Here is a 72,089-nt window from a genome sequence, read left to right on the forward strand (position 1 = left end):
GCTTTGGCTCTGTACTGACAGCTCGGAGCGTGCTTCGGATTCTATGTCTCCCTCTCTCTCTGCTCCTCTCCCGACTCATGCGTGCTCACTCTATCTCTTTCAAAAATAAGTAAACATTAAAATAATAATAATAATAAAAATAAATTCAGGTGTCAGTTTGCCACTTGGTACATGGTCCCTGACATGGAAAACAATTACACAATGACATAAATTTCCATTATATTCTTGAATAGACATAATCAATGGACAGGGACCTATAATCTGATAGTGTGTTGTCATCTCAGAACTAAAGGTTGTAAAACAGAAGCAGTAAGGTCATTAGCACCTATCACCTCCAAACTCTTCGAGGAACCACCTTTAGGAAGAACAGTATCTATCTATTTATAGGATGCATTATATCAACATTCTAAAATTTCATAGGCTAATACTGGGCTTACATTTTTTTAAAGTACACATTGTGTATAAAATTAAATTTTAGGAAAATCCTTTGTAGTGGAATTTAAGATATAAACAGTTGGAAAAATAAATGTGTAGCAATAAAAAATTTATGTCTTGCTGATAGAAATTATTTCTTTCTACAGGCATGTTCACACTTAAGTTGTATTTGGAGTCATTCTGGTGACTTCTCTGACCATTTATGGCTTTTATTGTAATTCTGAAACATAAATACATCCTTTGAACAGTACTTGAACAATCCTAAGAATTATGCATTTTTACTCTTACTCAAAAAAATGGAGCATAAACAGCTACATTTTTATAATTCATAGTAGTACACGACTCTAGTATACCTTTAAATTTAATCAGGATCACTTTCTCCAGGACTCCTTTGTTGGAAACCAAAGAATTTTCATGTTTAGAAATGATACATAATGCTAAAAGCAGGAAGTGAGGCTGTACCACAGAAAATGATTCCAGAAGTAAAACAGTAAAGGCGTTAGGGTCTGTAATAGGAGCCACTGACTGATGTATCTTTAATTTTCAAAATGCTATTTTAAAGTTGGGAAGGCACTTTTTGGTTTTTCTTTCCTCTGACATTCTTGGACTTCAAAATTAATTCAGCTTCTTTGGGGGCTATCGAATTTGAAACTGCATAATGTCCACTGGGCAACCCTCAATTCCTGAAGTATCTGTACACGCACGCATGTACGTGTTTCCAGTAAAGATTTCTATTACAAATAGTAGAAATCCAGGGCAACTATGCTTTCAAATATGCACATGTAATCTTTTGAACAGGCATTGTTATTTGAGCATCACTGAATCAGAAAACATCAATTGAATGTTGCTGCAAAGCAAATCTTATTGCTTTTTGTGTCCCATCAACCAGGAATTATTAGTTCTCTAGGTCTGCAGACTCTTAGAAATATGATACGAATCCAAGGAGTAGGAATCTTCCCTTGAAATATAAGCATGATCAAAAATCTATCTCTCCAGACAATATTTAGTTCAGTGGGGGTCTGTTAAACTTAAATCTAGCTATGTCTGCAAGACTGCTCCAGGTTGTATTTCTGCTGCTTCGAAAAGAATTCCTATTAGCATTGATTTCCAATAACCTGAAAATCTATGACGCCTCCCTACAGGCTCAAGTTGAGGGTGGCAAACCTCGGTTAGCTTTTCTGCACCTGGCTTCTTTTAGAAGCCTAGAAAAAGGCACATTTCCATAGAGTAGGAAGAAAGCCAAATGCATTCTAAGCAAGTCATGAAGGTAAGACTTACTATTTCCAGAGGATTGGAATTTTCTATGACCTGAAAATGAAAATCAAAATAACATCTGAGCATCCTCACTCGTTTGATAGTAACACTTGGCTAGTCTTTGAAAGAACTGGGTCACTGCCCTTAAGGATTATGATTTCTAAGCTGGAGACAATATATATTCAAAGAAGCTGTAAATCTGTTTGGTTGTTTTCTGTTTATTTTATAATTGTTTTTTGGGGGGAGGTTCTTTCAGTGAAATTGAATCTGTAATAAATATAATTTTATATTTCCCTCTGGCTTTGACATCTAAACCCATACATTATAAACTGAACTCTTCAAAGCTTTAAAAATTGACAAGATTCTAAGAAAGTGGATGCAGTTGGAACAAAACATCTCTCTTAATGCAGGCTTGGCCAAGGTAGTGGCAATGAATCGATAACACCCAAATTTAAAAGCTTTCTAGACAATGTGTAGGACCTACATTTTATCTCTCTTGTAAACTTGAGGTGCTATTTAATAATCCCTGTGCCAGCTTAAAAAAGATCCATCTAAATAGGATCAAAGGAATTTCTTGCCCTTATATATTTTTTATTTCAACTCTTTATTTACCTTAAGAAATGTCTTGTGTTTTATCAGTGACTGTATTCTCGTCTGCCTTCCTCTAACAACACATTGACAATGAATTTATGATATATGGATATATTCTAATGACTTCTTTGTTGTTGAAGACTTTAAGTCATTTTATTTCAAGGGTCATAATATTCTGATACTAAACTAGGAAAATAATGATAGAACTTTAAGAAAGAAAGATTGATGAAAATGTATCCAAAAATGTTTAATCCTAAACTGTAATGTTATGTCCTGTGAACTGAAATCCAGACTCCTTTTTCCAACTTCCAACTTAAAATCTCCACATAGATGCAATTTATCAGGTCTGTAACAGAACTAGCAATTTCTAAACCCAAACCTGTTTTTCCAACAGCTATTTACAGACAGCTCACAGGATAGTACCAGGATTCTCTCAGTTTTCAAATTTTGGGTGCTGTTCTTGATTTCTCTTTGTTTATTACTCTTTCTCAAACCCAAACCATCACCAAGCTCTTTCAAGTCTATTTCCAAATTGCATCTCATACACTTCCCTCCATCTCCACTGTCGCAAGCCAGGTTCAAGGCGCCACCATCCGTTTAGGACTGTTAAAGTTCTCTTCTATTTAGCATTTCTGCTTCTACTCTTTAAGATCCCCCTTATAATCTATTTAACCTGCAGGAGCCAGCATGGCCCCTTAAAAATATACCTCAGATCATTTCTCTTCCCGAATGAAATTTTACACTGCCTTCTCATTGTATTTGGAATAAGGTCTACAGCCCTGGACCCTGACAATCTTTCAGAGTCTGTACCCTACCACAGTCTTCTGCTCAGCGACCACTCTGCTGATCCTCAAAGAGAGCGGCTTTGTTCTCACCAGACAGTTTACGCTGTTATTGCTGGGTCTGCCTATAGCTCTCTTACCCCAAGATCCTCCCTTGTGATCACACTATGTAATTCACCCTACATCAAAAAGCCCAGGCTCCTTCCCTGCTCCGCTCAATCACATCACTCTGTAATATTTTCCTTGGCACATTCATCACTTTCTAACATTATCTTGTTTTATTGGTTTGTTTGTTTGTTTGTTATTTCCTTTAAGCCCTGGATGTAAGTTCCATTAGAACAGAATTTGTTTTTCTGGTCCACTGTAAATACTATGTCCATATGCCTTGCACAGTGTGTGACATATTAAATAATAACAACATATTTGTTAAACAGATGATAAACTGGTAAGAGAATTTGTCTTTAGTACAAAGTGCAGTACAAAACATAAAGGCCTTTAATTAATTGCAGAATTCACAAATCTGATGAGTAAATTCCCAATGATTTATAACTTATTTTTCAATTGGCTTAAGGGTAAACATTTTCTTTTAAGTTTTATATTTTTTAATTTATTTTTAAGAGTGAGGCAGAGAGAGAGTATGCACGAGCATGGGAGGGGCAGAGAAGGAGAGAGAGAGAGAGAATCCCATTCAGACTCCACCCTGTCAGCACAGAGCCCAGTGTGGGGCTTGAACTGAGATAATGACCTGAGCCATAATCAAGAGTCAGACGTTTAACCAACTGAGCCACCCAGGTGCCCCAAGGATGAATATTTTCTTAAATTCTCTTTCTCTTCCTTGAAAACATAAATAAATTTGAGTTCTCAAATTAACTCCCCAACAAAAATGAACATTTAAATAACCAGGTATTATGATGCTTACATAGTTTTTACAAAACAAAGACAGTATTATATACTGAGCTCTGTTGATAAACCAAGAACTTCAGGTCCTTGATTTAATATCCATTTGATTTAATGCCCATATTTCTCTACTGTTAGTGTTTTTGTTTTGTGGAACATCTTTTGTTGCCTTGCATGTGTTGTTTATGTCTGGAAGCATGCAGAGAATCACCACTGGTGGTAAGAGGTGATAAGCCAGTCCACAGCCAGTTGACTAGACATCCTAATATGGCCTTGATAATCTAGAAATAAAACACAGCTGCACTAACAGAGTTTTGTATTTTCACCACACCAAAGAAATTGAAACATATTTTATTGTCTGAAAATAAAACTAATATGCAAAATAGTTTACAACAGACATAACTGGTTTTTTATTTGGTTTAAATATTACCAATCAGGCTCTTTAAAGCAAATGTTATTGGAGGCGCCTAGGTGGCTCAGTCCATGGAGCTCCCAACTTCGGCTCAGGTCATGATCTTATGGTTGTAAGTTCGAACCCCACATCAGGCTCTGTGCTGAGAGCTCAGAGCCTGGAGCCTGTTTCAGATTCTGTGTCTCCCTCTCTCTGCTCCTCCTCCACTTGCATTCTGTCTCTCTCTCCCTCTCTCTCTCTCAAAAAAAATTTAAAAATAATATTTAAATGCAAATATTATCAATGAATAACACAAACTAGAAATGTCACTACTCTAAAAGATTATATAAACCATTCTTTGTTTCAACCAAGCAGCCTACTGGTTCAGGATTCACAGATGAAACCTCATAAATTCTTAAATGTATATTGGAATAGAGCCATTCATGTTTCAATACAGGAGATATTATAGTGAAGGAGATTATGGAGGTATGGGAGAAGGGAGTATATTGGGACTCTGTACTTACCATTCTATTTTGCTGGGACTCAAAAACTGCTCTATAAAATGAAGTCTATTCAACAAAAACATTGCAAATCAGTTATGATTTGAAGAAACATCTTACAGCATACTGGAAAGGACCATTCTTCATATACACACATTCACACATTCACACAGATATTTCTAATCATCATCTCTAAGTTTCATGTCAAATTGAGCCTCCACAAGGACACAAAATTATTTTATTTATTAAAAAAATTTTAATGTTTATTTAGTTATATTAAATATTTACTTTTGAGAGAGAGACAGAGCATGAGCAGGGGAGAGACAGAGAGAAAGAGGGAGACACAGAAACTGAAGCACGCCCCAGGCTCTGAGCTGTCAGCACAGAGGATGACAGGGGGCTTGAACTCATGTACCATGAGATCATGGCCTGAATCAAAGTCAGACACTTAACTGACTGAGCCACCGAGGCGCCCCAATGTTTATTTATTTTTGAGAGAGAGAGGACAGAGAGAGACAGAGACAGAGTGTGAGGATGGGAGGGGCAGAGAGAGAGGGAGACAGAATCTGAAGCAGGCTGCAGGCTCTGAGCTGTCAGCACAGAGCCTGATGCAGGGCTCGTACTCATGAACAAGATCATGACCTGAGCCAAAGTCAGACACTTAACCCACTGAGCCACCCAGGCACCTCAGGGCACTAAATTCGTATAGTACAAACAGGAAGTCAGGTTCCAAACTTCCATCAATTCCTGTAGGCATACTCCATTCTCTGCACCATTACTTCTATGTGTCATTGTCATTTATACTTGTGATTTACTTTGATGATTATACCTAATTCTATTTACTCTTCATAGACTGAACCAATAAAATATCACTTCAACAGTGAAAAGAACAGCATTCTGAATTTTTCTCCATGTTCTTTTTATACAATTTTTTTTTATTTTTGAGGGAGGAGAGAGAGAGTGTGTGTGTTGGGAAGGAGCAGAGAGAGAGGGAGACACATGATGTGAAATAGGCCCCAAGTTCTGATCTGTCAGCACAGCACCTGATGCAGGGCTCAAACCCACAAGTTGTGAGATCATGAGCTGAAGTCAGACACTCAACCTACTGAGCCACCCAGGTGCCCCTCCATATTATTTTTAAAATTATTAGCAGAAGATGCCAAATTTTTCATTTATATGAGAATTATTTTTTCAAGTAGACCTCTTCTAATATTTACTGGGCCAAGCACAACTGTCCAGTGTAATCTTTTTCTTCCTTTTTCCTTAAAAAATAAGATAGTTACCTTATAATGACCCATTTAGCTTACCCATTGAAAGTATTAGAGGGGCGCCTGGGTGGCTCAGTCGGTTAAGCGTCTGACTTTGGCTCAGGTCATGATCTCACGGTTTGTGGGTTCAAGCCCCACATCAGGCTCTGTGATGACAGCTCAGCCTGCCTCAGATTCTGTATCTCCCTCTCTCTCTGACCCTCCCCTGCTAATGCGTTCTCTCTCTCTCAGACAAAAAAAAAAAGTATTAGAACTTAAACTGTTGAAAAAATTAATTTTTCAGAGAACACTGTAATATTATTTGTTTGATCATTAAAGTATTTTCATACATGTATAAAAACATTAACATAAAGTTAACATAAAGTTTTCCTATGGAAAACGTTAATGGGTGAAAATATTTCATAAGGAAATGCTTTATAAAATCTCCTTGTATCACAAGAACAAAAGAATAAATCTTTTCATAAAAAAATATGTTTAGTGTTTTAAACTCATGAAATTCATATCATACCTATTATAATCAGGCCAAGAAGGAAACTCACATGTTCCCTAGAGTCGATTGATTTTCCTATGATATTTAAATGAATGGGTGGTGTTTTATAGCCATAAATAACATCAAAGTGTACTATTCATGTGCTGGGATTAAAGTTCTGCTGTTAGTGTGAAGTTAATCATCTTCACAATTATACAATCAAATGGAGAACTTTGAGTATTTTCAGATAGGGAGAAGAAAAACCCCTAAGGCTCTTTTTCTTCATACTTGCAAAAAGAATGCCTGTGAAGAAAAGAAAAGGTGCTTTTCAACTACACATCCTTGGGGAACCCTTTGGACACTGTGGGCATTTAAGAATCACAGGGAAAATAAAGAAATTAAAATACCCTGGATCACAGACATAGGTTTTTCTGGAGGGTAAAATTGCTAAAAGGAAGATAAAACCAAAGACAAGTAAAAATTAGTTAGGAAAAGGAATTCTTATATTCTACAATATATCCATCACCCGTAGAATATATATTTCTATTTTTCTGATTAAAAAAAGGATGACCAAAAGGAAAAAAGTAATCCTTTGTCATTTTCTCACCTTCCGGATGATAAAGGAAAAAATAAAGCATAAAGTTAACTTAAAAGCTCATTTCCCATTCACAGTTAATTCATTCTTCAGATAAGAAGAGACCACTTTCATATTCAGTCCATAAAGTAAATGTCCTGGTGATACTGAATTAAAAAAAAAAAAGGTATATTGGATACTATGAATTATTCAAGGACATTCTAGAAAGCTGAAGAACACACTATTAAGTCAGCTTTAATACTGCAATCCAAATACAGTAAACAGACATCCTTTTGCTATGTATCTATGTGATTAATAACTTATATTTAACAAAAGAATTTTCTCTGATTTAAACTATTAAAAAATTAAGGATTAGGCTGATGATTTCTCTAAACAAATGACAAAAGAGCAAATTACCAATCTGCTTGAAGCATGTAGTAAATTTCCTCTTCAACTGAATACATACTACCTGTAACACAGGATGTACCAAACGTGGCCCTTTATCAATCTATTTAAAGGTGGAGAATCAGAAGCACTGAACACCTCAGCACGTCTTCATGAAAACATTATCTTCTGAATTCTTTCATTTCCACATGCTCACCTTTTAAAAGAACATTTGCTTAATCAAAATATTAAAAATTGGGTAGAAAGATCAGTTACATAAGTACTATGTACACTGACTTTGTTGCTGCTAATTCTTTTGGGCCCAGTTCTTTTCCAAGCAGGCTGAGACCAGGATGCCTGATGTGGGCAGGATGCCCGTTTGCATGCAACACCACACTTCCAGGCTTTTCCTTCACTCCTTGTATTGTTCTTGTTCCCTAGACTCTTAAGTATCCTGCTGGCTGATTTGCAACCCAAAGAAAAGGGAGTAGTAAGTAAAGCACTGTGAAGAAATACATCACTGACAACACAGTAAAGTAGCCAGGAAGAAACTAGATGAAACAGCCACTTGCCAGGGTGACCCCCTTTCTGCTGGGCAGTGAAGACATTTCACCTTATAACCTAGTGCTTCAGTACCTCCCTTAACATCAGATGACAGCATATGGTAGGGAAGTTGCCCAGGATTTCAAAAGAGATCTGTGTTTCCAGGGCACAGCTAGTGATGCTTTGCCAGAGCCAAGTGAAACCTAGCTGGTGAGCCTCTTTGAAAACACCACGCATGTGCTGTCCATGCCAATCATGGAAGGGCCATCCCAAGGCCCTTCAGCTCGAGAATGTGCTTAAGATCCACCATGACAGGGAGTAGTGTTCCATTATTAAAATAAGACAAAACAAAACAAACCAGAGACTTAAAAAGGTATCTTTTCCTCCTGTAGCAGGAAGATTTTTGTTGTTGTTGTTCATAGGGTCAAAAATTAACTATATGATATCAAATAGGAAAGTAGGAGACAGAATCATATATTTTTATTTTTTCAATTAATTTATGTGTAACTTTTTAATATAAATGTGGAGCCACAAAGCACTAATGCAAGTCAGAATGCTTCAGTAAGTAAGATTGAGCAGTTTAATCTCATGATAATCAGAAATAAGCCTGTTAAATTTGGGGGAAACAATGCCAGCATGCAAATTTTTGAAAACAACTTAAATTTCTTACTGATGGCAATTAAATGGTGCTTGCAGTATATTTATCATTAGTAAATTCCATCCATTCAGTCTACTATTCTGAGTTGTCCTACACAGAAGTATATATTTTTGAGGTTGTTTATCATCTATGTCCTTCCATTATTAAAATATACTGGACTACTAAATTACTTATTCCATACAAATACCTCATCAGGACAATATACAATATATAATTATGACACTTTAATAGTACACACACCCCTCCTCAATTCTCTGATTCCCAGATTTAATTCAGGGTACATTCACACGGTTCCAAACAGCACAAAGATGGGCAAGCTGGTCACTGATTTACTTAATATTAATTAAAACTATGTGAACAGTATGCCAAATCTGTAGCTGATTTGATAAACACATGTACACACACACCATACAGACACACACACACAAATGGTTTTGAAACTAGGCACTATGTTTAGCACAAGAGTTTTGTTCTCAAAAAAAAAAGAAAAGAGTTTTACTCTCAAGAAGTTACTTATTTTTTTAGCATATATTAAGTATATAACTCAACAGTTACTCAAAAATAGAGTAACATATTGTTAAGTGCCAAATGAATTACACATACAGGTTATTCAGAAGTAAGAGCTATTTTCCTGGAAGGACCAGGAAAAAAAAAACTTTTTTGCAGAGATAAAGTACAAAAAGAGTTAAAACTAAAGCATAAATAAAAGAATTTTAAAAATGCATTTAAGGTGAAGGATTTTTGCAAATCTTAATAGAAAGGCCAGCTCATCTTAGGGGATAATCAAACGTTGGTTAATGAAATGTTTATGTTAATATGAGGGAATACTTATTAAAAGGGAAACTGATGAGATGATACTTTGGTATGGTCTAAAATTAGCTAAAAGGAATTTAATATCATTTATATAGTTATTTATATCCCTCTTTATTCATTATATAAAAGTGAAGTTTTTAATCTGGCATGTTCTACACAATATTTTGTGGAAACAAGAGAGATTCTGGAGCCAGAAAAAAAAAACGTGAAGATAAAAATTCACTTTGCCCATGCCAGAGTTCTGGGTAAGATTCTTAACAGCAACGGTTATCAGGGGAAGAGTAAAGCATAAATGAAGCAAGTTTTACCCAGGGACAACAGACTGGCCTGGAAGACTGGTCAGATATAAGAAACAAAAGAAAAAAAAATGAGCCAGAGATGTTGCTGAAGTTTCAAGCATGCGTGATGATCTGTGGAAAGATAGTTCTACTGGCAGATGGGAAGTCATCCGGAAAGCCAACTTAAAAAGGAACATGATGAATTATGTCTGAGATATGCTTGGCTTGAAAGAACAATGGAAAATCCAAGGGGATCATAGCACAATATTATCTCTGAGTTACAATGGCCTTTAAGCACTCTAAGACTATCCTCATCTGATACATCAATCCTTTTAAACATCAACCCTAACAAATTGTCATTCAACGTGTGTTTGACATTCCTTTAATGACAGGAAAATCCCCTATTTTCCTATCACTTCATGGTTTTTTTGCCAATTCAATTTTTTAAATGTTCTTCTTGTACCGCTCCCAAAAATGTGCCTCCTTAAAATGCCAGGCTTAGGTGCTAGCTCTTCCCTGTGGAAACACAAAATAATTTAATCCTTTTTTCACAAAATGGCCCTTCAAATAATTGAAGGTACTTTTCATGTCCCATTGAACTCTCTTCTCTGGGTTACACTCATTTGATGTGCTTCCAATCCTTTCACCGTAGCTTTCTTTAACGTGTGGTGTGTAGAACTAAACCAAGATTTCAGAGAAAGAACAGGGTTAAATAAAAAGAGAAAAAAGAAAAAAAAAAGAAAAAAAAGAACGGATCCTTATGAAGATTCCTGAAGCTATGACACAGGAAAGCCTGCTTGAGGGGAAAAGCAAACAAACAGACACCAGAAAGCAAAGCAGAGGGCAGGAGGTTAAACCTTAGTAAATGACACACAGAAGTAAAGAAAGGAGGATAAATAACCTGGGCAAGACAGGTTAGGTAGGCACGAAGCAAGCCAGGGCATGGCAAAGCCAGCAAACTAAACAGGAGAGTTTCGTGATGACTGGAGTGCTAAAAAAATACAATAACATAAAAAAAAAAAAAAATGCTACAGAGGAAGTGATGTTTAAAAAAAAAAAGCAGCTAAGCATAGGTCATGGAGTCCTTCGTTAATTAACCTATGAGTGGTGGTGGTGGGTCTGGGGACAATTGTGCTCAAGGAAGCCAGAATGTAGAACTTTAAATTATCAAAGTATTCAAAAAATTTGGCTGGTAAAGGAAGGAGAAAGATCATGCAACTACTAGAATAATCCTGTTCACACTTCATATTCTAGATCAAGGGGCTCTTCTTCAGAGCAATCTTCCCTAAGATTCCTTCCCCTGGTCAACTTGCATCCTTATCTGTGCTTCTAGAACTCCTGCACGATAACCTGTTATGTCATTGCTTGTTGTTCGCACATTGTTTTTCCCTCTTCTCCTGTTCCCACCAGATTATAAATTGTTCAGTGACAGAAACGTGTTCATAACCACCTCTGTGTCCTTAGTATTCAGTGTAATGCCAGACACATAGCAAACAGTCAATAAATAGGTCATGGATTACAAAATGAATGATCTCTGATGCAAGAAGTTCAAGGAAAATTTTAGTGGGCACCCTAAACAGTGCCCAGTTTTGCTCAGATATCATGTCTTGTTTCTTTGTGAGCTTTCCTCATCTTCTGTGTGCCTTTGCTTTGAACTTCCTGAACCTGAAATTATTACAGAAGATTCTTTAAGGGTTAAGCAATCCACATTGCTCATAGTTGGAGAGCAAGAAGACCTAGGATATGCATCTCCTGTGGGTGTTCCTTAACCAGTGTGGGTAGGTGCAAGGCAAGAAAGACCTGAGCCATGGCCTCTGGAAAGTGTAACTTAGAGCCACTGGTTATACTCTCAAGTTGAGGAATTGGGCCAGGGCTACTAGCTTTGGGACTTTGTCTAAAGTCACATCCCATGCTTGGCCTCTACCCTTTCTTTGTCTTGCTTCCTTACTTCCTTATTAGTTTGGATTATGAATACCTTCTTAACAACTCACTTACACATCAATCCTTGTTCCCAATCTGCATCTGGGAAACCTGATCTACCATAAACTCCCCCTTAAGATAAGTGATAACCAGCTATATTTAAAGGCAGTGAAGATGGGTCCATCAAGGAAAAAAGTTCAAATTAAACATGCCATTGTGTAATCTCTGCATCACAGAGAGATGAAATAAAAGCCAATTACAAAGTTAAATCTTGAGAAAAAAGGCTTTCCACTGAATATCCCAAGCCCTGATTTTAAACAAGAAAAAAAAAAGAAAGAAAGAAAAGAAATCGCTGATTAGCAGGAATATATCCTGTCATTGTTTTGGAATTCTGAAGTTTACAATGATAAATAAATTTTAGTTATATGAATATAGACATGAGTATAGATATGATATTTAATGTGGTTGTGGATTTGAATATATGAATAAGGTATAAGTAGATATACATATATGTTACCAAATATTCTGAAAATATTCATTTAAGTTTGGGCTAGTTGGAGAGTTTTAAAAATCCTACATTGAGCAGTAAGAAGCAATGAACTATATGTTATCTGCCAAAGATCAAGGACAAAAATAGTATTAAAGACTCTCAGTACCCTAACAAGCACTTCAGAGTCATTTCAACATCTTCATCAGGTCCATGTTATACGCTGTGGGCACACAAATAAGTTAGATCTAGGCATGTACCATGTTGTTAGCATCTAGAGCAACAGTGAGGTATCATTTAAATGCACTGAATTACAAGAACAAAATTGTCTCATGACAGTACATTTACTTATCAACCATAAAGCTAACACATAATGAACTAAAAGTGTAGATTTTCAGTTTCATGGCAAAATGAGAGAATGATTTCAAAGCCTGCAGAGTTGGCTGTACCATGTTTGGATGTATCACACATTAAAAGGCGTTTGAATCAGAATGGGACAGTCAGTTAGAAAACTACAAAAAAATATTCAAAAGATCTATATAAATGGGACCATGTAAACTCTGAACAAAGAAAAAGATTTTTAGCCACAGAGTCTGACCATCCAGATGTGATAGTTATAGGCATCATTCTATATTAAAAATCAACATTTTCATTCTACCTCAGGGAGCTGAATGAAAATTATCACTTCCTAAGGGCTATGGTCTTCTTTCTAGGTACTAATAAAACGTCAAATTCACCAAATGTTGCCAGCCTGTGATGTTCTTTGGGTGACAGCCAATCAATGCCCCTCACCTAGTAACAACAGTGTCCTCTGCTTATAGAAAGTAGCCATCCAGCTTTCTATTCTCCCTCCTCAAGCTATTCTAACTCTCAGCAGCATCAACACTAAATATCACACCAGATATAAATCTGGAAAAGAAAAGAACTGTGATCAGAACTGATTACTCACTTTCCCCTGAAACACGCTCAGCATAAATTAAATAATCCCTTATATTCTGGTTTGTCCTGGGCCACAGAGGTTCAAGGATCCTGGATCAACCATTATCAACCGTGCTGCTATGTTTATACAGATTTGTACACCTTAGCAGCTGGTCTCATCTCCCCTACCTCTATGAACACCCTAAATGCTTCCAGAGAGCCCTTTGGAATATATTACTTGTCATCAGCTCATTCCTGAAATTCTTAAACTCCACTCTGAATATTCTCTTTATTTTCTTGTTCTTCCTTGAAATGTAGGTACTTCTGAAGGATGCTATCACCTCTTCAGTCCACTAAAATGAGGGATGTTTTATTTTTCTCTCATACTCCTCTAGAGGAGTCTTCCCTGATCGATCCACTTTGCTGCTTCTGGAATCACTTCTGGAATTACACTCTCTCCTCTCAAAAACATACACTCCTCAGAAGCATTTGGCTCCAGACTAGATTCCTCTGACGCTTCTTTGTACTGTTTCTATTTCTCTGTCCCTTTATTTAGTTTTATAAAAGAATACGGTCCCTCAGCACTTCACACAAACCCTAGGTCTATTCCAGTTTCTCCTAGTGCAATCTTTAATAGTACAATGTCTACTGCAATAAAGCACTTAACTATATACCCTTCTTCCCGAAACTTTCAATAACCTTGTTCACCTATCCATGCTAGTACATTAGATAAAGCTGATAAACTAGCTTTTCAATTCACTGAGAATACTAAAACTACCTACCGAAATATCTCTGCTTCCCACTCCCAAATCTAGCCAACTTGCAGGAGATTCTGACCTACATCACACCTCCTTTTAAAAACAACTTTTGCATTGCTGATGAGAATGAAAACTGGTGCAGCCACTCCGGGAAACAGTATAGAGGTTCCTCAAAAAATTAAAAATAAAACTACTCTATGACCCAGAAATTGCACTACTAGGTGTCTATCCAAAGGATAGAGGAGTGCTGATTCAAAGGGGACATATGCACCTCAGTGTTTATAGCAGTGGTATCAACAGTAGCCAAATTATACATAAAGCACAAATGTCCATCGAATTATGATGAATGGATGTGGTATATATATACTATGGAATAATACTTGTGATCAAAAAGACTGAAACCTTGCCAGGTGCAACAACATGGATAGAACTAGAGTGTATTATGCTAAGCGAAATACGTCAGTCAAAGAAGGACAAATATATGACTTCACTCTTATTTCAGAAACACAACAGATGAACATAGGGGAAGGGAAGAAAAAATATAAAAACAGAGAGAGTGGAAACCATAAAAGACTTAAATAAAGAGAACAAACTGAGGGTTGATAGAGAGGATGTGAAGGAGGAGACAGGCTAAATGGGTGACAGGCATCATAAGGAGGCACCTGTTGAGGTGAGTACGTGTTATATGTAAGTGATGAATCACTGGGTTCTACCTGTGAAACAAATACTACACTGTATGTTATCTAACTTGCATTTAAGTAAATAATTTTTAAAAAATAAAAATAAATAAAACAACTTTCTCACCTGTCATACCATTTATTCAAGAGATTGTTCTAACTTCATTGGCTGATGCACTCATTTTCTTTTGGCATCTTCTTGTTTTTTCATCTTCATATGGTAGAGTGTCATTAGAGCAACTCTTTAACATTATCCCCTACCCTATTCATTCAGTTCCATGACTTTAAACAACATCTTCACATTAATAACTCACAAATATATACCTCCAGCCATGAACTTTCTCCTGTATATCCATTAGTCTATTTGATATCCCCAGCTGAATATTTAATATCCATTTCAATTCCAATATATTACATCCTGGTTGAACTAAAACATTTGGTATTTTCATTTTGTAATAGTTTAATATTATTCATATTGAATATTACAGTGGATTATTACTCCAATTCTTTCTATAAAAGTTTTTCTATTTTCTGCAGTCAAATGCTCTACCCCTGAGCTGTACCCCCGAGTTTTTCTATTTTCTGAATATTTTCTTTAGCTTTTTAATTGTAAAATATATTCAGTAAGTTACACAAAACAATGAATATTGCAAACAATCATTTATGTAACCAAAACCAAAGATACAGATGTCCTTGTGAGCACTGCTCTCACTGTATTCCATATATTTTGGTATGCTCTACCTTCATTTCTATTTATTTCTGTTTTCTAATTTCCTTTATGATTATTTGCCAACTCATTGGTTAGTTATGTCTTCTTTAATTTCCACATACTTGTGTGTTTCCAATTGTCTTTCTAATTTCATTCCACTGTAATCAGAAAACACAATTTGTATGACTTCAATCTTTTTAAAATTTATTGAGAATCTCTTTTTTTAATGGCTTAGCACACTGTCCATACTGGAAAATGTTCCTTACTCACTTGAGAATCATGTGTATTCTGCTGGTGTTGGATGGAATGTTCCTCAGATGTCTGTTAGACCTATTTTCTGTAGAGTCCTTTTTTAAGTCTTAACATTTATTGTTGATATTCCTAGTGGGTTCTGTCCATTATTTAAAGTGGGGTATTTAAGACTCCAACAATTATTCTTGAATTGAACATTTCTCCCTAATTATTTAATTTTTTGATTCGTGTATTTTGGGACTCTGCTGTAAGGTACACATATTTTTAAAAATCTTATAAACTTCTGAATAAATAATTCATTTTCTCCATCTATTTACTTTCAAACTATTTTTATTTTTGACTCTAAATTGTATTCCCTGTAAGATCATAAAGTTGAATTTTAGTTTCTATTCTGACAATCTCTGCCTTTTGTTTGGGTATTTAACCCATTACTTTTAATGCTATTATTGATATAGTTGTGAGTATGTCTGACATCTCATATCTTGTTAACTATTTATTTCATGACTTTTTGTGCCTCTAGTATTCCTTTGCTACTTTTTTTGGTAAGAACTGAATTATTTCTAGTGTAATTATCTTGAATTTTTTACCCTATTTTTTGATTTATTGTCTTAGTGATATTCTATGGCTTACTATATTTATCTTAATTTACAGAGTCCTCTATAAGATATAGAATTCAGTATATACTTATAGATACTATAAGATATAGAAATTTTATACCTACATAGTTATACTCCTACTTACACATTTTTGTGTTTCTTTTGTTCCATATATTACATCTATATATTTTACCTTAAAATCACATAGCTAATAAAATGGCAAGAAGAAATGTTAGTTTCTTTATGTAGAGTTACACCCAAATCATTCCAAGCCATCTTTTTCAGATTATGTATCCTTATTTTTACATCATTAAATTATTATTACTTTTGCAGCATATCTCACCCTATATATTTCTTAGTCCTATTCCAAATATCTAATTCATTGTGGGGTGGCCAACTGTGTTAGAAATTGAAGGGCATTTCCTTCTGAGTGCATGCTGCATTGTCAGTTTTCTAAATTTTCATCATGGTAAGCCATTCCAAATGCACTGAAAACACCGGGACACTGACAGATATTTATTTCTCATGCCAAATCTGTTTTATTTTCACAAGTGGTAAATAATGCCAATGAAAATTAGCCATGAGTTTTTATTTCTTTATTTCTTATGTAAGCATCAATATTATTCTAATCCTATCTAATTAGTTTTAATGTGTCACTCAGAATAAAAACATTACAAACACTCATTTAGAAGTTATTATGCTTCCTACTAAAATCTAGGTGTTATGTGCTTACTTGTATAAAATAAGAGCTGAATTCATACACATCTTATTTAATGAACTATTTATTACTGTTACTGCCACCACCATCACTACTACTACTACTACTACTACTACTGCTGCTTCTGAGGAGGACAGAAAGTATATATGGACAGTCATGTGTGCAATCATCTAGAGTATTTTGCTAAATCAGTATATTAACATATTCCTAGACCATTTCCATGAAGTGTGTATTTAATATACTAAGTGACCAAAACTAAGATGAATTTATTTTTTATTTTTTAATCTTTATTTCATATACTTTTGAGAGAGAGAGAGAGCAAGCAGGAGAGGAGCAGAGAGAGAGGAGGACAGAGGATCCAAAGCAGGCTCCATGCTGACAGCAGAGAGCCCCATACAGGGCTTGAACTCATGAACCATGAGATCATGACCAGAGCTGAAGTCAGATACTTCACCAACTAAAACACCCAGGCACACCTATTAAGACAATTTTAGATGTCCCATAGAATTTTAGTTTCTAAAACAACATAAATTCTTTCATGGAAAATAAACATACTTATCAGAAATAATACAAGAAATAAATGAATATATTGCTATCGTATAATATATAAAGTCACCCTGAAAAATTAATGGAATATTATAAATATTATTCTTCAAGATTTTCAAGACTCCAAATGTAGCTGAAATAGAAGAAATGTTGAGACTATATTCCTAACCAGGTTGGTGGAGGTCATGGAAAAAGCTCTTTAAAAAATCCACTTTATTTCACTGTTAATTGAAATATTTAGGAATAGATCATCTCTTGCTTTAATTCCTTCAATGGCTCCCCAGTAAAAATATAGGGTGAAATTCAAACTTTTTGAAGTATCAAAGCCTTTTGCCACCTGGCTTTATTCTTCTTCAGTAAACCCACAGTCAATGTTTCAGTCATAAAGAATTACTCACCTGCCTAAATACCCTCCTTTTTCACACCACCTTCACAATCTCCGTGCGGAAAAACCTCTTTCAAGCTTTTCTTCTTATCTACTTAGTGAGCTCAAACATCCTTCAAGATCATTTCAGGCATTTTATCAGCTTATTTTTTAAAACATTTTTTAAAGTTTATTTATTTTTGAGAGAGGAAAAGAGACAAAGCATGAGTGGGGAAGGGACACAGACAGAGGGCGACATAAAATCCAAAGCAGGCTCCAGGCTCTGCACTGTCAGCACAGAGCCCAATGTGGGGCCTGAACTCATGAACCATGGGATAATGACCTGAGCCAAAGTCAGATGTTTAACTGACTAAGCCACCCAGGTGCCCCGTATCAGCTTATTTAAAATGTTTGTTGAATGCCTACACTATCCCAGGCTTTATTTTGGGGTACATGGCTGAAGGGTGAGGTCCACACCCTTAATAAACAATGATCTATTCACAATGGTGGTGCATAAAGACAAGTAATTTCAGTATAATGCATGTGTTCTAAGTTTCGGATGTACTGACAGTGCAATGGGAGCTCTGAGGAGAGGTCTGTTGGCCACCCTCAATGGTCAGGGAAGCTTCCAGGGAGAGATGGTGTCTGGTGCCCTGTCTTAAAAGGAGTAAAGTCTTAAATTAAGAGGGCAAAGAAGTGGCACATTTGAAAATCATTCTCCTATAAATCCCATGGCACAGCCGCCTGTTTTGTTTACTTAGCCATTAATGTATCATGAATAAATAAAATACCTTTATTGTAGTATGTAGTATTCACTGGACATACTTTTTAAAGTAATCATCTCCTATAATTTATTGATGTACATCTCTGTCACACTACTAAACAGAGCTGTGTCCTCTTGAAGTTACTTTTTTTTTTATGTTTGTGTGTTTGTTTGTTTGTTTGTTTGTTTGTTTAGAAAGCGCACAGGCCATGGAGGAACAGAGAGAGAGAGGGAGAGAGAGAATCGCAAGCAGATTCCACGCTGTCAGTGCAGAGCCTGATGTGGGCTCAACTGCACTAACCATGACATCATGACCTGAGCAGAAATCAAGAGTCAGACACTCAACCCACTGAGCCACCATGAAGTTATCATCATTTTTGTTTTGTTTTGTTTTTTTGAGAGAGAGAGAGCATGAATGGGAGAGGGGAAGAGAGGATATGAAGCAGGCTCTGTGCAAGGGCCCAATGCAGGGCACAACCCACAAGCCATGAGATCATGACCTGAGTGAAAGTCAGATGCCCAACCAATTGATCCACCCAGGTACCAAGAAGTTATTATCTTAAAAAATTCCCAGTGATGAATATATGTACAATCACATGGAATACATAGTATTTAGAAAATGTTTATGACTCAGACCCATGAGATACTCCGACAATAAAGTAACACCCATGTCAAAATATAAAATCTTCATTTTCAAATGTGATATGGATAGATTACAACAGAATATGACATCAAGTTCTGCACTATTTCATTGGTGTGATTTCCTTTTCATTAATATGAAAGGAGGTTCACCAGTAATAAAGACAGAAAACCCCTTAGAGCAATGTTGTAAAAACAATGTTGCTCTCTGTCACTGGAGTTTTCTGATCACAGGAAATACCACAGGTAACAAGAGAAATCAATAAGCAGGAGAGTATGAAGAAATGCTCCAAGGACACAGAAATGAAGTTATCAAAACTGTTTTCTTTTAGGAACAAATTCGTATTACAATAGGTAAAGCAGCCGCTTGTCATCAGACATGGATAGACTTTCTTTTTAAGCAAAATATTTGAGGATATAATAGGCTAAAATATAGTTAGAAATACATTTGGAAAACTTAAAAACTAATAAGATTCCATTCTATAAATGTCTTGATTCACTCTAGAGTCCAAACAAATAAAAACAAACACAATTTTTTTTGCAATGTTACTTGCTCTTTAGTCCATAAAAAAGAAATAGAAGACTGATATTATATATAAACTAGAGACACCAGAACTAAAATTTTGAACGAATATCCATTCTATTTCTAAGACTATTTAGAAATCTTTCTAAAGAATTGTTAAAGGATTCAGTTGTTAAATAGAATGAAAGACTTCTCATTTTAAAACACACATTCTTCTAAAAATATCAGTTTACATATCTGATAAGCTTTAACTGTGTCTGAAATTAGGTACCTTCTTTGTGATATAAAAATATGACTGAGATATTGACTTCAAATCATAAGTTCTTGGAGCAAAGTTCATTCACTACCCAGAATATTCAAGTCCTCAATAACTATTTTAATAAATTTGTATTTTTTTTTTGCTACATCAGGAATACATTCTATGTAGAAAATTTGAACCATACATCAAAATGTTAAAATATTTAAAAATATTCATTCCTAAGCATTCCATCTAGAGATAACCACTATAATAATTTTGGTACTTTTTCTACCTTCACTATTTTCATTTCACAATTTTTACTTCATGTTTTTGCAATTTATAATCTCCACTTTGATTGTTTTAAAGGTTATCTTTAAATTTTAAGTTGCATAATCAATACAACATTATTCATAAATATGCTCTCCTAAACATCATGAGACTTAGGATAATAAAACATGATCAATCTGTTCCAAATTACATATTATGATTATGTATGCTTATAATTTTAAAATGTTTTTGCCCTCCAAATTAGACATTGTTTTTTATGTTATACAGTCAATGTTGGCCTAGATTTATCCACACATTTGCCAATTTCATTGCTCATCATTCCATCTCAGAAGATCTGGGATCAATTTCTTTCTTCCTGAAGGACAAACTTTCAAAGTCCATTTATTAGAGATTAGTTGGTATGAAATCTCTCTCTGGGCTTTTATCTGAAAATACCTATATATCACTTTTGTTCTGTTAAAACACGTGGGGTTTTTTTTCATGTAAAATTAAAATAACATTGTTAGCTTCTGCACACTGAAGGTAGCCATCAACAAAATGGAAGGGAGCCTACTGAACAGCAGACATTTGTGAACCATATACCTGATAAAAGGTTACTGTCTAAAATACATAAAGAACTCATAAAGCTCAATAGCAAAAAAAAAAAAATTTTTTTTTAACTGAGCAGGGAATCTTAACAGACATTTTTCCAAAGAAGATATTACAGATGGCCAACAGGGACATGAAAAAGATGCTCAATATCGCTAATCACCAGGGATATGCAATTCAAAAGTACACGGAGATACCATCTCACAGCTGTTAGAATGGCCATTTATCAAAAAGACAAAAAATAACAAGTGTTGGCAAGGCTATGCCCTGCTGGTGGGAATGTAAACTGGTGCAGCCACTATGAGAAACAGTGGTGGTAGGAAAGCAAAAGAATCAAAATGCACAAAATTCTAGTTATAAAATAAATAAATAAAAAATAATAATAAATAAATAAATCATGGAATCTAATGTGAAGTATAGTGACCAGAGTTAATAATACTGTACTACCTATTTGAAAGTTGCTAAAAGAATGGATCTTAAAAGTTCTCATCACAAGGAAAAAAATTCTGTAACTACAGAAGGAGATTTATGTTAACTAGACTTATTGTGGTGACCATTTTACAATGCACATAAATATCAAATCAGTGCATGTACACCTGAGACTAATATAATGTTGTGTGTTAATTATACGTCAACAAAAAAATAAAATAGCTCTTTTCGGATTTACGAAGGTATTATTTCATGGATATCTGACTTCTGTTGTTCTTTAGAAATCACCTACATTCTAAATGTCCCTCATTTGTAGGTGCTACATTCATTTAGGTGGTCTGCTTCTTGTAAATTGGATCATTACTGGGTGCTGTGCCACTCTATCCAAATTATTCAGATGCAGTATTTATTTGGAGCCTGTAAAGCATAAGAGCCCAATCTCTACTCTCCAGAGAAAATAGCTCTGGAGGTTTCTCCCAACACTGTCAACGTGTCAGCACCAGATTTAAGCAAGCATACCATTCCCTTTCTTGAAGGAGCTCTGTGGAAATAGTATGATGCAATTCAAGTCCACTGATGAAGGCCCTCTCTATTTGCTATATCGCCAACACTACTTTTTAAAATATTTATTCATTAGTTTGTTTGTTTGTTTAGAGTCGGGGGGAAGGGCAGAGAGGGGAGTGAGAGAATCTCAAGCAGAGCCATGCTGAGCCTGGAGCCCAACGTGGGGCTCAATCTCACCACCCTGAGATCATGACCTGAGCAGAAATCAAGAGTTGGACACTCAGCCGACTGAGCCACCCAGGTGCCTATCCCCCACAATATTTGTATTTTTATTTATTACCTGGTTTGACTCATACTCTTTCCCACCCGTAACTAGGGTTACCCGCTCAGGTGTATTGCTTAGCTTAAGCATAGTAATAAAAGCAGTTTTGCTCATGTTTCTTAGCCCACACACTCCAGACAGACACCACATGATCTGACAGAGAAAGACTAATACTCAGAACGAACTATGGTCACAGCACTGATCTGGCCATGAGAGGTGGACTCAAGTTATGACCTAACCCAAAGTACCTTAAGCAAAGTTCACCGTCAAATATATTAGTATTGCATATGGAGTCATGTTTACACAAGGAAATAATTTACCCCTTGTCCTGAGAGCGTCAGGTCAGAAAAAAAATAAAAGGAAAATCTTGTCAGTTGGTAGAGATATACAACTATTTATTTGCCTTCTCAAGGCCCCGCCATCTCCTGGACCGAGCAGCACTGTCCTATAATCAATCTAAGGACACGTGTTATACAGAAATTATGCAAAATAACTAGGCCAATCCTTAAAATCTTTTTTTTACCAGTACAAGAGGTTTGGACTAATGAGTGTTTTGACGGTCCACTTTGCCTGAAGNCATGCTCATTCTGCATGTTAGTAGCAGTAAAGTGCCTGGTTTGATCAGAAGTATTATGTCCAAACTGGCTGAATGAAAGAATCCACTGTTCCAAACTCCTCACCGCTTTCTTCAAAGTTGCTTCTGTTACAGAATAAGTTAATCTAAGAGCATAACTCTGGTTAATACTCATTTGTAGCTTCCTCTGATGGAAGTTCAAGTTCTTGTCCTTGGGTAATTTTACTTACAGCCATTTCTGACTGATTTCTTCCCCTGTTGTTGATGCATTTTTTTTTTTTTTTTTTTACCATTTCAGTCATTTTTTTGTTGGGTACAACAAAAAAGTGCTACAACTCTGCTCATTAGTGCATGACTGAGCAGCCACATGCCTGCTCACTTGAAGAAATCAAGGCACTGGCTCTGGGAACCTGACTCAGGCACCTGCCCTGGCTTTCCTTTTCTCCTGAGCCCTCCCCCAGCTATGCATCATTTGTGGGCACCCACATGACCCACGTGATTCTTCCTCTACCTTCGTGCAGGAATTTCCATAAGTAAGGACTTCATTCAAGGATGTTCTTCATTGTCTAGTTATTTAGAATTCATTTGTCTGACAACATAGCAAGACTTTGGGTAAAGAATGAAGGTTTGTAGATGAGGAAGATGAACTTCTAATCTCTGAGCGGCCTGTTTTTGGCAGGATCTATGAACCTATTTTTCACCTTTGGAGGAATGTCCCCAGATGCAGCAATGCACAGAATTCTCAGAGATTTTAAAGACTGGGCTTAGCTTTGGTTTTAACTGGATTTATCAGTCAGATTCTCTTTGTCATATGGGTGAGTATGTTTTTTTACCTCATTTGCCCTTCTTCCTCTGAGAAGGCAATTCTCATGAGATCATCATATATTTTCACTAAGTTGTTTATAATGGCTGTTAAACTCCAGTCCTATTTCACTGGGTTAAGGGAACAGGCTGGTGGCAAAACAGTAAATGCACATTGGCTCCTGTAAGAATGTAAAGTGTCCTGGTATGATTTAGAAATTTGGACTGAAAATCAGTTTGCAGGTGGGACTATAATAGCATACAATACCTCTTCAGCCAATTGCACTTCCTGTATTGTCTAATTCATATCAGGTATGGCTGAAGCAATCAATGAAACTACTTAGTTTAATCGTCGAGTGCCAACTATTAACCTCCAGGAATCATTTGCCTAAGAACTGGCCAGATAACAGATAATGAATTACAGGCCTGCTGCTTAATCATTTACTTCCAAATAGTCAAATCACATCCTCATATCCACAGAGTTGGAGAATGCATGCTCATATTCAAATGTATGATGTCACCATAAGCATTATACTGATAAGAGCAGGCTTTCCACTTAGGCCATAAGGATTCTAAAGATATTGACTGTGTGAGCAAGATATGGTACCAAAATTTAAAAAAAAAAAAAACAAAAGCATCTCTCTCTCTCTCTCTCTCTCTCTCTCTCAGCTTTCACATGCTTTCCATACTTTCTACATATAATGAGGCATTATCTCTGTGGCCAGGAATAGGATATGTTGTTATAGTTCATTTTCTTAAACAAGAATCCTTAAACTATACTCTCACCAAGGAATTACCTCTGTCTGGGCTAAAGAGAAGTTTCAATCCTATACACTTCTTTCTAACTTACATCAGCAAATTTATTACTAAAAAGTAAAGCATTTCATTTTATTCTATTTTTAAATCATATTTAAAATATAGCTTGAAAAACAGAACGCATTTCTTGGCTACCCTAAAGAACAAAGACTTACTCTAAAAAAAAAAAAATGCTTTGTTTTCCAGCAGAAAAAAATAAATGTGTTTCCCTATCCAAACATACTTATTGTTTAACATTGGTGGCAATTTTATGAGACTAATGTGATCTAATATTCTAGGCCCCTTGCAGCTTAATGAATTGACTGAAGACAAAAACCCGACACCAGATCTTTACTACTCCAGGTGCCCGGGAAGTATTTCAGGACCAGATGTTTGTAAGTAATGTGATTTTGTAGTTATTATCTCTGGGGCTGGGAAAGAGGTGAATTCAGTTTGGTTCATTTTTGTTTCAATGTTCTTTTACTTTTCACTCTTCCGCCTAGTATTAGTGTAGTTCACATTTCTTAAGGAGTGGTAAAATAATATCTCCTTAACCTAATGTCTTTGGCTTCTGTAGACTTTTTATAGATCTGCCTTTGTTGTTTTGATTCCGGAGGCATTAAATTTAAAGAGGTATCTTCTATAGCATCATAAATAAAACAGTCAAGAGGGAAAGCCCATTTTAAACACCTATGCTGTCGGGCCATTTCCCCATGAAGAAATCATCACAGGAGAAAGTCAGACGTTGGTTGGCATAACTAATTTTATCTTCAAGTGGGAGGATGGCAAGGCCCCAAGCATATTTGCACTCTGTTCTTCAAAAGCAATGGACGGTTATGCCCTTTCATTCAGTGTTTTTGCTTCCAGAGAATCAGTTCCTAATTGTTCTTTTAGAGGAAAAAAAATAGTTTTGATAATAGAATGAAGTTGATTTTCACTTAACTTTTTATTGCCTTTCACTCTTTCAGTTCTGGCTAAGATTTAAGATGAATCCTTTATTGAATTTTGAAGATACTCCAATTAAAGTGTAAATATATATAATTAATGTGTATATATCCAAAGAAAGCATTTTAATTTATGCCAAAAATATTCTGTGGGTTTTTCCAAAGTATCCAGCAAACCCTGAGAATGATTTTATTTTCAAAATATTTATATGTCTTTAAAGCCATAGCTATACTAGAAGAAATGATGTAGGTGGTATTTGGTGTGGTTGCTTTTCTCTGATGTCTGCACTTGAAAATGAACATATATGTGTACAGAGACAGGAACATATTGAACTGTCAGATGATCTCAAGGATCTAGAGTCAAGGCCCACACTTGCATTAACTGGAAAATCTGAGGCATGTGTGATCTAGATAATGAACTTGGAGGCTTGACTAAATATTATCACAGTGCTTCAATTATTTGATCTCCTTGGTGTTGCCAGCAGGGTGAATTTTGCGAGTTTCTAGAATGAGCAATATAAAAGGAAGATAGCCATCCTTATCTGGGTCTCTCCATGGAGGAAAATAGCAACTGGGAACACAAAGTAAAGATAACCAACATGAACTACCCATGCTATTATTATTAGGATAAGATACATCCCTATATTTTTCATGTAATCTTCACCATAACTATATTCTCCTTTTTGCAATTGCTTTCTGTTCCTGAGTAATGAAACGGGCAGGGACAATTTAGGTCTATTGGGAAGTTTTATTCACATAGCCTTGCCCTATATGTCAAATACAGCTGCTGGACTAGACCTGTATGTTCCATGTTCTCAGTTCTGGCTTCTCAGGGGTAGATAGTCTTCCAATGATATAGCTATGTTGTTCAGTAAAAATCAAAGTACACTTATTAAACCTCCCTGAGGCTGAGTTGGGGGGATTTTATGACTGTGTTAAACCACTTCAATTATGCACATGAGAGGAATTTTTTTAAATATTATGGAAAAATTCATGATATAGGAGAATATATTAAGATAATTAAATGAATAAATAATTTATCTGATCATTCTGTCTGCCTCACAGGAAAAAAAATATATTATTTGATTCACTTCCAAAATGTTAGTTTAAAAAAATTCATATAGTTCTTGTTTGTGAAGCAAAATTGATTCTTTATTCTCTAAGCTAGAGTGCTGTTTGCCTAAATAGTAAGATGCTTTATTTTGCTCTAATGACCAGGAAATAATATCATTTGGGTATTCTGGGTTTTCACGGAGGGACTGAAATAATCAGCCTTATAAGTGAGAATCGGACTTAAAGCATTCAAAGTTTAGGACTGATCCTGACCGCTGTATGACTTGGGAAAATGGGTGGAGCACTGATCAATGGTTCCTAAAAGGTTACTTTGCTCTCATTGCCCACCCGTATTTCGTCTAGGTTTCCAGTTCAGTGAATGTGAAACTGAAAGGCCTTCTGAATGCTTGAGTGTCTGTTCTCCAGCGTTCTCAGGATAATCAGAAACCTTAATGCAACAGCAAACTCAGGAAAACCCTGTTTTACTACTTTTTTCCCAAACCAAAATTGAAATTTTTCAAATAATGTGGGTAAAGAAATGTCATTCTCTTGGATGCTGACTAGGATTTAGAACTCCAAATCTTATGTAGTTCACTCCTCTGTCTGATCTTCTGGTGCTCTGAGAGGTGGGTTGTTTTGTTTGTTTGTTTTGTTGTTGTTGTTTTTTAATCTATACTAGTCTAAGACTTTCATGTACTTACCTCTAAACAGGGAGAAAACCTTTTCCATTAAAGGACTGATTTCTCTTTGAAGTACAGCTCCAGTCAGATCATGTATATTTCAAAAAAACACATCAAAGCCATCGACCAGGATTGATATGGAACAGCTACTTTGATACTGAAGAGCTACCATGGACTAAAAATCCCAGATAACAGAAGGTGTGGGTTTAACTCCATGTATATTTTAAGTAATGGACATATACATAAATAACATGGATCTGTATTTTTCAGTGTCGAAGCTTTCCATTCATCAAGAAATGTGAAAAAGACTGTGATAATCTATGGTTAACATCTTCATATAATTTCCTTTTAGTTTCTAAGTTTTCGCTAATATATTTTACCAGATTTTTACTTAACCAGCAATTGATTTTTCCTTTTTATTCCCAAATCCAGCTGTATACTTTCATTTTTATACTTCCAACCAACATATTACCAGTAAAATGAATAAATATTATTTAAAAAGCTAGAAAACAATTTGATCAACCAAGACAGAGAGTTTGATGCTTTGTTTGTAGAACTAAACTTACACTAAAAAGTTCTGTTATATATATATATATATATATATATATATAATAATGCACTCTGACTCTCTTCATAATTCCTTTTCTTCTTTTCATCGTATGTTTGACCTCTATCAGATTTCCCAAAGGTGCCATTCTGAGCTATCAGCATCCCTTTGGAAACTTTCTTCCAGATAATCTTATCCATTCCCTGACTAGAGTGAAATCTGTCAAAAATTCCAAACTTAAACTGTAGTCCAGTTGCCTTCTGTGAGCATCAGACTCATATACTTCCTTAATTTCCTATATGAAATATCCACTCTGACACCTAAAAGGTGAAAAAGAAAAAGAAAAGAAAAAAAATACAGAAAAAATAAAGAGAAAGGTGATAGGGCAACAAACATAAGAAAACCCATTGCAAACTGACCACTTCATCTTCTTGGGGGTATTTCTTTCCAGTCTTTACCATTATCAGTAAGTGGCATCACCATGTCACCAGTCACTTCACTTGGATATCTGGAAGTTACTCCTGATATTTTTCTTTCCTTTACTACTGTAATAATGCATTGCCAGGTTCTGTCAAACCAATTCCACAGTTTGGCTCCTGCTTCTTTCTGTGCAAACCACCATGGTCTCCCACCCAGGCTGCAGCGATGGTGTCCTCTCTCCCTCTCTCCCCACTTCCACTCCTGCTTCTGTTCAACCCACCTATTCACTGACTGATCTTTTAAAAAGCATCATGAGGGGCTCCTGGGTGGCTTAGTCGGTTAAGCATCTGACTTTCGCTTAGGTCATAACCTCGCGGTTCGTGGGTTCGAGCCCCGCATTAGGGCTCTGTGCTGACTGCCAGCTCAGAGCCTGGAGCCTATTTCGGAGTCTGTGTCTCCCTCTCTCTCTGACCCTCCCCTGCTCATGCTGTCTTTCTCTCTCTCTCTCTCCTAGAAATAAATAAAAATATTTTTTAAAAAAAGCATCATGAATCACTCTGTGAGATTGGCATTCATTGTCAATAATTTATGTTCCTTATGAGGGAACAAAACAAAAGTAATTCTTTTGGAGATCAAACACTGAAGAAAGCTTCATCAGAGGATCACAATCAACGAGTCTTGCACTAGGGAAGTAGTCTCCTAGTCTAGTGAATTCTGGAACAAGAAGGGACTCGTGCTATTCCTGCCACCAAAGATGTTGTTCTCAATTTCAGGAGCCAAAATACTTTGTATCCTCCATTATAAATTTATTTTCTTGTTTAATGTATAAAGTACACCATGAAGTAAATAAACACCTTGACAGTTAAGGAACAAAATTAGGACAGAAGTAATAAAAGTGGAATTAGGGACACCTGGGTGGCACAGTCGGTTAAGCATCCAACTTTGGCTCAGGTCATGATCTCATGACCTCATGATTTGTAGGTTCGAGCCCCATGCTGGGCTCTGTGCTGACTGCCAGCTCAGAGGCTGGAGCCTGTTTCAGAATCTGTATCTCCCTCTCTCTCTGACCCTCCCCTGCTCACACTGCCTCTCTCTCTCTCTCTCTCTCAGAAATAAATAAAACATTAAAAAATTTTTTAAGTGGAATTAAAGAAAACAAGTGAAAAACACAATTAAAATAAGTAATAAAAGTTAGTACACTGAGGGTCACCTGGTGGCTCAGTTGATTGAGCATCCAACTTCGGCTCGGGTCATGATCTCATGGTTTGTGGGTTTGAGCCCCGTGTCGGGCTCTGTGCTGACAGCTCAGAGTCTGAAGGCAGCTTCGGATTCTGTGTCTCCCTCTCTCTGTGACCCTCCCCAGCTCATGCTCGAACTCTCTCTCTCAAAAATAAACATTAAAATTGCTTTTAATAAAAACAAAGTACATTGAAAAATATTAATAAAATATAAAGGTGTTAAAACAAAACTTACAAAAATAAAAAGAAAGGATGACTACTTAACAAAAGTTATTTTAAAAATACTACTAAAGATAGTGAAACCCAATGTACCATCTGTCAACCTCAGCACTGTGGACATTTTAATTTGGCTATTCCTATATAGTTAGGGGCTGGCTGGAATGGAGATTTGGCCTGTAGGACGTAGATCATTTGGCAACATCCCTGGCTTTTATCCATTAGATGCCAGTATTAATCCTCCCCTAGCTGGCGACAACTGAAATTATTTGCAAATATTGCCAAATGTCTCAAAGACAAGATCACACCGCCCCCTCCTCCTCTTTCTCCCTGAGAACACCTGGCTTCATGTGATTTCATGGGAGGGGAACAGAACTTTGTATACAAATAACCATCTATTTTTAATGTTTGTTTATTTATTTTTGAGAGAGAGACAGAGAGAAAGTGAGCAGTGGAGGGGCAGAAAGAGAGAGGAAGACAGAAAATCCCAAGCAGGCTCCACCCTGTCAGCACGGAGTCCCACTGGGGGCTCGAACTCACCAATCGTGAGATCATGACTTGACTGAAATCAAGAGTTAGACACTTAACCAACCGAGCCACACACATGTCCCACAAATAACCATCTTTAAGTCTTAGCTTAACAGTGAAACCTTGGATAAGTCACTTCACCACCATACCTAAAATATTCCTCAGAAAAACTGACATGTGTACATCATCTCCTTCACAGATCAGCTATTCAAATCCTTTCAAGAAAATAATAACATAGTAGAAAAAGAAAAGTCAAAACCATGGAATAGAAGACCATTATCACAGATGAAAAGGTGAGATGTAGTAGTTATTTCACAGTTTCAAGTTTTTTACCCTGATCTTTCAGCATTCAGAGTGAAAGGAAAAATGATTACTTGCATAGTCCCTCACTAGACGGGAGACAGAAAACCCTCTCGTCATTCCTCTTAGAAGCACGAGTTCTCTTAGCACTTCCTCTGAGGCATTCCCGACTTCACGCAGATGACAAGGAAGGACATAGAGGAACAGCCCATACACTTTCATGGCAAGTGTACTTGTGACTTTTCTACAGTTGTCTAGAAAAGTGTTTTCCCACAAGAGCTCTAGGAATAACATTAAAACATAATCCAGTGAGGGCAACTCTGTGATCAACTCAGGTGATGAAGTGCAGCTTAATCTCTGGCTATGAGTTAGAGGATCAGGATCAGTGGTCTGTCTGCCTGTTCAGCCTTCAAGACTCTTAACAAGTATTTCTTCTTTCACTAGCTTTTTATAAGAGCTTGATTTCAATCATTTTGAGATTGTATTTGTGAATGAAGGCTTATTATATAAATAAACTGCATAATAAGGCGATTATTTTTTTTACCCTTTCCCACCCAATTATGAGCCTTTGCCACCCAAAACACAAGAACTTTTCTGTAATTGGGGTGGCGTGTCTATGCGCCTGGGCTGAGCCTTGGGAGTTGGGCATACAGTAGGTAGGAAAGGTAGTGAGCACAGACAAAAATTTAGTCCAGTGATCCGGACTATAACCTTGAAAAGTTATTTGATAAATTTCCTTAATTCTACATTACCATTACTATATTTGTGAATTTTTCTAATTTTATCCTTCTTCAGAATTCTCTTCAAATACAATCATATTTTTAATTACTGTATTTCTCCAATAGTTAATCTTCCTAAGATTAACTTTTTATATCGGTAAAACAAACTAGAAGAGAGATTTCTGTGAGTTTAAAAACAATGAGTCTATTGTTCAGTGACCTCCTCTCCTCAATAAACACTAACGCGTAAGTCCACTGAAAGGCAGGAAATATTTCTTTTATTTTGTTGTTTTATTTGGTAATTAATTCCCTATTAACACTGTTTATGAAATCATTAAAATAATATTGTCCTCTGGGCCATTAGTGCTAATGTTTTGTAAACACCTGAGGCATGACTGGTTAACAGTTGAACGTCCTCACTGCTAATGTAAGATAGCCTTTTCTTCCTCTCCAAACCATCAATTAATAAACAGAAAATAGTCTTTCTTCAATACAAAGAGTCTCAAAGGCCCCTGAATAGACCAGTTAATTTAAAGACCATGTGTCTGTGAATATGTACAAATGAACAAAAGGGTTGGCCAGAAAAAAAAGCAACCCCAGAGAATTTCCTCGAAGTATAGTGCTTTGTATATAACTGAGGCTCACTAAACATTAACTAAAGGAGAAGGCCATCATGGGGTAGTTGGCTATCAGCCAGGGAAAAATATATTCATAATTAGGAAGTCAGTAACCACGTGCCTAAGGGGATTGATAGAAGTTATTTAATTACTTCAGAATAAAAGGAACATTGCTATGTATTCCTTGCAGAGCAGTAAAATTATTATTTTTTGTTCTTTTAAATACTTGAGCAACACTGGTATGGCATAACTGTCAAGTTTTCCAGATTAATTATTCATTTCTGGTGCACACACAATTCCTATTTGTTATCTGGTTATATGATTACTTACATAATTCCACATGCAATTTAAGATGCTGGTCAGAAACCCCTGGGGCAAATTTTGGCAAAAGAAGGCAAAAAAGTTGAAAAATAAAGATCTTCCAACATTTGGGTTTCTCTTTTTATATAAAGGCTGATGTGGCTGGCTTGGCACCTTGTTAAGCAAATCAGTGCTAATTGCTAACACTTTAGCAAATTAAAGAGGCATAAGAGGGCAGTGGACAGTCTGGCAGAAAGGCAATAGTTCTGGAAGTGCCGACTGAAACCTCACAGGTCCAACTCAGTCCAGTCATAATGAGGGGCATCTCCCGGGAAAGCCAGTAAAGAAGGCAATTTTGTGAGCACTTTTCGAGTAAGGAAATAAAGTACTTCCAAGAAGCCGGGGAGTGTGTGTCTTTTCGTATGAGGTTCAATCAATTATATTGCCACAAAAGGAAGTTTGAGGAGCAGCTAAACTAAAATGAAGATTGCCCTGTGCCCAACTAGTATATGAAGACAAATGAGAGGGGCCTACATAGGGTAGAAAAGATAATACAAGCATGGATTCAAAGCAGGGAAATAATCATGAGTGCTCTAAAATCACACTAGAAGGTCTAAGATAAGAATTATTCACTCAATGTTCCTTTTGCCAGTCAAACCCAGTTTTTCACATAAGAGAAATGAATCAGAGAGGTCAGTGCCTTGCAGGCTCTTGGGATGGGGCTGGGTTCATGCGACATCCACACATGAGAACACAGAGGATTAGTCAATGCATAGGACGTGCTGTGTGCTCAGCTCAGTAAATGATTCTCAGACGCATGTGGTACAGACAGGACAGAAGAGCTTCTGTGGAAGCAGTTGGGAAATGCTGGTATGAAGTTTTAGAGGAAGACTGGGGTTAGAAAAGAGATTTTAGGTCTTCTATATAGCGATTTTCTGCACCCAACTAGATGGATAAAACTTTCATGAAAGAGGGGCATGCCGGTGACCATCACACATCCAGAGCAAAAAGAGAAGAGGCGTCTTATGGGGACAGTATTTCCAAAGGACAGCCAGGAGAGAGCAGGAAGGGCACACCAAGCACAGAGATGATGACCCTATCGAGTCTGGCAAAGAGGTAGGAAATAATGGGAATGCGAAAGTCCATGGCTGAGCTGATGGAGAGTTCCGATGGACCCTGACGGGAGAGATTTCAGAGCTGAGTTCTCAGAATCAGAGTAAGACAGTGAGGGAGGAGAACTGGAGAAAATCACTGAGTGAGTTTCTTGGACTTAATAACTGACCGTCCTAGAGGGCTGCCCGTGTGTGTGTGTGTGTGTGTGTGTGTGTGTGTGTGTGTGTGTGTTAAATTGATCAGGAGAAGGAGACCTACAAAAGAGTGCATCGACATTTTTTTTCAAGAAAGATCTTAAGCCCTAACAAAACACAAAAGAAACCCCAAAATAGTTACTACTTGTTCTCACATCATTTAGGGGACCTACTCTTTGCGTAACACTCTAAAAGGTACCCATTCACCAAGGCCGTGATATAAACGTTATTACCTAGGGTTTTGTAAAGTGGCTGCCCAGATTATTCTATAAAAAATATATCAAAAATGCAGAAAATGCATTACAGTAATAAAGAACAGTAATATGTGTATATAAACATGCATGCATGGACCAATTTATCATTTCACTAAATTGTTAAGAAAATGCAGTCACAAATTAGTATCAGGGTACTGTACTGAGTGACACTCTGATGGCTTTTTCAGAATTATAAAGAACAACTATGCCAGAGTCATGAAAGGAAATAGGCCCCTTAATTAACTACAGCTCCATTCAGATTTGTTTTCCAAAACCAGATTTGCAAATGAATATAATAAATAAACAGTAAAGCATACAAACAAAAACATGAGGATTAGAAAATTTGATTAGAACTCTATTTTTATTATGTTTATTTCACATTTCAACCTCTTTATAAGAGTAAATAATATATAATAAAGGTTAGTTTGTCATTTTTACTATGTAAGAAAGGAAAGTAATAACCAACCTTAGACATATTACTTTATGCTCAAGGTCACTACTGCTCACACGTGGCTGTTTATTTGAATTACTCAGGGGTGTTACAAACACTGGGTTCTATCCCCAGAGATACTGACTGAATTGGTGTGAGATGTAACCTGGGCATCAGTATTGTTAGAAGCTTCCTGGAATTACTTTAATGTGTAGCCAAGTTTGAGAACCACTGTTCTAGGCCAAAATATCATCTGGTAGCCAGCTTTTTTTATGAAAAAGATTAAGCCTGTTCAAAAGATTTGGCAAAGGGCATTGCAATAAGAGGCTTAAAATGAAATATGAAGGTAGAAAGCAGGCTTGGGGACACACTGGATAATCCCTGGAGCCCCACTCAACACTGGAGCAAGTACCTAAACCAAAATCGTACCTTGCAAGTGCTAATTTTTTTTATTGCTAGTTTTTTTAAAAATAGATTACAAACACTTTCTCTATACCCAGAGCCTGCAGTAACATCAAAAGCCAGGAGTCAGGGTCCCCTGTGTGATCAAGGTTTCCCAAATGGAAAAGACTGTAACTGAGTCACCAGGCATCAATTAGAACCTAAACTACTCTGCTCAGATCCAGGACCTTTAGGGTGATCACCACAATAAAAAATGCAACAGGACCATCTGTGAGCCAGTGTGTCAATTCATTTTCACCCAAAAGTAGCTATCTGCATAGTCACCATCTATTTTGAGGCATATCCAGTTTGGAAATCAACTTGCATATGAAAAGGGGCCTCACAAATAGGCAATTAGAATGAAGATTTTCTTGGGGCACCTGGGTGGCTAGTCGGTTAAGCATCCGACTTTGGCTCAGGTCATGATCTCGCGGTTCGTAGTTTGAGCCCCGCGTTGGGCTCTGTGCTGACTGCCAGCTCGGAGCCTGTTTCAGATTTTGTGTCTCCCTCTCTCTCTGACCCACCCCTGCTCATGCTGTCTCTCTCTCTCTCAGAGATAAATAAAACATTAAAAATTTTTGTAAAAAAAAGAATGAAGATATTCTCTGCAGAAGGGCCATCAGTGTCTGATAACCTACAGAAAGTCACTTTCCATTCTAGGGACATTTAGAACAAAGAAGCCTTTACTTCCTTCAGTCATGTAGAATGACAGAATCATCTCTTTAAAATGTTGCTTCAATACTGCTCCAGTCGTTCCTTTTCCTACACTCTATGCTGACTGTCACACTGTTTATTACAAAACTGTTCAATTTTATTAAAGGTAGGTACCTTAACCCCACTCCAATCCTTGGGGTAACAACTTCCACACAGAATGCCTCAGCCGTCTTCAATGTACCTTTCAAGCTCTGGCACAGCAGCTGAGAACATGTGCTCAGCAATCTCGTTGTCTGGGTTTAAATTCGGATCCTACCACTCACCAGCTTGATTAATTGCCTTCCCTAACCTTCAGATGTCTCATCTATAAAATGCAAACAATAATGATACCAATCCCATATATCACTCATAAGCACTAAATAAAGCATTCATTGCAAATAACACAGTGTTTGGCATTGGCAGTGAAACTATTCATTATAATTATTAATTATTTTGCCAAACATCATCGCCAATAGATTTTATTCCACCCCTCCCACGTTACTTAATTAGAAGAGTGAGGATAACACATTAGAAAGGACAATGGGTGAGGGGCAGAAGCATCTGTAAAAGGCAGTTCCTATAAGGCAAAAAAACCCCTTCTTTTTTTTTTTTTTTTAAATGTTTCATTTATTTCTAGGAGAGAGAGAGCGAGACAGCGTGAGCAGGGGAGGGTCAGAGAGAGAGGGAGTCACAGACTGAAACAGGCTCCAGTCTCTGAGCTGGCAGTCAGCACAGAGCCCGACGCGGGGCTCGAACCCACGAACCGCGAGATCATGACCTAAGTGAAAGTCGGACGCTTAACCGACTAAGCCACCCAGGCGCCCCAATAACCACTTCTTTTTAAGTCCAGATACTTCTGACTAAGATTTAAAAAAAAAAAAAAAAAGAAAGACCTATTTGTGGCTCATGATATTTTTCTATTGAATGGTTAGCTCTTCTTTTGTTTCGGTGTCAAATAACTGGTGGTGTTATTATTACTAAAAGAATTTAAAAGAATGTAATCCGGGGCGCCTGGGTGGCTTAGTCGGTTAAGCGTCCGGCTTTCGCTTAGGTCATGATCTCGCGGTTCATGGGTTCGGGCCCCGCGTCGGGCTCTGTGCTGACTGCCAGCTCAGAGCCTGGAGCCTGTTTCAGTCTGTGACTCCCTCTCTCTCTGACCCTCCCCTGCTCATGCTGTCTCTCTTTCTCTCTCCCCTAAAAATAAATAAAACATTAAAAAAAAAAAAAAGAATGTAATCCAAAATGAACATTTAAAAAAACAGAGATATTTAAAATAGTCATCACTGGAACATACATAAAAATAATATGATAATGACAAAAATTGGCATAAATTATCACAGATCACAAACGATCTATGTGATGTGCATATTAAGAAATAAATAATATTAGGGGCACCTGGGTGGCTCAGTCGGTTGAGTGTCGGACTTCGGCTTGGGTCATGATCTCACGGTTCATGGGTTTGAGCCCCACGTCCGGCTCTGTGCTGACAGCCACCTCAGAGCCTGGAGCCTGTTTCAGATTCTGTATCTCCCTCTCTCTCACCCTCTCCTGCTCACACTGCCTCTCTCTCTCTCTCTCTCCCTCTCTCTCTCTCTCAGAAATAAATAAAACACAAAAAAATTTTAAAGAAATATTAGATTTATAAAGTTGTAAAATAACTTTAATTTTATGATGAAGTAACAGATTGCAAGTGATTGTCAAACAGAAATATACCTGACAAAAAAGGGGAAAAAAATTAGCTCCCAACAAAGGGGAAAGTTCGACATGGTTTTGATCAGAGTTATCATTAGTGAAAGATTAAGAACCCTAAAGATTAATAACACCTAAAAGTGAAGAATTTTCTTTTATCTCCTTTTCCCTTCCTATCCTTTAATGTAAGTGTTAATGAGTACTGAAATGGACAAAAGACAAGAAAAGGTGTAAGTAAAAGGGGCAAATTGAATCTTCATTCTTGAATAATCCAACCTGGTCTTTACAACCTTCCCACTTAAGCACCTCAGAGAATAGATGTTCTGTGACAGGAATTTTCCATGGCTACTTCTGCACAGAAGTAAACATTCGCAGAATAAGAAAAATGTCACTTAGGCATTTTATAAGATGATCTCTAGCAAAGTCCACATTCTTATGTGTCATATCTTGTGAGAGAAGGAAAAAACTGTTCTCAGTAAAATAAGAACCACTTTAGAAAATCCATATCTGTCCTTCACTTCCTAACTACCCTCCCACCTTCAATTTTCAGAAGAGAACCACTTCTCATCAAGAACTAAAGAGGGCTTTTATGTTTCTCTCATCACGGTTTAACCCTAATATCTCCATGTAAATGTCTGTTTCAGGTCGGCAAATTACTGTATTTGCTAAAAGGGAAGCCCACCACTACCACCGCTGTGGGAACAGACCCCATAGGAATGCTTCCTGGGAGAGAGACAGAGATGCGATAAACAGGTAGGGCACAAACACAGGCCAGTCACATGGCTGTGACATTGCTTAACCACAGATGATCTTCTGATTGTTCATTATTCACGAAAGACCGAACACTAGGGTCCAGTTTACGTGGCTGTGACATTGCTTAACCACAGATGATCTTCTGATTGTTCACTATTCACGAAAGACCGAACACTAGGGTCCAGTTTGCTGAACTACACATCTTATTTCTCTGGGGTCAGCGCTTCAGTAGGCACGTGTGGTGTGGCCAGTCAAGATCTCAGTGTTGCCCTGGTCCTCTTGGCATCTGAGTCTGTCCCGCCAGGCAGGTAACAGGGGTTCATTCCCTCAGTCTTGCCTGGAGCTGCCTGTCTGAGACTTTCTGAAACTCAGGAGAGGCTCTGGGCCCTCTCTGGCCACTCCTGCTGCTGCACTGACTCCTTGTCCCCTGGCTGTATGTTACAGCATCATTTCAACTGCTGCCGGTATCCTATGTGTCATCTCCACAAGTGTGCAATACTTCATGTTTCGTTTGGCCACCTCGCTGCCTGAAAATGAATTTCGCATCTTCTAGGCCTCCATGATGCCTTGAATGCATTCTATGGTCATGAGAATCACTGGGTGGAGGTGATATCCTCGGTCTTCTGAATGGCCCATTTTGTGCCGGGAACACAACATCAGTATCTCAGCAGCCACATCCTTCCTGTGCGATGTCCCGGCCGCTGTGACTGGACTAGCCGTCTAGCTAGTGACCAGCTTGAGTGCCTGTAATCCCGGCCCCAGAGGCCTCAGTGATGCTAGCCTTGCAATTATCCCATCAGAATCTACTCCTAGAGCACCTTGTAGGGCTTGTTTATTTCATTCTGTGGTTTCAGGTGAGGAGGGAATACATTTCCCAGTTACATATCACTGAGAATACCGAGTTTGGGAATAACAGGATAGAAAGACCAAAACTCAGGGGTCTGGCACATGTGGGTCTGAGTCTACTCTTGTAAGGTGTGACCGTGGATAACTACATGCCTTGCTGGCCTCCGTCTCCTCCTTCGTGAAGTGAAGACAGTAGTTGTCTATTTCACAGAGCTGCTGTGAAGGTTGACTGAGGTCAGGAATGTAGGGTCCTTCATTAGTCCCTAAACCTACCGTGGATGCTGGGTAACATTAGTAGTGGATGTGAGCATCGTTTATCAACACTCCCTATTCCTTTACTATGACCTTTGTATTCCTCGCCTTTCTACAGAAAAAAAAAAAAAAGTGAAGTGATAAGCTGGGGTTTTGCTGTTGTTGTTCACTTTTTATTTTATCAAAAACATATTTTGGGGGCACCTGGGTGGCTTAGTCGGTTAAGTGTCCGACTTCGGCTCAGGTCATGATCTCACAGTCTGTGGGTTCAAGCCCCGCATCGGACTCTGTGCTGACAGTTCAGAGTCTGGAGCCTGTTTCAGATTCTATGTCTCTCTCTCTCTCCGCCCCTCCCCCACTCACTCTCCATCTCTGTCTCTCAAATTAAAATAAAGACATAAAAAATTTAAAAAATAGAACATGTTTTGGCTTTCGTGTTTAGCTATGATAACGCCATCAAATACTGTCAGGGGAATCAAAGCCTACTAAAACAAACAAACAAACAAACAAACAAAACAACACACTCTATTTTGTTCATTTGGGTCTCACAAGCAGAAATAAGGTAATACCTAAATATAAATGAACAAAAAATAATTATGTTAAGCATTATCAATCCCAAATTGCATCCTTTAAAGCTACACCATATTAGCTGGGGCGACATGTAAACTAAAGATCTTTGCAAATCATAATGTTTAAATTAATACATCAGAAGATATACTGCAAATACTCAGATGGAATTTCATCGCCCTCAGCAGAGCTGGAAATACATTTTGCTACAATTTTCAATTATATAACATAAAAATTGAAATATTTATAAGCAATCTTAAACCAAAGACCAAGCATAATTTAAGAACCCATGTTTATGTCATTCACTCCCTCCTCCCAAAAAAAGAAGATAAAAGGAACAAAACAACATGCTTAAAATATGTTACACTTCTTACAATTCACAGCCCTGGTTGACCTGCATCACAGCCCACACTTCCCAGGGAGCACTGAGGAACCCTAACTGTGGCGACTGTAACGAGTGTACAGATATAACGTGTTTGTACCTCATCGAGGATGAGGCTCCCTGGAGATTGAGGCATCCTGAAGGGAAAAACTGTTAGACATTTAAAAGTTTGTTTATATCTGTTGTAATTATTATTGCTGTTTTCAAAATATTCTTGCCCTTCCATCTTCCTAGTCCCTTGTAAATGCGCGAGCCACGTGGCTCCTCCTGTCCGATGACTTGTTAGCTATATGGACGTGTCTTATAAGGCCAATATATTTAACTGTCAGAGCCAAAACCTGTAGCGATTTCCCTTAGGACCTATGACTGTTGGATTACTGCTCTCTGAGCCTGGGTCCCTGGATGTCAGTGCAGAGCAGATCCACCCTGCTGACCAGCAGGGGGCAAATGGGAGTGAAGGAAAAGCTTTTATTTAAAGCACGAAAGGTTGGAGATCAGGGATTGTGCTTCTGTGCGTGCTCCCATGCTCGCTCGCTCGCTCTCTCCTTCTCTCTCTGTCTGCCCCCTTTCTCCTCCATCTCCCCTCTTTCTCCCTCTCTCTTAATCTCTCTCTTTCCACCTCAACCCCCCCCACACACCTTCTCTGTCTCTCTGTCTCTCTCTCTCCCTCTCATATATTTAACTGGGACTCTTACATGACAACGACCCCTTCCCATCACTCATCCCTACAACCCTTCAGAATGGACTGTTACCAAGGGAAGAAATAAGTCTACCTCTGCAACGCAGTCCTGAGAAATCTACCAGAGAAGCTACAGAGGTACAAAGAATTCCACAGGCCGATACAAAGGCAGGGTTGGCCAAGAAAGAAATGCGAGAAAGAGAATCCCTAGGTCAGGGCAAACAGGGAAACAGGGAGCACAGTCAAACTGCACTTAAGGAGAGAAAATATCCAGAACATATTTTATTCAAGAGACTGTTAGCTCTAAAAATTATAAAGTAAGCAACAAACTGTGGAGTAAAATATGTTCTATCTTCCTACCTTGACAAACGTGCATTCATATCGACAAAATGTATACAGCTATGTTTTCTGTTTGAGGAAAATTGGGAAAAATATCAAAGTCGAATGCATCTATATTTCTCGGTTCTGTTGATGGGCTGACTATGTTTGGACGAGTAATAACATAAAGAACGAGATAATTCATAAGCAACTATATATTTATTCCATGAACTTTGCTTTTATTGATTTCAGTCTACAAAATCACTCATTTTCTTGTTAGAATCAGAGTTTTCACATAATTTATGTTATACTGAGAATAATGATCTAGGAAAGAGTTAACTCTGACTCATGATACTTGCTTTTTAAACGGCCCTAAACCTAACCTTTTTTTTTTTTTTTCATTTTAAATGATTGGAAAGAACTGGAAGAAGGAGAATATTTCATGATACATGAGAATTATGTGATATTCAAATTTCAGTGTCCATAAGTTAAGTTGTACTGGAACCAGAAAGGCCTATGCATTTGTGTATCAATTGTGGCCCGTTTCCTTACTAAGACAGCAGAATTGAATAGTTAGGACTGAGGAAGGCATGGCCCACAAGTCTCTAATAGTTACTCTCTTTACAAGGAAGAAATTTGCTAACCCCCGATCTAAAAGATCAAAAATTAGAATGTAGGTGTACCTGGGTAGCTCAGTGGCTTAAGCACCCAACTCTTAATTTTGGCTCAGGTCATCATGAGTTCGAGCCCCTCATTAGGCTCAGTGCTGACAGTGACAGCCTGCTTGGGGATTCTCTGTCACCCTCTTTGCCCCTCCCCTGCATGCATGCTCTCTCTGTCTCAAAAATAAATAAACATTTAAAAAATTAGAATGTAACAATATACAAATACAAAAGTATTTATTATTTAGAAAACTGTAAATAAAAGTATTTAAAAATTTAATAAACATTTTATATCTTCAAAATATTTTCCTTTTGATGTTTATTTTGAGAGAGAAAAAGAGAGACAGCATGATTGAAGGAGGGGTAGAGTGAGAGGGAGAGAGACAATCCCAAGTTGGAGTCACGCTGTCAGCCTGGAGCCCAACCTGGGGCTCAATCTCATTAATCATAAAATCAAAATCAAGAGTCAGATGCTTAACCCACTGAGTCATCCAGGCACCTCAAAATATTTTCTTAAATTATCTATTGAAATTAAATGACAAAACACAAATTACATTAACATAAATCAAAATCTAATAAACATTTTAATATGGCTGAAATGTTATCCATTCTTTTAAATGTAATTAAATTATATTAAATACTTCCATTAAAATGAAACCATCTTCATTAAAAGCAACTCCAGTATTTAATGTCCATTTAGTTGCCAAGGTAAATAATCAGTAACGTGTTTCCATCACATCATGTCTGGACCTATACAAGAGTGATATGTAATGTTCTGGATTTCCAACCAGCCTGGGCAGCCACATTCAATTGTTTAATTAATGTGAATTCTTCCCTAATCATCTGTACCTCCAAAACAAATTATAGCACAAAAAGAAGCAAGTAATTGGACTTGAAAACAGTCTCAGATTATAGACAAATCTGCTGTATGCCACTATCAAAGAGAGATGATTTGAGAAGTTAAATTTTTTTCTTTCCCCTTACCTAAATACATCACCATATGAACTCTTCCTTTGCTTCGAATCAGTGTTTCTTTCAAAAGATGCTTTCTACAGTTGGCAGTTGTGCACACCACAGACCTTCATGATATTCCTACTAAATTGCCTTTTCTTTTTTTTTAATGTTTGTTTATTTTTGAGAGACAAAGCGTGAGCAGGGGAGGGGCAGAGAGAGAAAAAGACCCAGAATCCAACGCAGGCTCCAGGTTCTGAACTGTCAGCACAGAGCCCGAAGCAGGGCTCAAAACCATGAACCGCAAGATCATGACCTGAGCCGAAGTCAGATGCTTACCTGGCTGAGCCACCCAGATGCTCCTAAGTCACCTTTTCTAAGGATAGAGGACAATCTGGAGCCTGAATGGTTTCAGTAATGAGAGCTGGGGCTTAGGGATAGATTAAGTGAGAAAGAGATCCCTATGTTCTACAGTAAATTTGTCCTTGGTGTTGGTGGCTTACAGGGCAGATCTCTGCCTGAGTCCAATGGTGTTAGAGTTGCTCCAATTTGATTAGGGCCAAAGGGAATACATATCCAGGACCCTGTCCTCAACCTTTCCAAAGTACAAGGGCATACAGGTGTGTAATAAACATTTCCAATCTGATTTAATATTAGATTCTGGGAAGCTTCAATTTGGCTCCTTGACAGTCATGGCTTTTCTTCTGAGTTTGGTGTGAGTACAGTCAGTACTCTCCAATGGTGTAAGTACAATACAGCTTCCCGAGGAAAAGTGTCTTTCTACTTTTAGAAGATAGGAATATAACATTCCATTCACCCCAGTGTCCCCAGTTGTTTGACATCTGGCATTCCCGAAAACTCTGTTTAAAAAAAATGATTCCTCAAATGTAGACTGTCTTACAACAAAGGATCTTTTGCAATGCTTGCACTATTAAAAAATTAAAAAAAGGAAAAAAGGAAGAAAAAGTAGATGTCATGGGCTGAACTGTGTCCTCCCTGTCAAATTTACATGTTGAAGTCTGAAGCCCCAGTGGCCTAGAATCTGACTATGATCATATATGATCATGCATGGAGATAGGGTCTTGGCGGAGAGAATTAAAATGTCTTTAAGGTGGGTCCTAATCCAATATGATCAGAATCCTTATAGGAAGAAGAGGGAATTTGATCACAGACACATACAAAGGGAAGATGATCTGAAGACATGGGAGAAGGCAGCCATCCACAAGCCAAGGAGAGCGGTCTGGAGCTGAGTCTGTCTCATAGCTCTCAGAAGGAACCGACTCCAACAACACCTTGATCTTGGACTTCTGGCCTCCAGAACTATTTAAAAAAGTAAGTGTCTGTTGTTAACCCAGTTATTTGTGGTTCTTTGTTACTAACTAACACAGTAGAATAGTAGAGGAGCAAGTCCACAGGAATGTTACAAGTGCCCTTGACCAGCAGAGGGCACTAGTCTGGGCATGTGCTATTGGGAGGATGAAAAATTTGGGGACTTGTCCCTTAGGGACTTCCCCTTGTTAATATGTCCTCTCTCCTATAAAGCCAATTTCTTATCCTAACCAAGAATTGATGTCTTGAAATGTATCCTAGAGTTCAGGAAATTGTAATCCAGGAGAGACCCATCTAGCATGAAAGGCATTATCATTTAGATTTGTAAGTATTCCATTATCTATTTCTGCAGAGCAAACTTTCATAACACCAGCAGTGTAAAACAACATTTGGTTAGGCTCGCAAGTTTTATGGATCAGGAATTGGGACCAAGCACGCTGGCAGTGGCTTGTGTCTGCTGGATGATACCTTAGGCCTGAGCTAGGAAGAATCAAAAGATGTGGGAACGGCCTGCAGAGGAAGGAAGGTTCGGTGCTCAAATTGGGAAACAGGAAACCATATGGTAGAATTTTGGCTTGAGGCCAGAAAGCATGAGTTTGATTCCAAATTCACAACTTGCTTGTTGTGTAACCTTCTGTAGATCATATAATCCGTATGAGCTTTATGTCTTTACTTTGAAAATGAATATGCTAGTGCACTGCTTTCAGTAATACTAGTAAGAAAGATCTAAACACAAAATTCCCCAAGAGGGTATCTGATAAAGAGTAAATTTTTGTTCTAATAGTTTGTTGAGGTATAACTGACATACCATAAACTGCATATATTGAAATACATAATTTGGTAGGTTTCATCAATGTGTGTACTCTATAAGCTATACCTCAGTTATGCTAAGGAACATATCCATGACACAGAAAGGATTCTTTGTGTCCTTCTGTACTTCCTTCCTCCCACCCCTCCCCAACTGTCACACCCAGCTGTCTCAAGATAGTCACTGATCTGCTCATTGACAGTATGGAGTTTTATATGTTTGGAATCATTCAGTGCACACTCTTTTTTCCTGGAATTTTTTTTTTTTTGCTTAAAATAATTATTTTTAGACACATCTGTAGTTTTTAATTATAATTTGTTCATCTCTTCACCTGTTGACAGACATTTGGGCTGTTTCTAGTTTGAGTGAAACTATAAAAATAAAGAACTGAAAATTTTGTACGAGTTACAAAATTTCTTTGAAAGCCTAGTCAAAAGTTTTGGACATCATCTTTAAAACAATGGCAAGTCATTGAAAACTTCTGAGAAAAGGTGTTAACGTTTTTACATTTTACATGTTTGTCCAAATCTGTATAATGATTGATTGAAATGCTATTTGTTTACTTATCATATTATTTGGATATATTTGAACATTCCTTATAAAACTTTATTGTTTCCGGGTTCTAAATGATTGAACTTCCAGCGATGACCATTTCTCAATTTATCTAATTTTAACTACAAATAACATCAATATTTACAGACCTCAAAAAGAGTATTTTGTGAAGTTTTGCATGAATTCAAGAATAATAGCTACAATTTATAATACAAATAAGCATTCATCTTTTTTCTTAAAAGCGTTTTTGAGGGGCGCCTAGGTGGCTCAGTCGGTTGAGTGTCCGACTTCGGCTCAGGTCATAATCTCACAGTTCGTGGGTTCCAGCCCCGTGTCGGGTTCTGTGCTGACAGCTAGCTCAGAGCCTGGAGCCTGTTTCACATTCTGTATCTCTCTCTCTCTCTGACCCTCCCCTGCTCATGCTGTCTCTCTTTCTCTCTCTAAGAAATAAATAAAACATGAAAAAAAAAATGTTTTAAAGTGTTTTGAAAATGTGCTTCCTGTTTCTTTTAGCTGGGCATTTCACACGGGCTCAGAGAAATTTGACTTAAGTTCTACTGTTGTATTTTTTTCTTTAGAGGTTAAAAATAATATTCTATTGGATTTTGCCTTTTCTTAGGATATGGGAAAAATAAAACCTACTAAATTAATTGTATTGCTGTATTATCAGAATATAGCTCATGTGCTATGCTTTTTAAATTTATCATGATATGCCATTATTCATATTTATTTTAACTTGCATCTAGTGTATTGTAATTAATTCTTATTCTTGAAAACCTACATTCAACATCTGAGCCTGCAGAGCTAATCTGTGAACTTCTAAATGAACAAACTAATTGTATCTCTAGGGTATTCAATTCACCTTTGTCCTCCCATTTAATTTTCAATAGATGTTACAGTATTTTGCATCTTGTCCATCAAGACAGAAACCATCTCCCTAAGTAACTGCTCTGAACTTGAAGGTGACAGAGAAGACAGAGTGACTCCTGAATGGTAAATTTACAACAACCATATAGAAATTGACTATGGAATAAGTTACTATTTCTTTACAGTTTCAGCATTTTCAAAAGTTATTCTGCTATCTCCACAAAGACATAGCATGGGCTCAGTATTTTAGCTCATTTCCTTGGAAAACTGCTGGAAAGTAACTCTTGTTCATAGAAGACTTGAAGAAAACTTCAACTTTTCAAGTGAAATGCACACTTTTAACTCTCAAAGTTCAGTTCTAACAAAAAAAATTTACATCTGGAATCACTAATTTTAAGTTCTTTTAAAGCTTTTAATGCCACTTCCTCCCTGTGTAATGTGTGTACACTATATACATTTTTGAATGTTGTTACACTGCATTTTTGCTTATTTCTACATGTCTATGGCTTTGGCCCCACATCTCAATTAACAACAACAAACAATATCCCAGAGAAAGTCAGCAAGGGATTATTTTTACCACTTTACCCACCAAAACAATAATGCAATTCTGAACAAGAACTCGACAGAAGTACATGCATGTTTTCCAGCTGAAGCAACAATTAAATCCAGGCAGCAACTGATAACCAACTAAAAATAAGCATTTCTAAGAATCTTGTTTGAAACTGGCAATCTGTGAAATAGATTATCTTTTAAAACATTAGTCCAGGTACAATGAGTTCATGGTATAGGAATCTCCATCAAGAACATCTAGGCCTTGAGAAAATCTCTTGATAGAGATAAGAAAAATAAAAGAAAATTAAGAAGAAAGAAAATTAAATATCGGGAAAAAATAAAGATAGAAATAGGGAAAAAATAAACAAAGAGAAAGAAAGAAGGATAAAGAGAGAAAGAGAAAGAAAGAAAGAAAGAAAGAAAGAAAGAGATAGAGAAAGAAAGAAAGAGATAGAGAAAGAAAGAAAGAGATAGAGAAAGAAAGAAAGAGATAGAGAAAGAAAGAAAGAGATAGAGAAAGAAAGAAAGAGATAGAGAAAGAAAGAAAGAGATAGAGAAAGAAAGAAAGAGAAAGAGAGAGAAAGAAAGGAAGGAAGGAAGGAAAGAAAGAGAAGAGAGAGAGAGAAAGAGAGAGGGAGAGAGAGAAAGGGAGAGGGAGAGAGAGGGAGAGAGAAAGAGAGAGAGATGGAGGGAGGAAGGAAAGATATTCCACTAAGAAGAATCTACAGCGAATGAATAGATACACCAAGGGAAGCTACTGGTAAAGATGGATCTCACAGTAATTGATTTAAGACATGTATTCTCAATGCCTATGGGGAATAAGTTTAGAAATTCCCTGAGCTTGCACCTATGGGTTAACAAGGCATATAGGATGTACACACCCAAGTTTGGGTAAACAAAATTAGGTAAATAAGATTAGGTAAGCCAACCAAAGTCCCCCAGTCTAGGACAAAGGTATAGGAAAAGGAAATCCCAGGATGAAAACATCCAAGATGAGGTAAACAAGATTAGGTGTTTAGGGATGAAATGCCCCCCAATTTAGTACAATAGGAGAAAGCTGCTTTCACATGAAGAAGGATCAAAATAGGTAAACAGGTAAACAAGACTTTAGACCTAAGGAGAGCTGTGAAGTTGCCCAGAGCTTAACTGATTAGCAAAAGAAAGGTGCCTTGTTGACCCTGAGGTAGCATGCTATGTCTTTCTTGTCCCCTAGGCAAGTTTAGGTAAACAGAAGTGGGGCCTCACATCTGCTGTAAACAACCATCTGCCCGGCTCCAGGATTTTGTTTTGTATTGACCCAAACCCCCTACACTGCATATCTTCAAAACCACGCCCATGAGTTAATGGTCAAGGTTTCATTGCCTCTTTGTGCAAGTCCATCACACTTGTAAGCCTTCTGATACTAACAAAAACAGAGCAAGGATCCTTACTCAGGGCTCTTGTCTCCTTCCAGATATTAGTCTCTTCCAAATTTTAATCCTGCATGTGCTCTCTTGCAGGACAAGAGAGAACTCCAGACCCAGAGTCTACGACAAATGCCAACCATGGGCAGTGCCCTGAGTTCTTCATAGAGAACTCTCAAGAACCTGACAGTCTAATTGGGAGGACCCAACATAAGCCAAAACTCTGTCTCTGAAAAGTGGTCTGTAACCATCTGCATCACAATTAAGAGAGTTGCTTATTTAAGATGCAGATCAGAGGACCAGTGCCCAGTCTAGATCTACTGAATTTTAATCTGAACCCCTCCCCAAATCCAATGCAAATACACATTTTACTTAAATCTGCTAGTTGTTACAGCTGATGTGCACTGAAATCTGAGAAATCCTCAGAAAGAGGATATGATGTAGAGGAAAGTACAGAAAAAAAGGCATCAGAGATCAAAGACAAATGACTCCAACAAAAGAAAATCCCTGAAGTCCCTACATCTGTACTTGTTACATCTAAGAGGCTCCTAATAGCACCACTATTTTAGCTTCAGTGATGACAACATTTAAAGTTGAGAAAAGTTCTAAAACTGGGGCCTGGATGGCTAGGTCAGTTAAGCATCTGACTTTGGCTCAGGTCATGGTCTTATGGTTCATGGGTTCAAGCACCGTGTTGGGCTCTGCACCGACAGTGCGCAGCCTGCTTGGGATTCTCTTTCTCCCTCTCTGCCCCTACTTGACTCATGCTTTCTCTCTCTAACTCCATATAAATCAGTTAACCTTAAAAAATAGTTCTAAAGACATTTATCACCAGATCTATCTGAATTCAAGATAATAAAATTATTTATTCCATGCACTCAGCATTCAGAGTTTACTCAAAGAAAACAAAAGACTACTAATTCTCATTAATGAAAATCTTTCTGTGTGAACTGTGCAGGTATCAGAGATCTTCTTTCAAGGGGGTTAAAGGATATTTTTTCTGACTATTTATCAACAAATCTCCAAATTGATCTCATTGTTAAAGGTAATAACCATACCATGGGTTTTACTAATCCTTTTTCAAAAAGACATTCCTATCATTTCCCCCCATAGGACCCTAGAGATTTGGAAAAGATCAAATTATTAAATTTTATAAACTAATTTCAGAATATATTAATAGCATATAGAAATATTTTAGCAAAGCCTTATTTGTGTTCAGTATTTATAAATGTGTCTGGAACCTGGACCAGGAATAAAACCTATACAAAGAAAAGGGTCTTGAATCAACTAATCCAGAAATAGGACTCTCTAGGGGTTGACATTACATAGGTGTTCTTAAACATGGGTTTCTTTTTATATTCATATCCAGTAACAGAATTAAATAAGATTGGAATGGTCCTGTGGATAGAATGTTAATTTTTGAAGGAGATGAATACTAATCATCAAACAAGAGTTCTTTATGTAGATTAAATTCTCTACTGTCCTACTTCTAAAAACAACAACAAAGCACATTAAAATTGGAAAAAATAAAAACAAAAACAAAAACCTAACACATAAGGTAAAATGTTGATCCCTTTGACATCTCAAACAATATTACATCAAAGAATGTTTATCCCTCCAGTGGGAAATTCTAGAACAGATAGGTGACCTGTGTGCCTTAAAAGACAAATCCAACTTCTCTCAACAAATGGAATAGCAATGCTAAGCTTTATGTTGCATTTATTTGAAATAATTAATTTCTTTTCTTACAGACTGGCTCTCTAGCCCTTTAAGTGAAAAGAGTTTCCCAGGCCTTCAGCCTTTTGATTACAGAAGCCATGTTTTACCTACATCTCCTGAGTGAATACTAATTGTTCATTATGGTTCACGTCAGTAAAACAGTGTCGTGCCAGTAGCAGCAGGTACACAGTTCCTTGACATCCAAAAGGTTCATGTGACAAAATCTAGTAAACTGAGATCATTCAAGCAGAAAAGCATGTTACTGAAGACAAGTTCAACTGCATGTAGAGACAAAAGTCCAGCATCTTTAAACTTTCCTTTTTTGTGATTAGGATGAGGTTCTGTAGATGACACCCTTCCCCCAAGTTCAACTCGTATTCCTCTTGAAACTATGTGGGCCAGACAAGGGAAGGAGGGGAGAAATCTTGTTTTGTGTTTTGGTGTTTTATGACTCTCATCTCTTCCTACTGTGAAATGCATTGAAGAAATGCAATGATTCCTTGGAGGGCAAATGATGTACCTTCTACTGACTGTTCTGCTATATTTTTTTTCTACACCAACATAATCTTTGGACTAACAATTCAAAAGACTCAGTTTTCTTTGACCTCTAATCTTAAATAGTTCTCCCTAAGATCCAGTCCACCCTAGTCTTGCTAGTACAAATTTTTAAATGTTTATTTATTTTTGAGAAGAGATAGATAGAGCACACAAGAGAGGGGAATGGGGCAGAGAGAGAAGGGGACAGAGGATCTGAAGCTGGCTCTGTCCTGACAGCAGAGAGCCCCACACGGGTCTCAAACTCACAAACCATGAGATCATAACCTGATCCAAAGCCTGACACAACTGACTGAGCCACCCCAATGACTCACTAATCACAATTTAATGCTAAAAGTATTGATTTAAAATCTGAATAGTTCTTAATCTGTGTGCATATGATTCTGTGTGCACTCATTATTATTCATTATTGATCTTTGGGATTTTTCTAGATTAATAACAGGGTGAAAAATAATATAACTGTGTTCAACAAAATGCTACTAATATGGTCCATATTTATAGTTGGCTGTTCTCAAAGTGTTTCAACAAAATAATCTACATGTCCTAGAGTGAGAAAATGTTTCAATAAATTATGACACCTTCATAAACTTTAATATTACATAGTCTTTAAATTTATTAATAATTTTAATGGCATAGGTAAATGCTTATAAAATAATATAAATATGAACTATGTTGTATTATGTGTATTTTTTCTTTATGGACAAAATAAAAAGGAGGTAACAGAAAAGACTACTAATGGGTGCAAAGTTCCACTTAGGATCAAAATATTCAATACTCAGATTGTGAATATGGTTGTGCAACTCCATAATATACTTAAAAACCACTGAACTGTACATTTTAAATATATAGGTATTATAGTATGTGAATAATATTTCAACAAAGATGTTAAAAATGTCAGATAAGATTATTTTAAATAATTTTATTGAAGTATAATTTACATAAAGTACTTACTTTAGGTATACAGTTTGATACACTGTAGTCAATTCTTTAAAAGTTTATTTATTTTGAGAGAGAGAGAGAGAGAGAGAGAGAGAGAGAGTGGGGGAGGGGCAAAGAGAGAATGAGAGAGAGAGAGAATCCCAAGCAGGCTCCATACTGTGAGTGCAGAATCCAACATGGGGCCTGAACTCATAAGGCAGGAGATTATCACCTGAGCTGAAGTCAGGTGTATATACCTACTGAGCCACCTAGGTGCCCCTGTAATAAATGTTTGTATTAACAAAATTATGAAATAGGAGATTTCCTTTTGCTCAAAAGTCAATCTCTTTTTTAATCCTTAGCTACTGCAAAGCATTTGTCAGATTTGTCACTATAGATTAGATCATTTTTTTTGGAATTTCATAAAAATGGAACCACACAATATTCATTCTTTTGTTTGGCTAATTATCATGTTTTTGAGACTACATGTATCAGTGTTTGCTTCAATTCACTGGTGATTCACATACCACTCATATCTTGACAAGTGTTGCGGATGTTTGCAAATGTCTAGTATTAGGCAATTATGAACAAAGCTACTATAAACATTCATACATATACATGTGTGGCTATGTATTTTTATTTACCTTGGGTAAGTACTAAAGAGTAATTGTTGGACTATACGGTGATTTTGTTTTTTAACTCTTTATGTAGCTGTCAATTACTTTTTCCGAAGTAATTGTACCGTTACAAATGTCATTAGCCATACATGAGCATTCTTTTTGAGCCACATCTTCTCCAACCCTTGGAAAATTCAATAGCTGTGATATTTGTCATCTAGGTATCTGTGTAATGATTTTTTTGTGTGTGTATGGTTTTAATTTATATTTTCCCAATGAATAATGAACTATGAAAATACTATACTCTCTCATAATGATGAATACAATCATCATTACAGGACATTCTTATATTTTCATTTGTGAAGTATCTTGTCACAGGTTTTTATTGGGTTGTAATTTATAATTAGTAGTTTAGGACTTGCTACCCAGCTGTGGGTTATCTGGTCAACAGACATCAATGTGAGAGTATGCCTTAGGTGCAGAGAGCCACATCATCACCTAAGAAGTCACACTATTATGGAAGTTTCTTTACAAATCTTGCCTTCTCTCTTCCTTTCAAAGGAATTGATCCCTGACTAACATTCCAACCCCCATCTCAGTATCTGCTACTAGAAAATCCAACCTCCACATGGTCCAAATACATTTCCTGTTTTATTTAGTTTTTCTTGTTATTCTTCCAATTTTTTTCTTCATTTACAGCTGCATGAGTGACAACAAAAAAGCATTATGTTTCTTCATAACTGGTTCTAGTAGTTGAAAATTATCAACCACCAGGAACATTGGGTAACATGTTGGTATGCCAGATCCTAACTGAAAATATGTTTCTACCCATAAATGATAGGATTTAACCAGCTGTGAACTCTGCTTTACTATGAGTTCCAGTTTTCAAAACTTAAGTAGTATAAAATTGTGATACCCTCTTTGTAATGCTTTGAAAATCCTGATTTTTTAATTCAAGTAATACTCAGAATTCCTTCATTTGCATGGATTCCTCACCCTGAAAAGTAAATTAATTTAGTCCTCAACTATAACAAAACAAGGGGGGAGGGGCAGAGAGAGCAGGAGACAGGATCCAAAGACAGGATCCTAAGTGAGATCTGTGCAGACCTCAGAGGCCGATGAACTGTGAGATCATGACCTAAGCATCGAGACCCGAGCGGAAGTTTGACGCTTAACCGACTGAACCACCCACGTACTCCTGCTTTCCTTTTTTTTTTTCTTAATATTTTTTAAATGTTTATTTATGATTGAGACAGAAACAGAGCATGAGTGGGGGAGGGACAGAGAGAGAAGGAGACACAGAATCCGAAGCAGGCTCCAGGCTCTGAGCTGTCAGCACGGAGCCCAACGCAGTGCTCAAACCCATGAATTGTGAGATCATGACCTGAACCAAAGTCAGACACTTAACCAACTGAGCTACCAAGGTGCCCCTACTTTTTGACAAAGATCAGGCTTGAACCCAGCCTGATGCCCGTGCTTAGTCTCCATTTCTCTTTGAGTGCTGAGAACTCAGCTTGGCAATCTAACATCTATTTTCTAAGCATGCTTTTCTTGTTTAACTTCCATCCTGGATTTTGTTTTACTCTTTTCTCCTTCTCAATAATCCCTTGGGCTCAACTCCTGGGCCCAATCTTGGTTCAGAGTCCTGTGGTCCACCCTGTAAGTGTAGCCTTCTGTCATTTGGTATACATATGGAATGTCAGTGAGCATTTATGCCAATAAAGATTGTAGCCTTATTACGCCATTTGCAGTCACACGAACATGCAGAAAGCCAGATTCCAAAGAACTTATTCAACAAAAATTATACATAATATGTGCACAATTGTTGTTAAGTAAATGTTCCTCTACCTCGAGCATTATTTAAACTCGCTTTAATTGGTTCTCTAGCTCTGAGCACATGCTCTCCTTCATAATTAATGTCAGTCTCTCAATCTCANCGTCATTTGGTGGTTATATTATACATATGGAATGTCAGTGAGCATTTATGCCAATAAAGATTGTAGCCTTATTACGCCATTTGCAGTCACACGAACATGCAGAAAGCCAGATTCCAAAGAACTTATTCAACAAAAATTATACATAATATGTGCACAATTGTTGTTAAGTAAATGTTCCTCTACCTCGAGCATTATTTAAACTCACTTTAATTGGTTCTCTAGCTCTGAGCACATGCTCTCCTTCATAATTAATGTCAGTCTCTTAATCTCAGCAAAATCCAGGCCATAAAACCACAGAAAGTAGGACAGTGAAGGTCAAATAAGGTTCTAGAGCCCACTAGGCAAAACGAATACATATAAGACAATGTAACAGAATTCCAATCACTATAAACAGAAAACACTGATAAATCAAAGTCCCAAGGGCTCCCAAGATGTCTAATCACAACTATACACACAAATTCATCCTTACAAACACACATGTTCATACATGCCCACACAGACACATGTACCCATAGACAAGCACACATAAATACATACATGCATTCTCTGTATTTCTTTAACATGAAGGAAACAAGTTTCCTGAATTAGCTGGAGAGAAAATAGGATATTCAGAGGTGTCAAGGAGAATAACAGGAAAAAATGTATGTTGCATCTAAAACACACCTTTTGTTCCTTCTAGAAACATACACAGAGAGAAAGAAAGAGAGAGAGAGAGATACTCCTCATGCAATGACCTTTTCTAAGGGCACAAAGAGTTCTCAGCACCACCATTATTCCCTAAGTGCTGTTCTTTTGCACTAAATTACCACCTGAAATTCTCCTTTCCTTTATCCTTCCTCTGCTGAACCTCAGAGGTGAGTCTTGGTACTGCTGACATGGCAGGTATAATGCAGTCAGTAAAAATGCTTCACAACAAGCCTTCTTACCATTGACCTTCATTCCCTCCTTTGGAGGGGAAGCATCTGGCGGCTTTGCATTGCAATATGGGCAGAGCATTGTGCACAGCCATAGGACTTCTCTCCTTCATGTCAGAAACCCCCCTTAGCAAAAATTAATGAAAGAGGAAATGGGGCATGAGGCCTAACTATACTGTTCTCTCTCAGACTGAGGATTTAAAGCTTTGAATCCTATTGAGCACACATATCTTAAAGAGACATTTCCTGTCATATATCATCATTTTAGTGGAACAGATTTTCACAGGGAATACAATCTGATTAGCCAGTTTGAATACTTACTTTATGTGTATGCCACAATATGGGGAGACAGTGTTTTAAAAGAAAAAGTGTCCTTTTTCCACTATCATTTGCATATAAACCAAGTATTCCATTCCCTTGATTTCTGAAGCATTATTAGTGAGCATATAAAGCATGCCTTTGCAATGTAAAATCCTAAAATGTGATATTTTACCATTAAAAAGTTTCCCCAATACTAGTGCCATTTGAACTCAAATTCTGAAACCTCCAGGCTCCAAAACACCCTCTGCAAGGGCTGACTCCAAGTAGATGCCAATTAATCTGGAGACAAAATGTGTCTAGGAAACCAGAAAGGATTTCATCTACTGCTGAAGCCTAGAAGCTAGTAGGAGACAATGTAAGGTGATCAAACATAATGTTCTGTTCGAAGGAGGGCTTAAAATCTGTTTTGCTGATTTCCTCTGCCAGAAGCATTATTTAGCTTACCAAATTCACCTGAATTAGTTTTTAATTGAATTGTTCAATGTCAGGAAGCAATTCTTCATGGGCTTTCTGTATTGCTGCAAGTCCTCGAAGCTTTTTGTTCCAGATTATCTTTACAAAGTTACTTACACGCCAAACAGCCTTTGGAAATGGAGTTCGTATACCCTTCCCATAGCAAAGGGTAGATATTCTTATCCTCATATAATAAAAGATAATCTCTCCCTCCAGAGCCAAGGGCAATCATGCTTAGGCTATTTACAAAAGATTTGAAATCCTGCGCCTCAGGGTCCTTCTCGTCATGTAATTTCGTGCAAGTATCTTCCAGTCCTTGTCGTATTTGCCATGGGAACTGAGGCTCGAGGAACCTGCACTAACACGCTGATCCTCTCGCTACTACTATGGCTCTGAGTAATAGGCAGTCGTTCTTCTTGACCTGGGTTTTGTGTCTCCCGTAAGTATTCATGAAACTAGAGAATACTGTGTGCTTGAAAGCTAAAATCACAAACCTCTCCATTTTGACAGATTTAATGATGAAGATGGGATATTAAGAGACACGGCTTTTTGAAGAAGGAAAGATGAGGGTCTTGTGGACCAATGAATGAGAGTGCTGAGGGAAGCAAACATTTTAACAGAATTGTGTAGTCTTGTGGTAAATAAAAGACTCTCTACTCTATTGCCAGTTAAATGATGAGTCCTAGGGAGGTGGTTATATGCAGAGTACCAGAGGCTGCCCAAAGTATGCTTCACACTCCTCTGAGTGGAGGGCTTCCTTGCCAATTTGCTCTGTTGGCTAATAAACCCAGACTAAATTCAGATACCTGCCATCTAATCTGAATTTCCTGAGACTATGTGAATTGATGCAAAGTGCTTAATCCCTCTAGCAGTTAAAGAAAACCTGTGGTCTCCTCAGCAGTTGTCACTACTAATCTTAACAGGTGTCCTAGGTGGGCAGAAGGTTATTCTTCCTCTAAGATAACAGTTACCAAGACATGCTTCCACACCAAGCATAAAATGGAAAAAATATGTGATAATTATGTGCAGAAACCAAGAGAATCATCAGAATTTTGTCTGGGTCACTGATGAAATGAGGAAGCAAGGCACATAACATTTGGAAACAGGAATGGAATGGAATGGAATGGAATAGAATGGAATGGAATGGAATGGAATGGAATGGAATGGAATGGAAAGGAATGGAAACAGCTTGGTTGTCTTACGGCCCCTGTAGCTATGATGTCTATCATAGCAATCTTACATCCATTCAGAAAAGACAATAAACAGTCTCAGAGCTTTCTGCAGTGGTCTTGCTGTAAGGAAGCTTTGTCCCTATATAGATTTCCCTCAGGCAGACAAACTCCTGTTGGAAACCATAGATGAGGTACTATTCAGAGGCTCTTACTTCAGATTCAGTTTTCAATGCTGATAAAGGTGACCTATTATAGAACAGAAGCTGACACAAACAAAAAAATCTAGATGCATTACTGAAATTATCCTTAGCATCTTTGACATTTTCTTTCACATACAGAGAGAACTTAAGCATTGGCATCTTCATAATGGGGCAGCAGATGCTTTGTATTAGGGTGGACTCCTCAAAGAAAGTCATTCTATGTGGTCCAAGCCCAACTTAGCCAGAAGACACAAAACCCTGTAACCCACTGAAAAAGAAATGTGGCTATAAATGCTGAGTCAAGGGCTTCAAAGTCCAAAAGAGATGCTGTCAGCTAGGAAGCTCTCACTGTCCAATACAGAAAACTAGACAAGCCCGCGGCAAGTTTGTTTAGTTGGACCATGAGCTGCCACCATGCTGCTGAAAATGAAATGAGAAGGCTTATTTTATGGGGTGGTGCCACTTTCTACATGTCCCCAATCCCTTCCATGCCCTCTATCATGATCTCAGTTGTTTTAAGGAGAAAAAGATGATTAGAGGAAAGGCTAATATCTCTATTACTCCAAGAGGGATCAAAGACCATATACCTCTAAGTATCCTGGAGGGTTTGGCAAAGGAGAGAGAATCAAATTTTAATGGCTTTGATGCATATATGTGCCCAAATTACAATCGTCTCCAGACCATGGAAGGAGGAGGCACCCAGAATTAACTAATATAGTTTGAGCATGGTGGGGAAAAGAAGCTAATGTGACCTTGTGGTGGAATGCTTTGGGTCAATTAAATGTAATGTTCTTTCTCCATCTAAAAGCAGAATAAGGGGCACCTGGGTGGCTCAGTCAGTTAAGCGTCCAACTTCGGCTCAGGTCATGATCTCACGGTTCATGGGTTCGAGCCTCGCATCAGGCTCTGTGCGGGCAGCTAGCTCAGAGCCTGGAGACTGCTTTGGATTCTGTGTCTCCCTCTCTCTCTGACCCTCCCCTACTCATTCTGTCTTTCTCTCAGAAATAAATAAAACATTAAAAAAAATAAAAGCAGAATAAGAATTGATGTAATATACATACTTCCACAGCACCTAAGTGCCAGATGATACTCTCCAGATCAGGAAAAGACTGGAAAAATGCAACAAGTAAATCATTTCCCTAAATCCCCCTTTCATTTGCAGTTGATGGTTGGCCAGCATTTAGCTCAGAATGTCTCTACCCTCTGAAGCTCAAAGCCTATGTTTAAAGCTTTCACTACACACATGACATCTTGTTCATTAGCAAATCAGAATCATCAGTCTCAACAGCCATGACCTAGATGGTATCATAATCCCAGATGCCAGGGCACTAAAAACCTTGGAAAACTTCAGACCTGCCCAACAATTTAAATGTCTTGGGACTAAGTTAAAGGATTCAAAACATTTGATACTACTAGCAGTCAAGGAAAAATTTCCCTCTTTAGCCCCACCACCACCACCACATAGGAGGCCCAGCATCCTCCTGAACTCTGGGTATCAGAGACAACATGTGCTTTACATTGAAATTCTTCTTGGTCTTCCATGTTGAACAAAACACAAGTGTCAGCATCCTTTTTGTGGCCCCAAAGCAACAGTCTTCATTGGAAGTGATCCAAGAAACCACAGCACAGTCTCTATCTTTATGTCTTCACAGCACTAATGGCCTCTTTGAGCCACGAGTCTCTATGACTGATGACTTTGTCAACTGGGCATTGTCAAAGGGAGGTACCCTCAATGTAGAGGCAAACCCTGGGTATCATCCTCATCCCCTCCATGACCATGACATGACTGCCAGGATTACTCCTTTTCAAAAGTGGTTATTAGCCTGCCATTAGGTTCTTGTTGAAACTGAATGCCTAACTTTGGTTAACTTGGACTTAACAATTAACAAGGTAGGAAGGACCCAACAAGCCCAGCTTTTCCAATAGAAATGTTACAGTCAACAATGCAACTGAACAGGCATTGGCCCCCCATCTCCATTTTACTTGAAAAGTGCACCAACCACTTTGGGAACAATACAATCCTCCAAACCACTGTCTTATAGAGAGCTGCTATGTCCATGGGACTCTTGATTCATACAGGTTCCCCCAAATGTCTGGGTCTGGTCCACTGATGGTTTGACTAAGCTGAAAATTATCAGCATCCACTGGACTTGTACATCTATCCCACCTCAATGTTAGCAGTGAAGAACAGAAAATGGTGTGATCACTCTCCGCAATGGGTGGAACTCACAGCATTTTGATAACTCTGGCCAATACTCACCTTGATGAAACTTGCTATAATTTCAATGGAACTTGAGTGCTTGCCAATAGCCTAGTGTTTGGCCTGCCACTTGGAAAACTACAGACTGGCAGATTAATACTCTACTCATTGGGGCCATGAACTGCACAAACTAATCACAGCTACTGATCAAACCATCTGGATTCTTCATGCAAATGCCCAAGTTAAATGCCCTTTATCTGATGAGACCAACTGAACTCAAGCTGCCGTTTCTGTCTGAATCACACAAAATACTACGATTTTTCCCTGAACACAGCAACACACTCTCTATCATAGACTGTTTCTGATGCAGAGATACTGCTCCATGCTGGACTCTTGATTTCTGGAAATGATTGACCCCTCTGTCTCATATTGACAGGGGCTACACTGAACGGGGTGCTGCTCTTGTCTGATCTCAGCAGATTTACCACATCATACTTTGGATTTTCAGTATTATCGGCAATGTCTTACCACGGCTGACACTTTTATAGTTTATGGAGTTCCAAGTTGGTCCAATCAGCCAATGCAAGTCACATAACTGTGGCTCATGAAACTACTGTGTCTAGGTCTGGCATAACAAAATACTTACATTATGATAATGGTGCAAATTTTATCATAAAATCCATGCAGCAAGGGACTTGCCATTCACCCAAACATCAACAGTTCTCTCTGCATCTTTGTAAGCATTTGGCATTGTTGCTATTTTTACCTTAGCCATTCTCGTATTTGTGTAAGGATATATACCTTTTTGGTTTTAGTTTGCATGTCCCTAATGGCTTGTGATGTTAAACATCTTTCCATGTCCTTATTTGTCATCTGTATATCCTCTTATATGACATGTCTGTTCATGATTTTTGTCCCTTTTCTAAATGAGGTATTTTTCCCCCTTGAGTTTTGAGATGTTTATAAGATATAGGGTTTTCAAATATTTTCCGGGGTGCCTGGGTAGCATAGTTGGTTAAGTGTACAAATCCTGATTTCAGCTCAGGTCATGATCTCATGGGTATGAGATCAAGTCTCTCATTAGGCTCCATGCTGTCAGCCTAGGATTCTCTCTCTCTTCTCTCTCTTTTCCTCCCTCTGCACTCTCTCTCTCTCTCAAAATAAATAATAAAATAAACTTTAAAACTTTTTAAAAAAATTTTCTCCCACTGCACTGGTATTTTAATCCTCTCACTGGATCTTTTTGAGAGAAAATTTTAATTTTATGAGGTTCAATTTATCTTTTTTTTTTTTTGGATCATGCTTTTGATGTCAAATCTAAAAGCTCTTTACATGGCCTTAGATTCTGAAGGCTCTCTCCTATTTCTTAACCTAAATTTTATAATTTTGGCTCAACTACTTGACACCATTTATTGAAAAGACTATCTTTCTTACAATGAATTGCTTTTGCACCTTTGTCAAAAATCATTTAAACATATTTATGTTGGTCTTGTTTCTGGGTTCTCTATGATTTTTCTCTTTCTATATTTTTAGGCTGTGTTATTGTTGCCTACTTATTTAGAATTATTACATCTTCCTTGTGGATTCTTTTTATGGTTATTTTATGTCCTTCTATATTCTAGTCACTTGTTCTAAAGTAGACTTTGGCCATAATTTGATGTAATCCTCCTTAAACTTACCTGAGAGCTGCTGCCGTCTCTCCTGAAAACCCTTCAATCTCATGTCAACATACTTTTAGCCAAAAAAAATTACACAGCAGTCAATATTTATACAAATACGAATTTGTTTTTCTTGTATGTCTACTATTGCTTGACAACATTTTAATTAAAAAAATAAGTGTGTGTATATGTACATTTCAAATGATTCAAAAAGAATCTGTAATTTTCTAACCACAGAACTGTGTTATTGATGTATACTCCACCATATGATCTGGTTCATTTATCTTAGTCCTGCATAGAGAATTCCTATTCTAGGCAAGTCTGCATTGAAAAAGCATGGTTTTCATACTGGGATATTTGGTATCTTCTTATGATAACACAAGAGCACACCAAAAATTACCAGTCTACTCTTAGAAATGGAACAATTAAGTTAGAAGTCATGTAGGTTATAACTGGGAAAACCATAGGTCAGACTTGATATTCCAGTTGGCAGTAACTATTAATACTAGCTTGAGAAGAAATAATAATACTATCTGTATAATAATTTAGAGCCTCCATATCATGTTCATAAATTAATTTCTTAAAGTCTTCCCACTAAATCTTACATTATTGACATTTTACAAATCAGGGAAATTAATCTTAGAGAAATTAAATGACCTCTTATGTCACATCAGATCATAACCTAAGCCCAAAATCGAACGCAGATCTATTGAATGCCAAAGCTATACCAATATATATATATATATATATTGGCCTCTTTCTCCTTGCTTTGCTAAATAAAGGTGATCAAGGTCTGTTATTAGATTCATAGATGCCTTCCTTGAAACAAGATGAAAAAATATAATTTGGCATATCATTCTTAATATTACTCAATATGTGACTAAAGCAACGGCCAAAATAAAAGACAATGAGGATTATTTGTGAATATATACTTGGAGAGAACAAGCTTTATATATCTTAACAGCCTCAACTCAAAGGTGGTGGTTTAAAAAAAAAAAAAAAAAAACTCATTTAAAGTGTTTCAGCCTAATTACAAAGTCTCACATTGTTAGGCTTGTGTCATTGTCCAGATGAATGAGGGACAATTTCCAGTCTCTAGAAATGAAATTTACCCCCTTGATCGGGAATGTGATAAATCTGTGCCTTTCACACAATCTTAATTATTAAATGGTTTCAAGAAGGAAAATAACTGAAAAAGTTTTTTGAGAGGAGGACCATACATAGAAGTTGAAATGTTTAGCTAAAAGCAAGGAAACTAACAAACAAAACAACCTTTGCATGTTCTTAAATATTGGCTTATACAAACTAGTGAATTCATGAAAATATTATATTATCTAAAATTTACAATATAGCCTGACAAAAAGCCTTTACAAGCCAAAGGAGTTTAAAAAATTCTGTCCCTCCAAAAGTCAATATTTTACATCATACCATGACAGAATTGTTCCTATACTATGGTTTGATATGTGCACAAATCCTATTAATGTGCAAAGCATGTACAAATCCATTGTGCGTTCATGGGATATTACTCAATTATATAATGATGTCTTAATTTTAAGTTTATTTGCCCTTCAAAGTAGAATGTGAACATTTTCAAAGTTATAACAATTCCAATGTTACACTAGGCCGTGTTTCTCCATCTTAAAGCAATAGTTTAGATGAGGATGTCTTACCACTATTAACAAAACATCTGTTGGAGGCTCAGCAATTAAGACAAATAGTTTCCTCTCTAATTATTTTAATGTGAAATGAACATTCGGTTATTAAGAGAAGTTTGGGCCATGACAGATAGGAAGCTGAGGGAGGAAGAAGAAGTGGAGCATGGGCAAGAATATCCTACCACTATTGAGAGCTGAGAGGAACCTCTTTTGTTGACAGGGAGGTGAGGGTCAAGACAAAGCATATCCATGCATCACTAAGGCATGGCTGCCACAAGGAAACAATTCTCTCTCTTAAGAGGAAAATGGGCTGATGTAGCACTTTTTGTGTTTCTCAGTAAACTCTGAGTAACCCCACGATGATGGATCTACTTGTGATGACATAAACCCTTCCGAATTTAATGTCCTCTTTGAGGTGATCCTCTGTAAGGCTTAACGATCCAAAAATATATTTCACACATTCTTCAGCCTCAGTCACCGTTTGATTACATTTTATCAATGATGTCATTCAATTATCTCAAATGATTTAAATCTTTTATTCTAATAATTTAATATATAATGGTTTTAAAGACAATCGCTACTAGAATGCATTTAAATCTTTCTCCAAGAGCTGCTCTCTATTAGTACAGTGAAAACCAGGACTTTATTCTGCAACCTCTTGATAGAGAAATGAGCTGGATTTTCGGCATATCCAGACCAAACTGCTGAAATGTCTTTGGAAGTTGTAATGCAGATCTAAGTTGGCAGTTTAAAATCTTCTGACCTCTTTGTGACTCTCCTGAAGTGAGCTCCTTCAATGAGACCAATGACAAGAGAAATGGCCCATGCTGGATTGATATTAAGGCTCACCTCTTTTCAATTCTTTTTTTCAGTAGTCTCAGAGGAGGGAAAGGATCAGACATGCTCCCTTAATTTTGTTTCCTGGCAATTAACTCCCAGAATAACACCAAATAATTACAACCATAACACTGCAGAGAAAGCTAGAGTAGCAGTAAATGTTGCTAAGCTGTGAACTTTGACAAACAAGCCCCCATAAATGGTGCAAGGCTGCCTGCTATGCACCTGGTAACATGCCCTGCATTGATGCTCAGAAGATGTGCGGAAGACAGCTCATCGTGCTGAGGAAAATCTCACTGCTTGAAGTATGACATTGTGTTTTGGGAGTGGAGGACAGGAAAATAACACACAGAAAGAATCCATTAAGGGGGAAGCCAACAGTACCTCAAGTTAAATATCTGTTCATTTACTGGTCTATTTCTCTACTCATTTTATTTTCTTTTAAGGAAGAGAGAGAAAATGAATAATCTTCCTATGTTGTTCTCTCCAAGGGTACACAGCAGAGTGGCCATGAGTTCTGGCATGTGCTACATAAGTAGAATGTGAGATAAACTGATGGCTGAGTATCTCTTGGTCCATCCGCAGTGGCCCTCAGATGCCCCCAAGCACGATCAGTCAGAGAAACCAACTCCACCCACACAAGTATATATAATCTGTATTCTTTATTGGTGAAAATCTAAATTTGTTACGTGTTTTGACGTCAGCCTTGCTCCATTCCCTTTCAGTTATCCCTCTTTTCCTTCCTCAGTGTATATTGCTCCTTTTACTCACAAATTCCCAACCCCAGTAATGCTGACCATTCTTCAAGTCACTTTGAGGACTGACTCTTCCGGCTGTGAGTGTCCTCTTACCAGCCCCTTTCTCAGTTTTACCCATTCTCACACCAAGCTTCATTCTATTAAGGCCAGGAATAAAACAGTTAATAGACACAATTTGAGCTAAGCTTTTAGAGAATTCATAGATTCCTCCTCTAATTAATCTTTTCATTTCCTTAAGCAGCTGTATTACCTCAACCCATAAAAGTGAATAATATGGATCTCTCCAAGGTGATGCTAGAGAGACTCTAAAAAAGCACTATGTTTCCTGGAGATCTTTGTGTCTTTGAAGAAATGGCAAAATAACTTTACAAGATTTTCTGTTAAAAGCTTTTTGTTGTTGTTGTTTATCTTCTAATAAAAGGGGGATATTTCTAAATCTTAGAACTTTAAAAATACAGCTTAGGATCTCATAGTCTCATGTAGTTGGGGAACAGCCATCCAGTGAAATATACTTAAGAGCTCCCCATTTCAAATGAAAAGAGTATAAGAGACAGACACGTGGGAGAAAATCCTGCCCTGGTTGGAGACGTCAGTGCCTGCAGCTCAACTTGGCAAACATAATACACATATGCAAGGGTATTCTTCCTCTTGATTTCGGATCTCTGAAGATACAGACAGGATAAACCTGACTATTTAGGCTCAACTTGTCATTCAAAGAAGACATATTTTTAAAAAAATCAGAAGCAGCAATCTAATAACCATCATAATTAGAAAATAGTATAATAATTACAAAATCAGGTAGTAAGACAAAGAGAGAAACTAGGATTTACCTTGGCGTAAGTAAAAAGCATATTCACTGGAAATATATCTATGAGCACAAGGGGGTGATATATAGTCCTAACATTTTTTAAAACTTTTTTTTATGTCTTTATTTTGAGAGACAGAGACAGAGAGAGAGCAGGGGAGGGGCAGAGAGAGAGGGAGACACAGAATCTTAAGCAGGCTCCAAGCTCTGAGCTATCAGCACAGAGCCCAACGCAGGACTTGACCTCACAGACTGTGAGATCATGACCTGAGCTGAAGTCAGACACTCAAACGACTGAGCCACCCAGGTGCCCTAGTCCTAACATTTTTAAATGATAAACCACAGATTGGAAAGAAAAGGTAAATGCAGTGGAAATGTGAGGAGTATAATTTCTTGGATGTGGATATCTGTATACTCCAGAATATAACATAGCTTTAAATATAATATGCTAATTAGTCATTTTCTTTTTTGTTTGTATTGTTTAGCTACTGATAGTGAAAAAGTTATTAATATAATAAATACCTTGATCTTTGACACAACACTCTTGTGAAAAACCAAATTTTCAGAACATGAAGCTAAAATCTGGACAAAGACATCCACTTTCATGTAGTAAGTAAAAATATACATTTTTTTCAAGGTTTATAATCAAGGTTTCAGATTAAATCCTTGGACAGTACCAGTCTGAGAAGTGTCAATAAATACTACAATATCTCTTCAAACATGATGTAATTTCAGTTTGCATTTACCAAATTCCACAGCATGCTTCTTAATCTAAATTTCCATGAGTTGTTTTCAAAAAAAGGGCCAAATGATAATAAAGACATTGGTTATGAAAAAGTGTCAGAAGAGCTCACTGTGGTTTACATGGGTTGAGATGTGAATTAACTAGGGAATGACTGCTTAGATACATTGCTGAATTCATGTCCCCAAAAGTATGGGACTTAAATAAATAAAAGAAAATATTAAATCACAGCACGGCAGTCACTCAGCCTCACATTTTTCTAAACCCAAAGTTTTACTGAGTTCTAAACACTCCAAAGTATGTAAGCAATTGTAACCTCTTGGCACAGGCCTGGAATGGAGTCACAGACTTACTGAAATTACTGGAAAAGACTACCCAATACTGAAAATATTAAAGGCAATTAAATAATTCAATTTTTAGTAAACTCTACCCCAAGATGTATTAAGTTAATCCCTTTATAAAGAAACTCAAACTTCTTTGTTTTTTCATTCTTTCTCTTTCCAAATATGTAATATATGGCTGTGTGTGTGTGTGATATCCACTCTGAATGTATATCTGATGTACTTATAATCTATTTATTGAACTCTCTCTCTAAACATATGTAGGTGTATATGTATACATACACACACACAAACACATATATGCACATACACACACACATATACACACACCTCATATACTCAGCAGCTGCCTTAGACCAAAAATGTTCGCCTAACCTTATCAGTACCCTTTCTCTCTTCATTAGGTAGATCAATTTAAACTTCATGCTTCTTTAACTATTTTCCTAATTTACTCATTAACGGCCATTCTTCCTACTTTGGAGGGTAAGAATTACAAAGACAAAGAAAGAATCTAATTTCCTTCCTTCTGTCCATTAGATACTATTTCTTAATCAAGTGTTTGTGACTCTCTCCAACATTTGTATAGATTCCTCCCCCTTAATCATTCACAGTCCAAACAAATCCCACTTTTATATTTCTTGTCTGCCCCAAGGGAGTTGGTTTAACTCAAATTCCTGCATTCATAAGGGCCAACTCAAAATTATTCCTTTCAATGAGTGGGAAACTTTGGAGTAAGAGCCAGTCTTCCTAGTCCCTCCTCCCTCCAGTATAGAAATCAAAACAAATAGCACTCAGAGTCAGATCTAGCCTCTCTATCTTTTCTACTGTCTATGGAGAGGACTCAGGAAGGAATCTACCTTCTTGCTGGAGTCAAGAGCGACCCCAGTTCTCTTGAGGCAAGACCATACTTCTATAGGCTTATACTCTTCACAGAGATGAGTCAAGAGGGAGTCCCAATAACTGCAAATAACGCTCCTCCAACCTCTGAGAGTCCATGTTCAGGGTCTATAATGTGTCCTGAGCCCTCTCTACTTGATCCATCCCTCTATACTCATAACAATTACAGCCTTGAACCACTGACTTCCCAGCTCCACAGGGTTATCATTCTTCATTCAGTGTAGTTGTCCACAAGAAGTTTTAGACTCCTCAAACAAACACGGCTCATAGTCCACTCTGTCCTTTGCTCTGTCATAACTCCTGAAACCTCCCCATTGAACCTCCTGTCAACATCCTCATGGATCATCACTCCCCCTTCACCTGTGTACAATTGTAGCTACTTTTCATTGTAGCTTTCTTCAACACTACTTCTCTCTTAATTCTTGATTATTTCAATACACATTTAGATAATTATCTCAACTCTCTTGTTTCTGCATTCTTAGTGATCTTGTCCTTTACTTCATCTCTGCCACTCATTCCCATGGTCATATTCTAGAGCAGAGGTTTTCAATCTGGAGACAATCTGCTTCCTTAGGAAATATTTGGCCATGTCTGGATACATTGTTGGTCCTCACAACAGGGTCAGGAAAGAAGGGTAGCTCTTGACATTTAATGAGTAGAGCTTAGTGACCATTCTTTTAAATATCTTACATTGCACAGGGTAGCCTACACACACACTCACCATGCGCATGCACGCGCGCGCACACACACACACACACACACACACACATTATACAGTCTGAAATGTCGATAGTACTGAGGTTGAGACCCTGCGCTAGGACTTGTCATTTCATTACCAGTAAACCTAAATTCTGTAATGTCAATTTAAAACACCCAAATTCAGACCATCTCCTGCTAACTTTCTATCTCATTTCATCACATATTCTAACTCTAATACTTCTTCAACTTCACCTAGACCAAAAATTTATAGAGTCAGCTTGCTTTGCCTTTGAACTTTACACATTTGATGTTTATTTTCCCATCTCATGCAGAATAAATTCTATAGACAAACATTAACACCAGTCCCTTGTATATATTTCTGTCTCCTTTGTTCTTCACTGGCTTTATTGAACTACTGTAAAGGAGCATTCTTTGACAAATCCATTACCCTAATATTTTTACCTTTGCTATTATTGCATATAAGCACCTGTTTAGCTAAACATGGCCACAAAAAACACAAATCTATTTTGACTGGTATCTTTTAAATCTAGAAGGCTGAATTTTAATGGCCAACAATCATGTCATTTCCTGGTCCATTTCTTCCTCCACTCTTCTAGATAAATATTTCATGTTTTTTCTTTTTTGCTCCTCGAATATCCATCCCACCTTCACAATCTCATATTTGTATGATGGCATACTTGCTACTTTTCTATACGACTGAATAATCGGAAGAGGACTTCCATAAACTCCACTACATTGTCCACCTGCAGCTGTACTCCTTTGATTTGTCTTCACTTCTGTTACTGTAGATGAAGCACCCATTTCCCATATAAGATAATATCCCTATGTGTGCCCTAGGGTGCTTCCCTTTTGCTAACTTCACAACCAGTAACACACCCTGACACTAATGTTCATGTTCTCTACTATGTCATTCTCATAAGCATATATATAAATCTTTTCATTTCTCTCCCCAAAGAAAAGATCCCTTTGGCTCCTCCCTTTCAGTCATTCCAATATTTTACTGTATCCTTTTGTAGTAAAATTCCCTTAAAGAACTATCTACATTCACTTTCCCCATCAATCCAAAATGGGTGCAAATGCATTAAGAAACTTGTGCTTTTGAAAGCTCAGGTATAAACTAGGTCTAGTCTGTGATTTTTCTGTTTAAATTTCCTCCATTTTCATATACTAACATAAAACATATTTTAACTCCCTATAAGGCATTTTCTGATAAAAACATAGGATGTTGAAAAATTATCACTTGTATCTCAGGGACTTTTATTTTCCTCTTAATTTTTTTTATATTAGTCTAAAAATACTCACATTTCATGTCTGAAGAGCCTCAATTTCTTGGCATAACAGTCAATACCTGGATGATAATGCCAACAATGTGCTCCTAGGCTCAGAATTAATCTGCTAAATTTCAGGTGCAGATGAATATTTGATTAGTGATTCAAACTTGGAGGTGAGAAGACACACAAAACCCTGAATAAAGCTGAAGAAGCCCCTGGAGGACTAACAGAGGTATGAAATTAGTGGGACAACTTGCATAGAGACTTAAATTTCTCCTGAAGTCTTTTAAAGAATGACAGTAGGAAATGAAATGTGGAATGAAATTCCATAACAATCCACTGGATGGAACTTTTTTCTCTCTTCTTTTTTTTTCCTATCTCTACTTCCATTTCTATGTGCACACATATTCTTACATCCCCAACAGTTTCTCCCAAATCATCCCTTCATGCTCTTAACATACATCTCAAAAGAACACTTTCCTCCCACTTTCCTCTCCTATACTAACATTTTTATGTTAAATAAGTTAATTTACTTAGCTGTCTTCAATATTTTTCTTATTTATCTGTCACCAATATTTGGTATTCAAAGGGATAATGAAAGATTAGTTCAACAAAAATATGTATTTTTAATATAGCCCTGTAAACACAAGACAAGCATGATTTTCCCGTAGATGAGCTGAACACCAATTGTTCATCTTGCCAATGATGCCAAATGGCTTCCCATTTCCACTACGTCTAAGACTCCCGAAAAGAACATTGCTATACCCAAATGGCTGAAATTGTTTACTGCCTCAAAAACAGACATTTCTAAATCCTACCAAAATATGGGTACTCTAGAATAAGCACTGTGGAATCAGTTCAGCAGTTAAAGTGAATACCTGATGGAAACCATTATGGACTGAATGTTAGTGTCCCTTCAAAATTCATAAGCAACTACTGAAATCATACTGTTTCATCAGCCCAGAAGCTATTGATATTATCTGTCAAGTAAAATGGGATGTAGCTGGAATGAAGCCTTGGCTTGATTTCTGCCACAAACATGACGGCAGATCTCTCTATACCATAGCAGACTTTAACCCTGCAGGGTACCACCAGTCAGTCACCATATATTCACCTAAAAAAGTCCCACACCAAAATTTACCAGGTTGTCCAACTCTACACTCTCTGACTCATCCATTGCTTTGGGAAATGAAATAGCCAGCAGTATATCTGGATTTGGACAGAGGCTAGTGTCTGCAACTTTACAGATCTAGTGTCAATATTTCATTTCAAGTACTAAACATTGTAGCTCACATCTTCTCTCTAGTGTGACCTTCAACCACTACAGATCAATAGCTTGCAAATACTTCACCATGAAAGAATCCAGGTTATTGTTTTCCTTTGGCAGAGTTATGGGTATAAGTAATCAATCTTTCATCATTTCTTAAGAAATTTTAATAAAAAATGAACAATGCACCTAATCTATTCAATTTTGCCTTTATCAATAAACTAACCAACATATTTAAAATTCCATGACATATCCATTATCAAAGATTTGTGTAAAGTTATGGATGTTAATGTTAGTTTTTGAGTGTAGATGTATTTTTCATTTAGAAGCAAACGTTCACAACTCAAACACTGAAAAAGAGAACAAGGGTTTTTAATGTCATTTTCCTGATTGTTTTGGAGTTATTAAATATGGCTATTAGTGTGTGCAAAATTTAGTATTATGTTTCTATGCCTCTATATATATTCTGTCTTGGCTGTATTTGAACAGAATCATTTATTACTAAATTTATCAAAGATGAAAATCAATCATCACAAAATTTAAATTTTATACGTTACAATAAGTTATCTGTTTGACCAACAAAACACATATAAAAACAAAATGATTTAGCTAAGTATTTCTTTGTATCTCCCAATAACTCTGTAGTTCTCAACAATTTCTACATTATTAACTTTTAGGATTAAATGACACTGCAATATCTGAGATGCCAGCTTGTACTTACAACAAAGTGTAAGTAGAGAAATTAAATTCAAATTCTTTTCAAATTTATGAGATGTCCATATGAGTATTTTTCATCCTAATGTTTAATTCATCCTGGACTGTAAGAATCAGAATAATCTTGAGAATGTAGTGTTTTTACCTATGAATTATCACTGAAAATATTATGATGACGATAAAGTCACATGTTTCATTGTTCTGAAAACTTGGATTTTCCTCCTTTAATCGTTTCACCATTTTCCTCTCCATTTCCTGAGAAGATAGAATTTTTAAAAACTTAAGAAATCCAATTCTTATGTAAATGTTCTGGTTTCATGACTCTGAAAGTCTACCTTTGGTATTAGAAATAGCATCTTTTATGAAGTTGATTATTTCATATAGTAAGTAAGCCCTCCCAAAATCTGGTTTTTAATTACATTGATTTTGGGAAACAAGAGAACTATGGTGTCAATAATTGTGATAGCCTAATTCATTTTACTTTTAGTTTACATTAAGAATTATCTTCATTATTTATCCTTCCAAGTACAAATATTAGCTGACATAATCTGTAACAAACAACACAGACATGAAATGATATTAATGCTACTTAGATACATCAGCATAAGTAGTCTTAAATGAAACATTAATAACATAATAAATGAAATAAATCAAATTCAGATTATTTTTCTGAAAATTCTATATGTACAATTAACAATAAAATTGATATTATTGTCTTCACCAAATTTATAAAAACCTACTTCATATATAGATTGAGGGTAGGTATAGCTACAGAAATGTGCAGTTTCAAACCTGTTATTATATTTCAGAAAGGATAGGATTTTTAAAACTTTTTTTAATGTTTACTTTTTAGAGAGAGGGACAGAGTGTGAATGGGGGAGGGGCAGAGAGCGAGGAGACACAAAATCTGAACTCTGTACCTTTTTCAGAGTTTTATTTTACCTCCTTAAATTTACTCCTAGGTATCTAATTGTTTTTGATACTATTGTAAATGGGATGTATTTATTTATTTTTCAGAAAATTCATTGTTAGTGTACAGAAACACTACTGATATGTGTATGTTAATTTTGTATCCTACAACTTTATTGAATTTGCTGATTGGATCTAACAGTTTTTTGCTTGAGTCTTCAGAATTTTTTAAATATAAAATCATGTCATTTCCCAATAGAGATAATTTTACTTCTTCCTTTCCAATTTGAGTACCTTTTATCGGTTTCCTTGCCTGACTGGTCTGGCTAGGACCTCTTCTTCTATGTTGACAAAGACTGATAAGAGTGGCACCTTATCTTGTTCCTAATCATAGAAGAAAATCTTGCAAACTTCCATCACCGAGTATGATAGCTGTGACTTGTCATATCTGATCTTTATTATGTTGATATGTTACTTTTATCCCTAATTTGTTAAGAGTTTTATCAGTATCATGAATAAATGTTGAATTTTGTCAAATCCTTGTTCTGTGTCTGTTAAGCTAATCATATGATATTTTCCCTTCATTCTATTAATCTGATGTGTCATACTGATTAATTTTCATATGTTGGACCATCTTTACATTGTAGGAATAAATCCCACTTGACAATGGTATAATTGATTTCCTAGTATTTCACTGAAATAGTTTGCATCTATATCCATCAAGGATATTGGCCTGTAGTTTCCTTTTCTGGTAGTTTTGGTTTAGGTATCAAAATAATGCTGGTGTTTTGGTAGCTTTTCTGGCGTTAGTATCAGGATGATGTTAGCCCTCCTCTTTGATATGTTGGAAGAGCATAACCAAATCTTTTAATACATATGTTTGTACAATGGTTACAGAATGAACAAGAACTAAAAATATTTTCCCTAAATACAGGAAAGATAGCTATTCAACTCAATTCTTTATCT

The sequence above is a fragment of the Crocuta crocuta genome, unplaced genomic scaffold (genome assembly GCF_008692635.1).
Source record: "Crocuta crocuta isolate KB4526 unplaced genomic scaffold, BGI_CrCroc_1.0 scaffold36, whole genome shotgun sequence".
Classification (NCBI taxonomy): Eukaryota; Metazoa; Chordata; class Mammalia; order Carnivora; family Hyaenidae; genus Crocuta; species Crocuta crocuta.